Source organism: Mytilus trossulus, unplaced genomic scaffold, assembly GCF_036588685.1.
Source record: "Mytilus trossulus isolate FHL-02 unplaced genomic scaffold, PNRI_Mtr1.1.1.hap1 h1tg000247l__unscaffolded, whole genome shotgun sequence".
NCBI lineage: Eukaryota > Metazoa > Mollusca > Bivalvia > Mytilida > Mytilidae > Mytilus > Mytilus trossulus.
The window spans coordinates 2065093-2137181 of record NW_026963318.1 but is presented as its reverse complement, the minus strand read 5'-3'; the positions used below and the strand labels follow the sequence as shown (position 1 = coordinate 2137181).

Here is a 72089-nt window from a genome sequence, read left to right as displayed (position 1 = left end):
TTCAGCAAATTTCGTGTACTTTATAACATAAATAAACAATCAAATCTATGTTTCCTGTCAACCTGAAAAGGATCAAAGAACACCAATGATTACGAATATAACATGGGTTTTATTTCAGGAAGAACACTATTTTAAAAGTTTTAAATTTTATGTTTTGTAAGTAGAACAACGCTTAAAGAAAAGTCCAATATTAAAATTTATGTATGTATGTTTCAACTAAAATCGGTTGATGCAAAGAAAAATTTAATAGACAGAAAATTATAATTCTAATACAAAATTACCTAAATGCACAACGATAAAAAAAAGAGAGAAACATAAATTGAAAGGATAAGAAATAGAAAGATTAAAATGATGAACAAATGACGGGTCGACACGAAGTAAAAGCAACAGAAAAGGGGACATTTAAGGTTGTACCTAACACTACAGGGAGATAACTCTGTAAAGTCAGTTTAACGTTTTAATTACGTTGTGTGGTAAAGGAAATATTAAGCTTCTCAATGATCAAAATTGATGTTTGTTAAACTGTTAGAATCATATTCCAAACAGTGTGGTCCTGGCCATTGATTGACGACCTTAATTATCCCATTGACTGGGACAGATTAGGTGAACGTTTGTCGGTAACAATCACTGCTCACTATGTACTTTTTAAAAACACTGAATCTGTGGGGTCACCAAAGGTTCTCAACACCTAAATAAAGCAATTCGAAAAACGAATCCGGAATAATACGATGTGTTGATTTATATCTATAATATAAATCAAAACATAAAGGTTATTCCTGAATAATTTTTCGAATTATTTTATTATTAAAGGCGTTAAGAACCTTTGGTGACCCCACAGTTTAAATTCTATAATAAGTAAGAAGTGAGCAATGGTCGTTACAGACAAACGTTCACCTAATCTGTCACAGTCAATGGGATAATTTAGGTCGTCAAGCAATGGCCAGAACCACACTGTTTTGAATATGATTCTATATAGCCAGTGTAATTTTTCTGACAAAACGGTTTGTTCAAAATTTTCAAAATTTTTATACTCTTGTTACAGGGTCAAAGTAAATACATGGTCAAAATTTTATGAAAATTAAACGAGCCAAATTAATTTTATTGAAAGTGTTGGGTACCACCTTAAATCCAGAGGAACAGAAGAAAAAGAAGAAAGTCTTTGTTTTATATCTGTATAATTGTTTCAATTAACATTTATTTGTACTATATTCATGTAGTCATATCAACAGTATATTTAACATTGCCATAAAGCGCGAGGTTTGGCTAACCACAAAACAATGTCGTCTGTATTTTGTTGCACTTCAGTGTTATTGTTGTTTCGTTGTTCTCCTCTTACAGTTGATGTTTTCCCCTAAGTTTTAGTTTGTAACCGGATTTGTTTTCTCTCAATCGACTTTTTATTTTTGAACAGCGGTATAATACTGTTGCCTTTATGAAACATATTTGTCTCGCTTACATTAACATCACCTATCTTAATTATAAGTCCATATTGAAATTTCTTGAAGTTCTTTGTCACCATCAAGTAAATCATATGACTCGTGTAAACCAGTGACATGATATGTACAACGATTGAATGAAGAAACAAAACTTCTTCAAATTGATGGTTATTGTTTGGCAGACATTCCGGATCACGGAAATTTGACGGAACATAAACTCTGATCAAAACGGAAATTGCAATGGAATTTTATGCGTCCGAAGAGAATTAATAACTCTCAAAGTAAAAAACTTGAAAGTCAAGGACGTTCAAGTACCGAGACAAGTTAAGAACTATATTATCAAAAAGGGACATAGACTAATAGCTTTTTTTAAATTTTAAATGTGAACTCATTAAGACTGGTATTGGTTGCTTTTAAGATTAGCACGCAAAATGTACGAACACAAATATGTTCTGACTATTTTTTCTTTTGGTAATAAATTCCAATGAAATACTGGTATCTTTTATAGAAAAACTTAAACTATTTTGCCAGGTTAGGTGAAGATAAACTGTATTCACATTTTTCCATTAGCTCCAAATTTTCTTCAATACAGATAAATTTAATGTTTCTGTTTCTTATGCATATTACCGTTTCAGTTTACTCGTATGACATGTTGAAAATTGTGTCGCGTACAATCCTAAATGGTACTCACTCACGTCATAAATAACATTAGTCTGCACTAAAAACTTATAAAACAAAACAAAATATAAAACAGGAATTTCAGAGGATGATGAACTCAAAACCTGATGATAAAATATCAAATTCCTTGCTACCACCAAGTAGATTATAGTTTTGACATGTCATGTGTAACGACTGAATTAAGAAACATAGCTTCCACAAACACACCAGATTGATGGTCATTTGTCAGATAGACATTGCGGAACGGACAAATAGTTCCTGAAATAGACAATAACATAACTGATTTAAAAATGCAAATAGTTTTCTTAATTTTATTCATCCGATTTCTTTTGTTTAGATTTAGATTTACCTCAATCAGGAACGCTGAAAGCTAAATATTTGTTAATAATGAATTTGCACTAAAACAAGGGAAGAGCTGCATGACCAAGAGGGTTTTGAAGATAAGAGCCAAATAATTTCATTTTAGATTTGAAATACTTCGGTGGTCTCGTTGTTTAAGTTTGGTAGCCCCCTGGCGCCAAACCAAAGACGTTAAAACAGGTATTTGTGATTTATTTCCCTAATCACGCAATATGTAAAGGATACATGAAAAGACGAATCGACCCGGATTAAGAATACTCTACCCCGTCTGGCTGACCTGTTTTCAGTTTGCTTCTTATTATATAGTTTTGGAGAATACTGTTATGTCTGTTAGAAGTACTCCATTATTCAGGTTTATTATTTACAGTCATATGGCGACATGAGGAATTTTCATTGTTGTTTCCTTAAGCAATCATTTTACGTATAAACATTCAAAACCATTCTCTTAAAGTCTCAGAAATGATTATGTTGGCTTCATTTTTTTCTGCCATAGTAATAAACTGACTGAGTCATACACGTATGATTGTTTCAATTTACTCTAATTTATTGTTGAAAATGGTGTCCAGTAGTCGATTTCACAAAAAAAAATTACACTAAGATTGATCGTAAGTCATGTAAGTATACTGAATTGTTTATGACTTAAAATTAATCTTAGTCGTACATTTACTCCCGTACCTTTACGTCTTTTTAATTATACTAGTTGTTTGCACTGAAAACCAACATCAGGTTTCTAAGAGGACGATGAACTCAAAAGTCCAATATAATTAACGTTTTCGTAGCCACCATCAAGTACATCATGGTTGAGTTCTAGTGACATATCAAGTATAACGACTGACTGAAAAAAATAAACTTCCACAGGCACAGCAAAATTAATGGCCGTTTGTATAGTTGACATTCCGGAACGGATAAATAGTTCCAAAAATAAACAATAACATTAATAGAAGAAGAAATAGAAATAGTTTTGTAACTTTTATGCGTCTGATGTGCTTTTTATAGATTTACCTTCATTAAAACGACCAAAGCAATTGAATATATTTGAAAGTCAATAGTGTCTATGTACCAAAACAATTGAAGACCTATATGACCAAAAACGAGACATAAAGATAGAGGGCCAACTTTTTTGATTTTAAATATGAACTTCTAATGTGGTATCAATGTTGACACACCAAAACAAATACTTTTAGATAGGTATTTTTCTATTGTTCTACTAAACATGCAACAGTAAGGTTAAAAAAGACTAATTAACTCGGTTTAGAAATATTCTACTCAGTCTGGCTGACTTGTTTTATGGTTTTTTTTATGTTTGTTTTTTGCAGTTCTTATATATCTTCTAGAAGAACTTTCTTATGCAGTTTTAGCATTTCAGTCATATTACAACACGACATTGTTTTAATGTGCTTGTCTTTAGCAGTCATAACAACATTTTGTTTTCTATAAATATTCCAATCCATTATCTAAAATTAAATACATTTGATTATGTAGTCTTCATTTTTCTGCAATAGTAAAAACACTGAAAGGTTTCATACATGTATAACTGTTTCATTTTTCTTTTAAGAATTGCTGATAACAGTGTCGCGTAACTTTAAGTCTTTTTAAATATAAGTTGTGTTTCCTTAAAATTAACAGCCGGATTCTAAGACATGTAAATAAACTCAGCATAGGTACCAGGACTAAATTTTGTATATACGCCAGACGCGCGTTTCGTCTACAAAGACTCATCAGTGACGCTCGAATCCAAAAAAGTTAAAAAGACCAAATAAAGTACGAAGAGCTTTGAGGACCAAAATTCCTAAATGTTGCCAAATACAGCTATGGTAATCTATGTCTGAGGTAGAAAAGCCTTAGTATTTCAAAAAATTCAAAATTTGGTAAACAGTAAATATAAATATAACCATATCTGTAAGAGGACGATAAACTCAACAATTAAACAGAATTTACGAGCTATTTGCCACTATCAAGTACATCATGGTTGAATTCCAGTGACATGTCAAGTATAAAGTATAAATGAAGAAGAAAGCTTCCACAGACACAGCAGATTGATAGCCATTTGTATGGTTGACATTCTGGAACGGACAAATAGTTATAAAATAAATAATGACAGACATAGAATTAGAAATGCAAATAGCTTTGTAAACTTATGCGTCCGAATTGCTTGTTTAGATTTTGATCTTCCTTCATCAGGAAGGCTCAAAGCTAGATAGTTTTAAAATATTAAGGAGAATGTAAGTACAAAAACAATTGGATACCTATTGGTGGCCTCGTTGTTCGGGAATACTATTATCGGTCTAGCTGACCTGTTTACGGTGTGTTTCTTTTTTGAAAAGAACACATTTACATCTGATAGAAGAACTTTATCATTGTTTATAATGCAGTTTTAGTATTTAAAGTCAAATGACGACATAACCATTTTTCCATTGTGATTGCCGTTACCAGTCATACATGTAGCAACAGTCATTATTTCTACAAGCTTTCAATTTTTTTTTTAAAAGTCTCAAAAATAATTATACAGGCTCTGTATTTTCTGCAGTAGTAAAACATTGAACGTTTCTGTTTTAAAAATGAATGACAATTTCAATTAACTCTTATGAATTGTTGCAAATGGTATAGCGTGCCCCCACATCTGACATACTAAGTGTTTGCACCAAAAATACAGCAGGATTTAAAGAGGAAAGTGAACTCAACAATGTAAATGAATTTACGAGTTCCTAACCACTATCAAGTACATCATTGTTGGAATCCAGTGGAATGTTATGTATAACAACTCAATGAAGAAACACAACATCAACAGACACAACAGACTGATGGCCATTTGTATGGTTGCAGTCCGGAACGGACAAATAGTGCATAAAATAAACAATAACATAAAGAGATCTAGAAATGTGAAAAATGTGTAAATGTTATCCGTCAGAATTGCTTTTTTTAGATTTTGATTTACCTTCATTAGGAATGACAAAGGCTAGATATTTGAAAATAAAGAGTGAATTAGCTCCATAACAAGTGAAAAGTGTACGAGAAAAACTGACCTAGGGATGAGAGCCAAATAATTTAAATTGAACTACTTCGGTGGCCTCGTTGTTTTAGGTGAATTACCACCATTGATTTCCCCCTATTAGTCTTTGTTAAATTCGCACTTTTCAAGAAAATGTGCAGGATTCATCTTTGTTTTAAATAAAGATATACTGGGCATGAGTAAAGTTTTATCCTGTCCAGTACTATAGACAAAATTTCACAAAAGATTTCATTGGATATTAAAAAAAATAACCAAATATAATTTAACCAATCAAACTTCTTCCCTTATTTAATCTGTGTACAAGGTTTAGTAACCACGTAACCTCAAGTTTTCAAAATATTCTATTAACCTAAAATAAAAAAAAATTATGGTGCTTTGAAATATCAAAGACATATGTTTATGACACAGAAATATTTTACTGCAATAAAATATAGGATTAAATACCAACATCTGTCAAATTCAAGGGAATACTTTTTTTTACCTGTTTTAAATACAACCGGATGTGACGTACCATAATTTGGTGGTATTACACCTCAAATGTTGTCGCCTCGACGCTCTTAACCGAAGACTTTCTAACAAGTATGTGTTGATTGTTCTCTAAGCATGCAACAGTTAAGGATGAAAAAAGGACTGATTAAATCGGTTCAAAATACTCTGCTCACTCTGGCTGACTTGTTTTCATTCAAAAGAATGTAGTTACGTCTGCCAGAAGTTCTTTTTTATTTAGTTTGTAGTATTTCCAAACATATAACAAAATTAACATCATATCATTGTGCTTGTCTTCAACAGTCATAGCAACATTGTGTTTTCTATTAACCTTCTAAACTATTATCTAAAAGTATGTACATTCGATTCTGCAGGTTTTTTTTCTGCAATAGTAACAAACTGAACGGTTTCATACAGGTAAAACTATTTCAGTTCACTCTTAAGAATTGTTGATAACGGTGTTGCGTAACTTAGGATACAACAGATACAATTAAGTCGGCCTCATATCTTGACTTTCTTTTACAAATTGACAATGTGGGTCGGTTGAAAACAAAACTTTATGACAAAAGTCATGATTTTAGAATTTTAATTGAAAGCTTTCCATTTCTAATTAGCACCATTCCAGCATCACCTGCATACGGGGTATAAATCTCCCAATTGATACGATATTCCCGTGCTAGCATTTCCTATCAAGATTTTCTTGATAGAGGGTTGCTGCTCACAAGGAATCTATTAAACCCAGAGTTCCATCACGAGTTGGTTGGCCGTTATGGAATAACCGTTACACAAATGATATTGAATATGTTCCTTACGTCGTAACAACAATACCCTTCACTTTCATAAATGTGATCTACCGAATTAGACTATTCACCGGATTTGTTTAAACATGATCAACACGACGGGTGCCACATGTGGAGCAGGATCTGCTTACCTTTCCGGAGTACCTGCGATCACCCTTAGTATTTTTGTAGGGTTCGTGTTGTTTATGTTTTTCATGTTGTGTCATGTGTACTATTGTTTGTCTGTTTGTCTGTTTTTATTTTTAGCAATGGCGTTGTCAGTTTATTTTCGATGTATCTTTTTCCCACTTTTACGTCTATTAAAATACTAGTTGTGTTCCCTTAAAACTAACAGCCGGATTTTAAGAGGACGACAACTCAACAATTAAACATAATTTACCAGTGTCTTGCCACTATCTAGTACACCATGGTTGAGTTTCAGTGACATTTCCTGTACAACGACTGAATGAAGAAACGAAACTTCCACAGACATAGCAGATTGATGGCCATTTGTATGGTAGAAATTCTGGAACGGACAAATAGTTCCCAAGATAAACAATAACATAAATAAAATTAGAAATGCAAAAAGCATTGTAATTTTATCCGTCCGAATTGTGTTTTTTTTTATGACCATTTGTATGGTTGCAGTCCGGAACGGAAAAATAGTGCATAAAATAAACAATAACATAAAGAGATCTAGAAATGTGAAAAATGTGTAAATGTTATCCGTCCGAATTGCTTTTTTTTTTTTTAGATTTACCTTCATTAGGAATGACAAAGGCTAGATATTTGAAAATAAAGAGTGAATTAGCTCCATAACAAGTGAAAAGTGTACGAGAAAAACTGACCTAGAGATGAGAGCCAAATAATTTGATATAAGATTTGAACTACTTCGGTGGCCTCGTTGTTTAAGGTGAATTACCACCATTGATTTCCCCCTTTTAGTCTTTGTTAAATTCGCACTTTTCAAGAAAATGTGCAGGATTCATCTTTGTAATAAACAAAGGAATACTGGGCATGAGTAAAGTTTTATCCTGTCCAGTAGTATAGACAAAATTTTACAAAAGATTTCATTGCATATAAAAAAAAATTAACCAAATATAATTTAACCAATCAAACCTCTTCCCTTATTTAATATGTGTACAAGGTTTAGTAACCATGTAACCTCAAGTTTTCCAAATATTCTATAGAAACCCAAAATAAAAAAATCATGGTGCTTTGAAATACTCAAGCCATATGTTTATGACAGAAATGTTGTACTGCAATAAAATATAGGATTAAATACCAACATCTGTCAAATTCAAGGGAATTCTTTTTTTTTTTTACCTATTTCGTATACAACCGGATGTAACGTACCATAATTTGGTTGTATTATACCTTAAGTGTGGTCACCCCGACGCTCTTAACCGCAGACTTTCAACAAGTTTGTGTTTATTGTTCTATAAGCATGCAACAGTAAGGGATAAAAAAAAAGACTGATTAAATCGGTTTAAAAATACTCTGCTCAGTCTGGCTGACTTGTTTTCATGTTGTGGTTGCAGTTCAAAAGAATGCAGCTATGTCTGCCAGAAGTACTTTTTTATTCAGTTTTTAATATTTCAAGTCATATAACAACATTACCATCGTTTCATTCTTCTTGTCTTTACCAATCATAGCAACATTTGGTTTTCTATTAACCTTCTTAACTATTATCTAAAAGTATGTTCATTTGATTCTGTAGGCTTCTTTTCTGCAATAGTAGTAACAAACTGAAAGGTTCCATACAGGTTTAACTATTTCTGTTTACTCTTTAGAATTGCTGATAACAGTGTCGCGTAACTTAGGATACAACAGATACAATTGAGTCGGCCTCATATCTTGACTTACATTTAAAAATTGACAATGAGGATCGGTTGAAAACAAAACTTTACGACAAAAGACAATTTTGAGCTTTCCATTTCTAAGTCGCAACATTTCAGCATCACGTTCATACGGAGTTTATATCTCCAATTGATATGGTATTCCCCTGCTTTCAATTCCTATCATGATTTTCTTGATAGAGGGTTGCTGCTCACAAGGAAGCACTTAAACCAAGAGTTCCATCACGAGTTTGTTGACCGTTATGGAATAACCGTTTCACAAATGATATTGGATATATTCCTTACGTCGTAACACCAATACCCTTCCCTTTCATGAATGTGATCTACCGAATTAGACTATGCATAGGATTTGTTATAACATGAGCAACACGACGGGTGCCACATGTGCAGCAGGATCTGCTTACCCTTCCGGAGCACCTGAGATCACCCCTAGTTTTTGGTAGGGTTCGTGTTGCTTATGTTTTTTTATGTTCTATCATGTGTACTTTTGTTTGTCCTTTTGTCTGGTTCTATTTAGCCATGGCGTTGTCAGTTTATTTTCGATGAATGAGTTTTACTATCCCGCTGGTATCTTTCGTCCCTCTTTTACGTCTTTTAAAATACTAGTTGTGTTCCCTTAAAGCTAACAGTCGGATTTTAAGAGGACGATGAACTCAACAGTTAAACATAATTTACAAGTGTCTTGCCACTATCTTGTACACCATGGTTGAGTTTCAGTGACATTTCCTGTATAACGACTGAATGAAGAAACGAAACTTCCACAGACATAGCAGATTGTTGGCCATTTGTATGGTAGACATTCTGGAACGGACAAATAGTTCCCAAAATAAACAATAACATAAATAAAATTAGAAATGCAAATAGCCTTGTAAATTTAGGCGTCCGAATTGTGTTTTTTTTATATTTAGATTTACCTTCATTAGGAACGCCCAAGACTAGATATTTGAGAGTCAAGAATGCGTCATCCTTGTATCTATGATAAGTTTATTAAGTACCAAAACGAATGAAAAACTGTACGACTAAAAGTGTCCGAAAGATAAGAGCAACATTTTTTAATTTAGTACTTATTCAGTGGTCTCGTTTTTTGCAGTGTGGTCTCTTCGTCCTGCCTAAACAAAGACGTTATTATTGGCATTTGTTGATTTCTCTCTTACATGTTAAAGTTCGGATTACAATGTTACACTTCGGTGTTGACATGAATATCAATTATATGGTAATTTTTATCAATTTCCTGTTACAAAACTTTGAAATTTTCGAAAAACTCAGGATTTTCTTATATTATAAATAGATTACTTTAGCCGTATATAGTACAACGTTTATGAATTTTAAGTCATCAATGCTCTTCAATTTTTTACATGTTTGGCTTTACAACTATTTTTATCTAAGCATCACTGATGATTCTTATGTAGACGAAACGCGCGTCTGGCGTATTAAATTATAATCCTGGTACCTTTGATAACTATTGACACCACTGGGTTGATGTCACTTCTGGTGGACGTTTCGTCCCTGAGGGTATCTCCATCCCAGTAGTCAGCACTTTGGTGTTGACATGAATATCAATTATATGGTCATTTTTTTTAAATTTCATGTTACAAAACTTTGAATTTGTCGAAAAACTAAGGATTTTTTTTATCCCAGAAATAGATTACCTTAGCCGTATTTGGTACAACGTTTAGGAATTTTGGGTACTCAATGCTCTTCAACTTTTACTTGTTTGGCTTTACAACTATTTTGATCTGAGCGTCACTGATGCATCTTATGTAGACGAAAAGCGCGTCTGTCGTATGAAATTATAATCCTGGTACCTTTGAGAACTATTTACAGATAAATGAAAAGACAGATAGACTTGAAAAAAGAATACTCTACTCAGTTTGGCTGATCTGTTTTCGACTTGTTATTTTGTTATAATGTTCCTGAGAATATAGTTATGTCTGCTAAAAAAAGAAATTAATTTTGCAGTCTTAGTATTTCAAGTCATATAACAACATGGCCATCTCTTCATTGTGCTTGCCTTTACCAATCATTGCAACAGTATTTTTTTCTATAAATATTCCGAACCATTCTCTAAAAGTCTCAAAAATGATTATGATTATGAAGGCTTCATTTTCTTCTGCAATAGTAATACACGGAATGCTTTTGTTAATATACGTATGGCTGTTTTGATTTACAAATATTGTTGAAAAGGGTGTCGCGTAACTTTGTGTCTTTTAAATACTAGTTGTGATACTAGAAACTAACAGCAGGATTCTTAGAGGGTGATAAACTGACCAATAAACAGAATTTACGAGTTACTTGCGACTATCAAGCACGTCATGGTTGAAACTTAAACACTTTCTTTCATCCATGCTAAAATGTTTGTTTTTCAAATATTATATTGTTGAAGTCGTATGTTGACTTACACTACTGTGGATTCATTTGCATGGGTATTGATTTTCGCGGATTGCTGAAATCTTACATTTTCGTAGATATATGATGTCTTGGTTTTACCAATATCTGAATACAAATCGTATTGAAAATGTATTATTCATTAAACATAATAATTCGTTGATCACCTCTACCCACAAAACCCACGAAAATTGGTATCAAAAGTATAATAATGAATCCACAGTAGGCTTCTTTTAAGTCGTTGTGGAGAGAAACTGTTTTCTCCTTACTAATCACAACAGATCATTTTACTTTTACAAATGCTTATATGACTTTTACCTGTCTCTTTCTTATGCAAACATTTTTATAAGGCAAAAGGTAAATTGAGTATTTTCACTAAAAGGTCTATGTGCGATAGTTGTTTGAGATTTGGCAATGACCTACCACATATCATGTGATTAACATAACTAGTATGAATGTACTCAGTGCACTTTTAAGAGATGTTTGACTCCTATGGTCAAGTAAATCATATTTTACCCCAAAAAAGACGTTTACCACTGACCCTAATAAATAAATACAAAAAACTGACCACCAACATTTCCAATTAATAAAATAAGTAACAAAGCATATTTGTCAAAACGATTTATGTACAAAAAATAAAATATAATAAAAAATTCAGATAAATCTCCTCTAGCTTTTATAAATTGCTTTAACAAATTCATCTTATGTATGGATACAATGATTGAAAGTTCGTATTTGCATCAGACGCACGTTTCGTCTACAAAAGACCCGGTGACGCTCAAATAAAGTACGAATTTGAATAGCATAGAGGACCAAAAAAAATATTAGACTTTTGCTAAATACAGCTATATGGTAATCTATTTCTGAAGTAGCCTTAGTATTTCAAAAATTCAAAATTTTGTGTAAACAGTTTACTTATAATTATGACCATGGCCAAACTACAGTTAAGACAAAGATGGTCAATCTACAGTTAAGGATATACATTAAATTAAATGTGCTTCCCTTTAACCGCCCATATCACTTAGAAATCCTCATGTAGACCTTGACGTGTAAAAAAGAATAACAAAATAAAAATAAGATATAGGTCAATTACCCAATATAAATATAGCAAAAAATCGTTTTATTTCTCTTTTATTTGTTTTCCTGTATTTGTCTCTTTCTTGACCTCAGTGAATCCGTCAGTCATTGCTGTAAATGAAATCTTAATTTGTTTTCTTATGGTGTGTTGAAACACTATTGTATCAGGTTACACAAGGGTGTTTTACGCTCAAAAATGTTTTGAACACCGAAATACTCTGTATGTGTCTTTTTAAAGTAAGCCGTCTGTAAATTAAAGGTTTTCATTCGATGTTGTCTTAGATATTTGTTTTTATGTATTGTTTTGTAATAAACATAATAAATCAGACTATCGGTTTTTTTTTTCGTTAAAACTAGCTCATATTTTGTCATATCAGAAAATATGAAAGTTGACGATACGGTATTTGTTATGGAAATGATTGATATATAGCAGTTGACGTCCACTTTATTTAGACTTTGTAATAAAGTTGACTTATTGGTAACCATTCCACATCTCAAGATTCTATAAATAGCGTTGACTGGGGTTAGTATATAAATAGGGTGTTCAAGGTTTACGTAACTTTGATGTTTTCGAAATGTTTAAGACTTGTTTACCTAGGAATTTCTAAATGTTCAACGCATTGTCATTGACAAACAATGATTTTTCTACATCAGTAGAACAAGTCATAACGAAACAGAATAAATAACATGTGTCTCAATCTTCAGTTTTTAAATTGATTTTGAATTTGAAAATAAGACACTTACTATGAAACTAAAATCGTGCATAAGGTACAAGGTAAAAGGAAACTGAATCAATGTTATCACATCGCTAACAATGGGGTTCTGGTCTCGATTGCAAAATGAATCTTCAAAAATACATCTCAGTTAAGTATGTGGTATTAAGAAATAAGATCAGTGAAGTTTTTTTTAGAAAGGATCAGTTGGCATATACTGATTAATTGTCTGTTAGTTTGAAATCGCCACCTATGATCTATAATCCACAGAAACATCATATCTCAAATGTGATTGAAAACTTCACTAAAATACCCTTTAGAATTTATAAAAACCGTTCTCACAAATATATATAAAACAAAACAACATCAAAAAGATGAATGGCCTTGCGATGAACTATAGTTGCTTACTTGTACGACATATGGTCTCTGTTGGGTAGTTGCCTCATTGGCAATTATATCACATCTTCGGAAAAAGGGACAAAAGGTACCTAAGGGACAGTTTTACTAATAGATGAAAATAAACTGATCACGCCATGGCTAATTATAAAAAGACAAACAGACAAATAATAGTACAGCAAACACAACATAGAAAATTTAAGACTCTGCAACACGAACGCCACCAAAAACTGGGGTGATCTTAGGTACTCCAGAAGGGTAGGCAGATCCTGCTCCACATGAGGCTTACTGTTACGTGTCATTTTCTTACAAATAAAAAATTAGAAGGCCAGAGATGAATGGGATGTTTTGTTTTTCGGAAACAGTCTGTGTGCCATAGATTGGTATTGGGACAATTGACTCCCATATCATTTGATTAACGTAACGTATGTGAAAGTACACAGTGCACTCAGGCCAAGTAAATCATAGTTAACCTAAAAAAAGAAAGCCTGTCAAAACGTTTACCACTGATCCAGATATGTATAAAGACTGACCACCAACATTTGTAAATAGTTAACATAGGAACAAGCTTACAAGTCAAAAAGATTAATGTACAAATAAATAACAATTTTAGAAACTCTGCCTCAGATTGGCTGAAATGTGGTAATAACATGAATAAGTTAACATTATCTACAATGGTCAAAATAGAGTCAAGGATATACATGTGTACATCAATTTGTTTCTAATTGGCTATCCATATTCCTTAAAAATATAATATGAAGACCTGGCGTATAAAATTGGAACAACAAAATGGAAATGAGATATAGGCCAATGTACCAACATGATAAAATATACCAAAAAATCCTTTTTATATCGCTTTTATTTGTTTAGTTGTATTCGTCTCTTTCTTGACATCACTGAATGTAATAGGCATTACTGTAAATGAAATGTCTTATTGTTTACTGCATATAATTAACTAATATTTACAGTATTTCTTATGTTGTGCTGTTACACTATTATTTCAGGATAGAGCAGGGTTGAACACTTAGAAAATTGAACAACGCAACATTTTATTTATACCTGACTGTCTAAAGTCAACAGATTGTAAATTAGTGGTTTTCGCTGAATGCTGTCTGTTCGTCATACGGTGATCTACAGCTGTTAACACCTCCTTAATTTGGACTATGTTACATGTAGGTAGTTGAATCATTGACAACCATGCCGCATCTCAAGATTTTATATCAATCGTTGACTGCGGGTATAAAAATAGGTTTTAACTGTTTACAAAACTTTGATTGATTTCGAAATATTTAAGAATTTTATTTCCGGAATGCCAAAATGTTGGTGCCAAATATGGTTCTAATATGACGTGTTTCTTTCGCTTTATGAAAAAAAAACCATGCTTTAAATCCAATAATTTATTTTTGCACATGCGTATATTGACTGCTGCAGAATACTGAATTTTATCAAATTGGCATGTATTTAATATATCTCATTAATTTAAAACATTTTCAAACTCTTAAATGATGCATATGTTGTTACTTATTCATTTATTATGACAATGTTATAATGTTATAATAAAATTAACGGTACCAATTTTCTTGCACCAGATGCGCATTTCGACAATACATGTCTCTTCAGTGATGCTCGTGGCCAAAATATTTGAAATCCAAAGCTTATATAAAAGATGAAGAGCTATAATCCAAAAGGTCCAAAAAGTATAGCCAAATTAGTGAAAGAAATCAGAGCTTTGCATGAGGGAGATACATTCCTTAATTTAAAATAATTTCTAATATTTTGTAACAGCAAATTTTAACACAAACAATCCGTATTTTCATGCCAGTACCGAAGTACTGGTTACTGGGCTGGTGATACTCTCGGGGACTAATAGTCCACCAGCAGAGGCATCGACCCAGTGGTAGTAATAAAATTAACGGTACCAATTTTCTTGCAATTTTCTTATAATGTGTTGCATTCCAAAATTGGCATAGTTGACCTAGATACGACAACCATTTATGCTGGCTGTACAAAAACTCCTCCCTCTGAACAATCACAGTCCAGCCGTTTGTTTCTTTACAAACTAAAAATGCAGGTTCATGGAAGAGCCTACGCAATCGCTTTACCCTTATACACATCGGACATAGAAATTACCTTAATCATCCTAATCAGAATCGAAATAATTGATGCAATCGATACTTTATTGTAGTTTTACCTTGGGTAGGTATTATATTCGTGTTATTTTAGCCCCTACTATCGCTCGGGCAAAACTGATCACGAATATAATGCATACTCATGTTAAAACTACAATATATTATAGCTTGCATAAGTTATTTCTTAATTCTCCCAACTCAGTTACCCCGTTCTTACTAAAACAAATAGTCTATGAGTATCGCATGGTAATAGAAAGTCCCCCTTCCGGTTAAAAATAAATTGTATTGGAAAAAATTCTAACTTGAAAACTGATCATTCTAAGTGAATGTTCTAAGTCCAATGAACAGTAAGTTCTCTACATAAAATCATCAGACCAGAACAAAATACGATATTGATCTGTTTTTGTCATAATAAAACTATTTATCCTGATCTAGAGTAATTTCTTGCAATTTGATTGGCTGATATTGTCCTAATAAATTTCAGTACAATTTTTTATCACGTCAATTGGAATTATCTCCCTTATTTATTACGTCAATTAGATTTATCTCCCTTATACCATTGACCTTATAAAAAAAAAAAATCAACTGAGTTGCTTTGTAGTCCAAATATTTTTTTTATTTTTCACAGTTTTAGATTTTATATCTAAAATATATTTGTTGATATTGTCCTAAAATTGAATTTGAATATAATGATATGTAATATAACAAAATCAGGATAAATTCGTTACACAGTGTTCAATTGTCCTAATACGGAATTTATCGGGTCATTAAAAATCATATCGGGTTTGGCTTCGCCTCACCCGATATGAAATTTTATTGACCAGATAAATTCTCGTACTAGGACAATTGCACACTGTGTAACTAATAATATCTATTTTCAAATCAAAATCTTCTAGCATGACGAAAAAAGTGCGGAAACTGGTTATTTCAGTACATATTTTCTCAGTTCAAGGACTATAACACTGCACAACATCATCAGGCCAGAACAAATATATAACTTGAAGTGAAACTTGTCATGATAAAACTATATACCTATTATCAAATCAATATCTTCAAGAATGACAAAAAAATGTGGAAACTGATTATTTTAGTAACTTCTCTAAGCCAAGGAGCATAACTCTGCAAAAATCATTAGACAGAACAAAATTCCAAAAAGCGATCTTTAACTTGTCATGAAAAATCAATATATCAAATATCTTCAAGCATGAAGAAAAAGGTGTTGAAAACTGATTAGCATGTCTGACGGATGGACAGACAGACAGACGGATGGAGTACACACCTAAAGTCCCCTTCGTCTTCGTCGATAAGGGATTAATAAACATGAAACAATATGTCTAGTTTATTCTTAGTTTATGCTGTTATCCGACTGCCACAAGCAAGTGGAGAGATCAGCACTAATTATAACAAACTTGTTTAATCCTATCACATCTGTCATTTACATGCCAACAGCTGGCATCTGTAATTCAGTAGAAGAGGTTGTGGCTGTAATATATTTTCTATTCTCTGAATCGATTCACATTTTTGCCAAGTCGGGGTTATCATTCATAGCTGACTTTATGCTATGGATAGTTCTCATTGTTGAAGGCCGTACACTATATAACAGTTGTATATACCTGCGTCGTTTGGGATCTAGTGGATTGTTGTTTCATTTGCAACCAAACTGTCCGGAGCCTCTGGCTTTTGTTAGTCTTGTGTGTGTTTTTTTTTAATTTAAGTTTATTTATATATTTTATAGTTTAGTATGCCATCCATTTTCACTAAACAAGAACATGTTTTTGTTTAGGCGTCAACTAAGACCGATCTCCGGTTGCGGATTTGTTCTCGCTGCGTTTAAGTTCCGTTCGGTTGTTATCTGCTCCTCGGTCAGGGAGTTGTCTCTTTGACATATTCCCCTTTTTCCGTTTACAATTTTACAACTCTTAGTATATCAATTAATGAGTCACAGTTACATGTACTCATAGTTGCTAAATTCTACGTCATTTAGTTCTGATTCTGGGCTGTTGTCAAACATACCAAATATGTTTACTTTTATATTTTCGATGATACATTTATACTACTTCTCGATGATAATGATGAGGTCAAAAATGGTAACGTTATGAGCGAGGGCGTATTTTTATTTATATCAGGGTATTTAAATAAACAAAAACACTTTTAATTATTTTCACACCATCAGTTTGTAATTAGACAAGTTGTATGTCTACTCCCTGTCTACGTACATATTTTCTTAACGATAAATTAGATGTCATTTTAAGTTTATTGTTTTGAAATATATACTCAACATCTAAAGATGTTCACCAATTTATATTTGAATATCGTTTTACTCTGCAACAAGTGTTTTTGAATAGAAAAATAACAACACCCCGACCATATAGCAGACAACAGCCGAAGGCTACCTGTGGGTCTTCAATGCAACGGGAAACTCCCGCACCCGGAGGCGTCCTTCAGCTGGTATATTTTGTTATCTGAAGATGATCTTGAGCATCTTAGGTTTTATTTTTCCATGAACTATATTTTGTGGTAGATTTACTCAGTTTTAGCAATCATGGTCATTTAATCAGTTTTTCTGCAGATTAGTTGTCAGCATGTCTGTGTAACATGCATTTCAATTAATAAAGTCATAATTGTATATTACCTGTTTATAAAACTTAGAATGTGTTGAAATACTTAGGATTGTTTACCCCAGTAATAGATCGCTTTACATGTATCTGAATTTGTCCAATCCTTCCGGAATGGTAAGTCTTCAATGCTCTTCAACTCTTGCTATATTATAAAAACCTTTTAAACTTTTTTTATTTGAGCGTTTTCTGTTTACAGAAACATGTACAAAATTATGATCGTTACTACATGTATCCATAATAATAATAATAATCAAAATTATAATGCAACAACGTTTGTAACGTTAACTTTGATTGGTTAACGTCACTTTTTTACATGGCATCAATTGACAATTGATGCTTTGGGACGTACGCGCAAGCGCAGACGGCATATGACAGATTTTAAATACATGTTTTAACGTTGTTTTCTCTCAGTTTCATTAGAATGGAGATAACAATATTGTATTTTAAGCTCCGACGGCATCAATTTGGGATTTGATGGTCGCAAATACCCGTTTACTGTCTCCGCTAACGCGTCGCCAGTAAACTTTATTTGCGACCATCAAATCCCCAATTGATGCCGTGGGAGCTTAAAATACAATACAGTTATCTCCTAAGTATCAGTGGGAGCTTTCAAGTTGTTTACTCAGCACATGTCCATATATAGAACTCATACTGACTAGATGATGTTTAGTATTGCCATTGCCGTTTATATCTATGTCATCTCTGGTACATATTGTTGACAATTATGTCACCTTTGGTCACAAACCTTGAAGTCTTCATCATTATTACGAACTACAAAATAATGTCTCATATAAAGTTGTTGATACAATAATGGGGGTATACGCGGGAGCCATCCGTTATTGCTAACAATAACAAACCTAGTTAATATAATTGTCATTGTTATTTTGCTTTATAAATGTCCTGTACAAAGTCAGGAAAATGGCCATTGTTATAGCATAGTTCGTTTCTGTGTTAATATTTTAACGTTGTGTTTCTGTTGTGTCGTTTGTTTTCTCTTATATTTGAGTGTAAATTCACATTACTATAAGACGTGTCACGGTACTTTTCTATCCCAAATCCATGTATTTGGTTTTGATGTTATATTTGTTATTCTCGTCGGATTTTGTCTAATGCTTATTCCGTTTAAGTGTGTGTTACATTTTAATGTTGTGTCGTTGTTCTCCTTTTATATTTAATGCGTTTCCCTCAGTTTTAGTTTGTTACCCCAATTTTGTTTTTTGGCCATAGATTTACGAGTTTTGAACAGCGGTATACTACTGTTGCCTTTATTTAGTTTCTTTTGTTACATTTGCAACGATCAGACTCGGACGTATTTTGAATTGATTTTTACTGTACGCATCGCCTTGTGTTCGTTTATTCTACATTGGCTAGAGATATAGGGAGAGATTTGAGATCTCACAAAGTATGTTTAACCAAGCTTCATTCAACGTCTGTCCAAAGTCAAGAGCCTCTAGGAAGTTCTGTATGGTTTTCTTAATTTTATTTCATTTAAATGTTTTTGGAGTTTAGTATGACGTCCATTTTCACTGAAATAGTGCACATTGTTATTAAGGTGCGAGCTGACTCAGAGGCTCGCCTCCAATTGTTGATTTTTTTCTCTCTCGCTGTGTTGAAGACCTTTGATCATCTTTGACTGTTTGACAGAGGCAACCGCTCTTTTGTCTGATTGTTGCCTCTTTGACATATTTATCGCTTAAATTCAAAATCTAATTTTTATATATTGCACCTTTTGTGAGGGTGCTTTAGTAAGATGAATTTTCTAAAAGATAAATAGTTATTTTACCCCCACCATCCGTAAACAGGAGGTAAAAACCAATGGAGATTTAAAACCGAGTGTGTTTTTCCAAATGATGAGTAGAAAAACCAAGAAAAAATATTACGCAACGTTACTTTTATCGTAATTTATCCTGAATCACCGACAGCAATTTTTAATGAAACATGGCTGCAACAGCCAATAAAAACGCTGTTAGCTTACGGAAATAGAACAAACAATTTTGACATATGTCTAAAGCAATGAGTTATATGTCTTTCAACCGTATGAATACTTCAAATTTATATTACTTCTATAAATAGACACCATATTACATTCTAAGTGATAGATTTACTTTCATTTTATGTTAAACATGTCTATTGAAGCTGAATAAACATATTTATGGTCCCATAATTTTATGCATATGATATGTATAGCTCAAATAATAATTTTAATGGGGTTAAGTAATTATAGTGTGGTTTATAATCTAGTTAGGTTATTTTGTATAAAAGTTGTTTTTGTTTTGCATAAAAGTTGTATATGTTCCGGACCATATGAGTATTTGGACCATACGCGTATGGTCATGACCATATTCGTATACTCATATGGTCCGACCATATAAGTATATTACTCGTTTGGTTATCAACGGGCCGGACCATATGATTATTTGGACCATATAAGTATATTTTTATTAAAATTACATTATAAAAGTTTCAGTAATACAAAACAACGTAATCTAAAAAAAAAACGATGATGGTTACATGACCATGTATTATTTTTATAATTCAAATACTACGTAAAAATTAAATATTGATGCCATGGTTAGTTTTCATCGCGAATTACATTCTTGCATGTAGGCTTAGGTGACATTTACTTCCACATGGTTTCATATATCTTTTGCATTTGCAAGTCTTGGTTGTGCACGATCCTTTTCATTTACACCTTATGTAACGTTTGCGAGTGAAAAGCTAGCCTTTTTGTAGCTGCTTACAGTGACTACGATATTTTAAGAAGCTCTAGATCTCAACAATAGTAACATGATTGCAATACACATTATTCATTAGACACCTTAAATAAACTATATCTTAAATAAAAATCTCCATAACGAAATTTTGGGAATTTATCTTTTTAATTCGAAATATTGCCATACACTCGTTATAACAAATTGGCAATGACCATCGGTAATTACCATCGGTATAAATGTGTTTATTATAGTTTTGACAAGTAATTGTTTAGTTAAATTAACTATGTGAACCTTCTTATTTTTATTTAGCTAATCTTTTTATTAAAATATAATAATAAAATTACCTGTATGATAGCGTCTTTTAAATGAACGGTCACATCCTATGAAGAGTCTAGAAGTATTAAAAGTATACTCTAACAGATTATTAATTACCCCGACCATATGAGTATATACCCATATGGTCATGACCATACGCGTATGGTCCAAATACTCATATGGTCCGGAACATATACATTGTATGAAGGCTAATTGATTTGCACGAATAGAAATCTATACTCCATGTACAAAATGTATGTTGGGTATTTTCCTGAAATTAACCTACCTTAAAGATTGTCCTTAGAGAGTAATGAATGGCAATTTACACCAACAAATGCAAGATTTAAAGTGTAATAATGAAAGTTAAGATTAAAACAAAAATTGCGAGATTCGCAAAAGATGAAAATGAATATCCCGTAAGAAAAAAGTCCTCCTGCATTATCCTCCGCTACACCCATTGTTAATCAATGAAAACGTGATACATTGTAACTGAAACTTTTAATTCTCTATGTTTTATTCCTTATCAACTAAAGGTTTGTCTATCGACATGATAAAATCTGACTGGATATAAAGTAGCCTGTTATCCCGGCCCGATATCTAGCTGCGCGTCGTATGGACAAGATTAGCCAGGACCCCAGGATAGATATAAAGTGGTTCGTACCGATCTTGAACACATATTCACATTCCAATTCCAACATATATGCTTCACTATCGGTGCATGTTCCTGCAATATTATATGTTACTGTACGGTACAAGTGCAAATATTCAAATTTTGGTATTAGATGTACTGAGCTGTTAATTAAAAAGTATTATAACCCTTCATCTGCGACAAAACTTGACCACAATTAACATAAACAGGAAGGCGCAACACCTTGTGGTTTGAACAAACACCATAAAACTACCAAAAATAACTTGGCCTTCAAATAGTTTCAAGATAATATAAACAGTTTCTAAAGGTAAATACGTTCATAAAAGAAGTAAATAACACAACAACTTATAATGATCGCTCCATATTATACTGAAGTAAACCGTAAAATAAATAAGGTAATACAAAGTAGCAGCCTAAGCGTTCAATTGGTTGTTATTTCAAATAATAGTTCAAACCAAGAGGGACACTACTTTAATCTAAACTCCGGAGGATACTATTATTTTTCTAATTGCCAATAAGTTATAGTTATTGACCAAGCAAGTCAGTAAATAGAATTTAATCTGCACAGCTCAGGTGACCCTTATTAATCCGAACGACGTAGGAGTTCGAGTTAAAGGGTCATCCTGAGCGCGTGCAGATTAAATTCTATATACCGATTTGATTGGCCAATAACTGTTTCAACACATGACGTCATTAATTTACGTGAACGTTAAGATGTGGACAGTTTCCACAATCCACGGATCCTAAGAAAGAGGGAAATACTACTTTCGTTGGTAAGATTTAAATTGACAACTTTTTGGGGGTTTATAGATATAGGAAGATGTGGTGTGAGTGCCAATGCAATGAGACAACTCTCCATCCAAATATTACTTTTTGTAAAATTGCGATTTAATGATAGATTTTTTTCTGAATGTTTCTGTTTAATCTATTCCCATTTTTTTATTTAATAAGTGACGATTAAGACTGACAAATTGAGTACTTTCAAATCGTTGTATGAAAAAAAACCTGAAAGGGTTATTGAGTTTAGATTACTAGTAATTGCTTTTGAATTTCTTTCCATTAATGATATGCTTTAATAATAATATAATAATAATAATAATAATAAATTTGTTATTTAAAGAGGGTAAACTCAGTAAGTTACAATAAACTAATCTTACCTGACTGAGGCCCTCAATAGGCCCTAATAGAGAACGATAAACCGAGGAAGATGTTATTTTACCTAAATTTTAAATTTTGGATAAACAGAAAATACGTCCTTCCAATCTCCCCCCCCCCTCTCCCAAATTGCTTTGTATCTTCTGTATTAATTTTAAAGACACGTCCATCTAAATGGAGTCTGATTGATCTCCAGCTAATCTCCTTGTTTCAAATCAAACTTAAATATGAACCCTTTAAATTCGATCCAAAAATATGGGGAATAGATATTGAAAAAGTCGTTATAAATTCCATTGAGTCTAAAACTAATCCAAAACAGATTTCTTTTATTCGGATATTCTTTTTTGGCGGAAATGACTACAAGTTATTTTAACTATCTTTCTGACTTTTCTGACACTGATTTAAGATTCATGTTGTACGCAAAATATAATAAAAAATTATGTTCAAGCTATGATGAAAAAAAGGAATTAGAACCCTTTCTGTTTCCTATTTTGAAACTACGATGTTTGTACAAAGTTCCATTTGGTCGTAGTTTCAAGACAGATGTCGGATTCGGGGGTGGGGACGAACATGTCTCACTCTACGATTGGATAAAGTATCGTGTTTTGCCTTAAAATCGTCAATATTGTAGTTTAGTCTCGCTATACACTCGGTGATTTTTTTTTTGATTTGATAGAATAACGTCCCTTTCAAATCTAGGAACCGCCCCTAAAGGTAAAAATAGATTTGAACTGTGCAGTATATCTGAGGTAGTTAATGCACACCTTTGCTGTGCGTTATCCAGATTATAGTACAGTAAAAACAAAGAGATTTTGCCCATGTCATGTGTTAATATAATATCTTTCTATATTTTTATATAGAAATATAGCTATACAGACTTCTCCCGCCAAATACTAGTAGTAAGACCCATCCCTACGAGATGTCAACTTGAGTGAGTAGGATGTATAAATACACAGCCACATTCCCGCAGAATAAAAATGCAGTATGAAAGACACGCCTCATGTTAGGATAGCTACACGGAAATAGTTTAACCTCCTATATTATGTGGTGTAAACGGCACCTATTGAAGTCAAGAGTTGAGTCCTATCCCGATCTAAAAGCACGTCTTTCCATTGCCAGTCAAAAAAAGTTTCGGCATTCTTCCCGTTCGACCTACAGTGCCGGAGATACCAGTTATATGTATTTGAAGATGGTAATCGTCTTAATAAGCGAGGACTATTTTAAACTGTACGTTTAATGAACAACCAATCATTCAGTGTACAGCGTTGTAGAAAACAAGGCTTCCTTTCCGAGAAACGAAAATCGTTAAAAAATATCGCATCAAAAGAGGAGAGTTGTTGAAAATAATGAAATATTTGCCATTGGACGTTAAGCAAACAACATCAAATCTCTTAGTAATACTGCAGACCAAGCAATAATAAAAGTAATGCTTCTAAATCAGGTTAAAAATTTTAAATACCTAATATTTTTAAAAGGAAACAATTGTTTTCAACATGTTCTACTGAATTTGCATCTGTTTGTTGTTAATGTATAATTATTATAAATTTGTTGATTTTATTAAGCTATATTTGGTCGTTCGATCATTAAATCTGTCTGAATAAAATGATCTTTTGTTTTATTATTTATGTAATTATGGCCAAGCCAATGTGCATCCCTGTTTTAAACACTTAGTAGTTTGGTAGGACAAAATTAGATAGCAAGAAATGCCAAAGCTGATTGTTGATGAATTTATGACTCTTAATGAACTTCTCCGAAAATTGAATGATATATATAAGTAAGTTGACCTGAATATAGTGTGTCCTTGGAAATTTCTATCACGGTAAACTACCTATTGCGTATATTAGAGCAATCGTGCAATCGTATGCTTGTACATTTCTTTGGCCGTTTGAATAACATTTAGTGGCGAGACAAAATTGCTGATGTCTCTGTCAAATTTAATTTTTTAATATTTTTAAATTAAATCTATAATTAACTTTAATTATACCTTCATTGAACTAAAACAGAAGGTTTCTACACCATACATAAATAATTCTACCTCATAAGAAAGTAATAGAACCAGATAAGACAATTTAAGATGACTTTTATAGTTTTCCAATGGTAAAATGATGAAGATAATAAGGAACAATTTAACTCAGTCGAAAAAGGCTTGTTGTTCGGTGTGAACCAAGGCTACCTGCTGAAGGCCGTACCTTGAACTATAATGAAATTGAGAATGGAAATGGGGAATGTGTCAAAGAGACAACAACCCGACTATAGAAAAAAAAACAGCAGAAGGTCACCGACAGGTCTTCAATGTAGCGAGAAATTCCTACACCCGGAGGCGTCCTTCAGCTGGCCCCTAAACAAATATACTGATTCAATGATAATGAACGCCAAACTTATTTCCAAATTGTACACAAGAAACTCAAATTAAAATAATACAAGATAAACAAAGCCAGAGGCTAAGGGCTTGGGGACAGGCGCAAAAATGCGGCGGGGTTCAACATGTTTGTGAGATCTCAACCCTTCCCCTATACCTCTAACCAATGTAGAAAAGTAAATGGTTTACTTTTATAAATTGTTATTTTGATGAAGAGTTGTCTCATTGGCACTCCTACCACATCTTCCTATACCTACTAACTCACCAGATGGATAAAATAGAAATACATCTAACAAACACAGAGTGGACGTGGTTTTTCATGCATCAAATCGTGATATAAAAATGTTATAGTAAGTTTAAATAATCAATGTACTGAATATTCATAATTATTTCGTTTGAAGTTTAACAACATTAATGATCGTGTAATTTATTCTTACCATATTAGTACATGGCATTTAATTCACATTTTAAAAATATTCTAATCAATTTTTATCACGAATATTGGCCAGTAGTATAAGAAACTTTTATTATTAACACCGATATTCTTTTGTTGGTAACCATATTAACAGCAACAAATTGCAGACTTTGTATCTTCAAATGAAGCACATCATTTGTTCAAATTTGGTCGCTGGTGGCTTTCGTATAGATACAACATCTGATTTAAAACACGCTCGAGAACTGAGAAATAATGCCGTATCAATAGTTAATACAACTATAAGGAGATGAGGTACAAAATTTACGAATGCCAATAAGACTACTATTCTCCAAAGGTTAAATGGAGTATATTTCAGCAATTAAAGGCAACCGTATAACCGTCAACAATGAGAATAACCTATACCTTGTAGGCGGCTATAAAAGGGGTCGATATGAAAAATATGCCCTTTCTTGAGTCCTGGAATAGTGATGAAACTGTACAACATAAGAGCATACTGTAAAAATCAAGTGAAAAAGGCTCAACTTAAGAGATCGACACATGTGTCGATCTCTTAAGTTGAGCCTTTTTCACTTGATTTTAAATAGAAAAACACAAAAAAAACACACTGGAAGTGGCAGGGTATTTATCCACCCCTCATTCTTACCACAAACAAGACAATACGTACATATACGAGGCTATTTCTGAAATTGTTTTTATGATACTGTACGTTCCTTCGTAAACGTTTTATTACTTTATAGATAGATACATGTACATGTATAACAAACATTCAAGATAATTACATTTAAGCACTGAAAACTGTGTTTACTATTGAACATATCAAACAAAATAAGATATGAGTTATACATTGTACGTCATTGAGACAGCAATCCAACCACGTGATTAACCAAAAGACATCTAGAGGTTAAAGACCTCATTGGCCGAATGGTCTTAGCTTGTCAGCATTTATTTAGTCGATCTTTATACGTGACCGTTTGACTCCAATCTCAATTGACTAGGGTGTTCCTGGGGGAGGTCGGTGGTTCTCTCTGGATTCATTTACCAACAAAAACAGAACACTATAATATTATTAAAAGTGCTTAAAGTGGCGTTATATATTAAGATCAATTTATATCTAGAGGACAGAATACAGTTATCAGTAACAGACACGCGACTTTATGATAGTCAAGCTTTTAAGCGTCCTTAGTCCATAAAAGTTCACAGAAACAGTCAAAGATCTCGTCATTAATATCAAATTCTCTATTAGAAAATAACATGCCTATGATGCAACTACTTACGAGCTTAGGGTTCAAAACTCGGGTCAGGCATGTAGGTTTTTATAAGTTTTATAGATCACAGCTCTCTCCTGTTTGATCCTATTGTAAGTTTGTTAAATGACATTTTCACTATTATGTATATTTGTTCACACATTGTTAGCAATACAATGGAATTTTATGGGACTGAGAGGTTTACATAGCTATAACACCAGATTTAATCCACCATGATCTTCATAAGGAAATAAAATTAAGAATGGAAAAGGGGAACGTGACAAAGAGACAACCCGACCAAAGGGCAGGCAATTTAGTTTAAAGTAAGTAGATATGGTATGATCGACAGTGATACTTCTAACGGAGCGCAAACAACGTAGATTAACACAACTTATTTGCACCGCAAGGCTATCAGCACTGAGCCGAACCGATAACGTATAATCAGTCATAAAAGACAAGTTAAAAAAATTTATTAGCGACCTGATTTATAACTGAACAATAAAGGGAAAACAAATATAACAATAAACAACAACCACTGCAACACCAGGCTCTTGGTTCGACAGGCACATGTAGAATGTGGTAAAGTTGAACATCTTTTGACAGCTTAATCCTCCTTTATTCCGGAACACTGCTGTTATCGAAAAACACAAGAACAAACAAATCAACTTAAAATGTTAAGACTCACCAGGTTGGCATGAAGCTACCAAAAAAAAACTTGCATCAACAAAAAAAGTCACAAAATGGAAATCTACGAATATTCGCATTTTCAAATGTGATAACGAATGAACAAACTTATATAGATATAGGAAGATGTGGTGTGAGTGCCAATGAGACAACTCTCCATTCAAATAACAATTTAAAAAGTAAACCATTATAGGTTAAAGTACGGCCTTCAACACGGAGCCTTGGCTCACACCGAACAACAAGCTACAGTGGTATAAAGGGCCCCAAAATTACAAGTGTAAAACCATTCAAACGGGAAAACCAACGGTCTTATCTAAATAACAAAACGAGAAACGAGAAACACGTATATATTACATAAACAAACGACAACTACTGTACATCAGATTCCTGACTTAGGACAGGTGCAAACATTTGCAAATAGGTTTTGATAAAACAAAACTTCAAATTTATGGCTAAACACGAAAGAAAAATGTCACAATATTCGCCCTGTACCGAAACATTGAACATCGACAAATATATTACTATTTTTCGGATTGAAGATAATTTTCATAATGCTACAAGAAGTAAAGGGAGCTTAGTCTTAAGAATGTTTGCTTGTCATCTTTTGGAGTTTTTGTCAGATTTTCGGAATCCTGTGGTTTTATCCATTTGATAGCCTTAGAAAAAATTGCCCATAAACCCCCATTTTTCTTTTAATAAATCTTTTACATGTATAATTACAAGGCATTTGTACAACACTTATAAAATCTTATTCATTTCTAAAAGATTTTGATAACTTTAACTGGTCATTAATAAAGCTATGAAAAACCAAGAGAGAACATTTTCCCGCCAAAATTCCAATGGCTAATATCTCGAAAATAAACACATTGACCCCTATTTTTTTTTTGCTTTCTAGGATCCTCAAGTAATCCCCTATCAATATATACTAGTGCTACGGAATGCTATTTATTTTCAAACTGAGCAGCAAACTTCCCTAACAACGGTAAATTAATACATTTAAAAAAGTTTTTTTTAACAAGTTACTCGTGTGAAAGAGATTGAAATAAACAATAATGTGTCCAGAAAGCTTAACATTTATAAAGATTTTTTGACATAATCGGGAATCTTTGCGAATCCATCATTTGATATAATTTCAATGGTATTTCTATACTGCTTTTAATGGCTACTAATATTACATTACAAAACATTGGTTAACATTGGTTAACCAGCAGCAAAGCCACAGAACATTTTACAATTTCTTTTGTTATCTTCAGATAACATGACATGGATAGTAAGTGTCCTGTCTATTACATTATATAAGCATGTATTATATATACAATTAAAGCTGGTACCACTAGAGTAGACGACATACAACGGTTACAACTTTTTGTTTCACATTTAAAAAGTGTTAACCACTGATTCACATTCACATTTTTTTCGTTTGTTTTTGTGTTTTGTGAAATGCCTGTACCAAGTCAAAAATATGACAGTTGTTTTCCATTCGTTTGGAGTGTTTGAGTTTGGTATTATGGGATTTTTTAATGTTTCCGGTTTGAATTTCCAAGTTCGATATTTTGTTATTTTCTGTTATTTTCCTTTTCCGAGTGCAAGCTGTGTAGTTGAAGTTTACTTTAATGAAAGAGAATATATAAAACATCACAAGCAGACCTCTGGCCTTTATTAGTCTTGTATTATTTTTAATTGTAATTTCTTGTGTACAATTTGGAGTTTAGGGCGTTCATTATCACTGAACTTGTATATTTATTTGTTCAGGGACCAGCTGAAGGACGCCTCCGGGTGTGGGAATTTCTCGCTGCAATGGAGACCTGTTGGTGACCTTCTGCTGTTGTCTGTTCAATTGTCGGCTTGTTGTCTCTTTGACACATTCCGCATTTCCATTCTCAATTTTATTCACCTTGAGTTCGTGTTAGTCAATACAATGTACATGTATTTTTTTATCATTTTTATTGCAAACAAAAAAAAAATTCCGCCAATGAGACAACTATTCCAATGAAAACCATGCGACCGACCGACGAAAAATAAAATCATTGAATCAATGAAAAAAAAAGATAAATTACTGTTTTGAATTCCTTGATTTTATACGTAAAGTTTAGCTGTTAGAGTTTGCTTTACGAAAACATACCACTTACACTCATGCATAGATGCTGATTTTCAATGAACAACAGGGCGATTTTTGCAAAACATTTTACTAAGCATTATCGTCGCAGAAAAAAATGAATCCTATGTATCTAATGTTTTAACTTAGGCAGCAACCATTTGATTGTCTGGGGTGGGAGAGGGGGGCTGGTTTTTTTTTTCTGGACAAACTTTTTTTTCAATTTTAGCATTACATATTGTAGCAGCTGAGGTGAAACAAACAATTTTTTTTTCTCAGAATCAAAAACAAATTATTTTTTTCTCCAAAAAACTGGAAACAAACTTCAAAAAAAAAACATAGCCGCCCCTCCCCCCACAGAAAATCAAATGGTTGCTGCCTTAGCATTCCATTTTTATCTTACTAATAACTTTGTCTGAAGACAAGATAACAGCAATACAAGATTGTTTCATATAATTAATTCATCAAGCGCTTAAATATAATTTCATTTTCCTAATACATGTAAAAGTCAAACCTTAATTAAAATTTATTGCTTTAATTTGTATTCTAATGAAGAAAACTCAAGTTACACCTACGAGAAAAGCGTTCCTTATTTTATTAAAACCGGATGCGTCTTGTAGTTTAAATAAAAATATAATCAATCTTGCTACTTTATACATTAGGTTTCTATATTCTCAACATGTGAGATCATTAAGATTCCTAATAACTTGAAATACATCAAAGTGTAGAAGCACTGACTACCTTTATCACGGGACTTTAACCTTTCTGTCTAAAAATTGTGCTACTAATCTGGTACTAAGAGGCATTATACATATTAGAAGATATGGTATGAATGCTTTAGAGAGTCAACTATCAATTATAAGGACCAAATATATGAACAATTTCAGGTAACTATTTTGCCTTAAGGAGGTAGACCTTGGTTCAGGGAGACAACTCTTTAAGTCAGTTATACGTTTGTAAAAGTCAAGTTTCATCAATGTATTTTAAGCATTTACCTGAAACAGATTGAAAATTATCTATGTAACATAGAAGCTTAGAATAATTTTTTGAAAATAGATGACACAAACGTACTGATGATTTTAAGAGTTATCTCCCTGTAGTGTTAGGTACCACCTTAAGCAGTAAGCAAAACTCAAAATTTCAGAACTATGAAAGCTTTTTCACTAATTTTCGGTGGTCGTTAACGTTTGAACTTATCAGATTTCATGGACCTCCTCCTTTTTGAATTTTCACTGAAGTGCGGTATATTTGTTATACTTTTTTCTCATACCGAATAGTTTAAGAGGTGACAGAGTAAGACACAGTTCAAAAAAGAAACACTGATTTATACTAGTTTAACAATAAACAGATTCCAATCATATCTAGCAGATAGCAACCAATGATAAAATATGCATGCCAGGCTCCTAAATTATGACAGACATAACAAAGGAAAAGACAAATAGTACTGACCAAGAGTGTATTTACTGAGTGGTGTACGTAGTCGAACTATTGTATTACCGAGGTGGTAAGTTATTTGCATTGGAATCCCGGGCCAATCTTTATCCAGGTGTCAGTTTTAGGGGTTCTCTCAAGGCACTTCAGCTTCCTCCACCAATCATTAAATAGAAATATATTGCAACAAGCCAGTGTTTGCTTAACTTAAATTCATCTTTTCCAAAATGCATAAAAAAATTACATATTTCCCATTGCAGTCTACTTGTCTTTGTTTATATGCGTTACCGAAAACGAATAATATTTTCCCAAAGAATATAAGGAACATTTTTCGATTACAAGATCTTTAGTTTTGGTTTTCATTTTTCTGCAACAGATGCACATTTTAGCAATGAATCTCCCTTCAGTAATTCTCGAGGTCAATATGTTTGAACATCAGAAACCTATCATAAGATAAAGAGCTTGTACATCAAAATAAAAGAAAAATATAGCTTAAGGTGGTACCTAACACTACATTTCGTTTTTGAATGCTTGTGTCGAAGTACTGGCTATTTTGCATGTACAACCCTAGTGGTCTAACAGTCCACCAGTAGGGGTATCGGTATGGGCTTTGACTCATTTTTTATGCAGTACAGTGACGTATATTAGCCAACATCAATTTCTTTTGGACCTTAGTCGATAATTGTCTCATAAGCAACCATATTAAAGTTTATATCCTTGTTTCTATACTGGAGAATCCTGTTTTGAACAATATTTTTTGCTTCATCAGCAAATATAGAAATCATATAAAGCAAAAATAAATAAACGAAACATATATAATTACTTTTGTATTTTTATTCAAAACGGCATTAATATCTGGTTTAATGATTACCATGAGGAGTAAAACAAAAACAGAAATCAAATATCATTAGTAACAAATTAGATATCACAGTCATAATATGAATTTTTTCGCCCCTTTTTCCTGACTTTGAGACTGTCCCAAAATATGTTTTTGAACTGTTAAGGACGTTTGAAATATAACGTTGAAATTTAATTTATCTTCTTCAACATATATATATAAAAGAAGATTGTTGTTCGTTTTTTGTATACGTTGATACTCGAACTGAATAGTAAGAGTAATAACGAATGTTTTACTTGAAATTGTACTCGAGGGTAAAAGAGTACGGGATAAACGCTTTCGCGCTAATTGAGGCAAAAAACGGCTCAGGGATGTAACGGGAGTCACAATTCTCAATGGTTATTTTTGTGCGCAATTTCAAGATTTTTTTAAAGATTTTTCAAGGAATATCACATAATCAAAGAATCAAAAAAGTAAATTGTGTTTATATATTTCGAAACAGTCTCTAAAAAGAATTAATTGAAATCAGCAAAGTCAGCAAAGTTCCTTTTACTACAAAGCGAGTGAAATTCTAAACATTAAAGTAGAAAAATAAAAAAGATATTGTTTATCATGTTACTGCTTTGAACATACAATGCATGTACACTAAATTCAGATGATAAATAGCATAACAGTTTTCATAATAATTTGCATGTAACCTAACACACACATAAAACTTGAAGAAATTGATTTATATATGAGGGTAGGGATAGGGGAGAGGGTCTTTATTCCTTGCTCATTGTGTTTTGTCAATTATTTTATAATCTAGAACCGCGTTACAACCTATTCTGATTTTATTTCATCTCTCTTAAACTTATAACCTTATTTTATGAAAGTATTCTTTGTTTCTAATCTTTAAACTTTACATTATTTTGTATTCATAGTGTCGTTTATTCTCTGATATGTATACCCCATCCGGACCCTCCTATATATGACCTTAATAACTAATACATAAAATTACTAATTGTCTTAGTACAATTGAGAGACAATTAAAGTTTTTAATGGGACAAATATAGATATTATTTTGGAATAATAAATGTCATCCAACACTGTTCTTTGTTCAAGCTAACATAGAGGTATTTTATAATTGCTTGCATTTATTTCCCCCTCCCCCTTGAAAGAAATAAGATCAAACGAAAACAAGAAAATTTAAGATTGCTCTATAGTTGTATTCGGACCTGACAAGTTAGGAACAAGCAAGTATTCCTGTGAAAACAAAGCAGAAGGTTTTCGAAATGTCAATTTTTAATGTATATCATATTAAAACTAAAATATGTTTTGAAAAATTTGATAATTTTAGTACTTTTTGATACACTACGCGATGAGAAAAACTATTTTGACAAAGCTCGTGTTGTTGATCAAATAAGTCAAAATACTGCGGATTTAGCCTATTTTGAATAAACCTGACAAATCTTATAAAGTACGCCAAAGTCAAAATAGTCATCCAGCTACCATTTTTAAAAGCCGTGTTGGCGCAGGGCCAATATTTATCCCAAATTATACTTTCTTTATTAAGATAGTTTAAAAATTCATGACCATTTAAAAAAACCCCAGTATTTAGAAATCATTTATGTTTAAACAGCAATTATCCTAGTAAAATAAGAGAAAATATGCTTGGTCGATTAAAAACAGGTAGAAAAACTATCGAAATTATATTTTGTTTTATACAATAAAATATGGTCCTGCACTGTTGAGGTCCGTTTTACCAAATCATCTGCAAGAGAAACACTTTTTAAATTTTTTATTCAGAATAGGTACCAGTTAATAAAAATTTAACATGGGTTAAGTATTAAAAAACACTACAAAAAGGGGAAACAGTTACATACACATGTCCTCTACTGGTATACCCAAAGACAAATTAATTTTTGTGATGATGAATTTGACTATTATATATATAATAACGCTATCGTGGTGAGGTGAAGTGGCAGATATTAATGTAGTTTAAGGGATGAAAACTATGCATACATTCCGTAACAAAAAAATGGATGGAAAATGAAAACAAACAATATAAATATCTTACATTAACATACACACGCGCTACACATATACACATGAGTAAACACACATATTTGTAAATCAATTGTTATCAAATGATACACAATAATACTGATAATTGATCAAATTAATTTTATTTAGACCAAATAGGTCAGATACACATTTCATTTGAAAAATGAGCGGGAAATTATCGCCCCTTGTCTCAACAAAAAACTTGAAAGTAAACCATTAAAACTAAAAATTTCTTTTGTGTACTCTGGCGACTTTCAGCCAAGATTGATGTAATCAAATATTTTTACAAAATTTTGCTAGTTTCTACCTTGAAAATCAAGAAAGGCATTGTACTTTCAACCAAACTAATTCCATGTTCAAATATACACCTTCTTTCGATAATAGTACTAAATTAATCTATATAAATTACTGAGATAAAAAATTCTTATTACAAAAAAGGAATAACATTTGAAAAATCCTCCAAGTAGCAACAATAAGCGCAAATGCTTTGAAAACATTGTTTTAGCAAGCATTGCATATATTTTGGAATATAGATCGTTGAGACATGCATTCCTTTTGCAAAATAACAAACAAAACGCTATCTAATAGTGATAGTTTTACCGGTATATTAAACTTTCATCGAATGTAAAATGAAACGGGTAGTCGTGCGTGAATGAACGTTATCCGAGCAGAAACTTTCGTACTTATGTTAATTCTTTTTTTTTTTTATCTTTTTGAAAAAAAAACACAAAAAAAACGTGCTTATTTTAATCAAAATTAGAACGACCTTTCAATTTATCACATTATAAAATGAATATTCAAAATATATTTTTCTTATTTACCTTGAATGAAATCTATGATCAATATTTATCAATGCCTTTTTAATATAATGAAATATCAAATGGAATGCATATATAAACGAAAAAAGAATGTGCATTATAATGATATTTGGATGGAAAAAAACTAAGAAGCAAAGATGAATACAAAGAGAATATCATAATATAAGTTAAGATGATTGTCTTTTTACTTTTCACGTTGACAAAAGCTCAGAAGAGTACTCGATGTCTCTCTCAGTTAACTTTTCATCCTAAAGTTAATACCACTCGTGTCTTCATTATGCTGTTCCTTATTCATATCTACGAGTCGAGCGGTTGCTGTCTCATGCCAAGTTTCGGGTAGAACAACACAATCTGATCATTCAAAGATACAAATACAATCTACCGACAGACAATAAGGGACTAAGGATCTAAGCGTTCAAACACTTTCATTCCATTCTAATACCGTATCCAAATTAGTAAAGTGCAACAATGACTTCCGGTTTGAGTCTACAGTCGAGTGTTTTCCTACAATGCAAAAAAATGTGTTCGGTTAGTAAAGCAGTTATAAAGCGTCCAGTACTGTATAATTTTTTTGATAGAACCAAATTTAAATTTGAAAGATCAAAATTAATTTCAATGTCAAAAATTTACATTGTAAAATTGGCTCACTATAATATTGCACGATTTTTAATTTGACAATTGCCCAAAGCACAGCTAGTTAAATTCACATCACGAGCAAAAAAGGCGTTAAATATCACATAAAATATTACATGCACATGTAAGCTTGACCTGTCATAAAATATTAAAGCAAAATGAATAGCATGCAGACATATGTGTTAAAAATTAATCTTTTGTGAATGGGGATAATTAAATTTATAAGTTCATAACTTTGAACCCACCTCTTCATTCATTTCCCGCTCAATTTCACTATAATTAGGAGGTACGTCTTCTGCATCTTCTGTAAATGCTGGGTTATCTTTCACTAAATTTTCAACACTTCCTCTACACGGGAAAGCTATAGCAGAAACACTGCTACCGGTTGATATAGTCCGTGCTAAACTGTAGCAATCACTACTAAAATTACTAAAATTACTATTTGGACGGCTGTTCATATCTAATGCAGAATCTTCTTCATCAGACGTATCATTTGATGCTGCCTCCTTGGTTAAATCATTTGAACTTGTCATTGAGCCAAGGAGACCCACTGACGCAAGTCTTGTTAAAACAGGAAGTAAGCTGCTGCGTCTTCGCTTACCTAAAAATAGATTACATATAAATTGAGTCATGTTTGTTTTTAATTACCAGTGCTTGATGTTATCTGCTTTTGGTTTATTCAATTTCTACAATGAATTTTCTCGTTTTGTCTAGTAATTCAAAGCCTTTTGAAAAATCTATTAAAATGACAGGTAGAAAATGTACTTAAGCCAACTTAATGCAAACGGATAAAACATCATTATTTATGGAAGTTTAAAAACATACCTTCAGGAGCGCATGTCTGAATTTCTTTTTCGGAAGCACCTCTACGTCTACATAAACTCTGTAGCTGACGCATTTCCATCTGAAAAAGAGAATTAAAAAATCATAATTTCAGAAAACTTGAAAATCAATTAAAAACAATCGGAACATTAATACTTAAATATTACATCGTACCTACATGTTATCATTTAAAATAGTTGTTTTCAGATTGTCTAATGCAACATTTTTATATTTAGGAATGGACTCTTATATTTTTATTTGGAACAAGAGGTCACGTAAGCTCTAATTCTACTAGTTCCAATAAATTCACATGTTTAAATGATAGATATTAATAAAAACGTTTTATATCTATAAAAACATGAAAAATTCGGTTACTTATATATGGATGTACATTTACGACAAACGTCTACTTTAATGTTATACTGGTATATTCAACACCAGAGAAATTAATTACTTTTTTATTGCTTTAGCCTTTGGCAAACATAACACATATTAATAAGACATAAAATAATAAGTAAATGCCTTAGATATATCATGTTAAACATTGTAATATATATTAGATATTGTCAAGTTATTTTTGTATGAATTATACAAACATTGTCATACCAAATACACTAATTATCGGCTGACCTTGTAATCACCATAGAGGAATAAATACTCGATTTACATAATTGTTCATTTCAGCTGTTTATGTATTTGTTTCGAGCAATGCGATCATTATAGTTTTGCTAGATACACAAAAGTTTTAACGCAATGAGACTCAGATAGCAATACAACTTTAAACACGGATTTGGAAATGATATTGCATGATTAATTAAAAGTAAATGAAGAGAAAATACATACAAATTATTACTTTTTTTATTTCATTTTTTGTCCTAATTATGTCACATGAAATATTTGCCACTGGACGATAATCAATCATCAATTCAACGAAAACGTTACTTTACTTTTGAGGATTTGTTTTTTTAATGACTCGTACATTTTTCAAATATGAAAACAACACGATTTTTGTAATAAGTGAAAAGTTTTCCTAATAAATTGCATACATTGTGAAATCCGAAAAAGTTAAGTTTTAGATAAATAAACAGGTAAATTGTGGTTTATTAATACTTTAAAGGGTACAAATCTTGTATTACTTTATTCACACCGTATGCAATCATGCAATTTGTGAGTCTTGATAATTTAAAACATTTTTTGAAAAAAAATCTTGAGACTCCATTGATCAGCAAGATAGGACGGCAGGTGGATGCAACATTTTATCTAATTAACTAAACCTAATTAGGCACACATGCGCAGTAGCCTTTGGGCATGACATATATTTACAAATATGGACACCATATAGGTCAGATCAATTTGCACAAGGTATTCGTCAAAGCAATACAAGCGATATTAACCTAAATGTCAAAGCTATTTAATTAAAACTTTTTATCTACATGACTCACCATGTCAAATTCTTTTCATTTGTGTTTTTAATTAATTATGGTCTAGTCAAGAAATAGATATGATTACGTTGACAAATGCATGGAAGAAATTAATAACTTTATTTTGACCTTAAATACCGATTTTGTAACTAGTAATATAAAATGATTGATGTATATGACTTAATTAATGTCCAGTTGCAAATATTTCTTACATAAGTAGGACAATCCTACCTTATTGAAATGTTTGCACTATGGACTAAAAAATGATTGATGTATACGACTTCGTGTATTAAGATAATGTCCAGTTGCAAATATTTCATGCATAAGTAGGACAATCCGACCATATCAAAATTTATACACCTTGGACAACAACAAAAATGAAAGCGAAAGCTTACTCTTTGTAATTTCTACATTCATTCTAAAAAAAAACCTATATATAATTCTACTTTCATTCTTATAATACTTACTCTTAATAATTCTACTTTCATTCTAATAATACTTACTCTATATAATTCTACTTTCATTTTCATATCACTCGCTCTTTTGACTGAACCTCTATATTGTTGTTTTATGATTTTAAGCTGTACTTGATCTTTTTCTTGTATCACCATTACAAAACCTGAAATAAATCAATAAAAAATACAATATTTCATCACCAAGTAACCTATGAGCATTACTTATGGAAGAAAGTCCGGATAAGGGTCTCCCATTACTTTATTCTTAAATGTTTTAAGTAGATATAGGAAGATGAGGTATGAGTGCCAATGAGACAACTCTCCATCAGAAATAACAATTTATAAAAGTAAACCATTATAGGTCAATGTATAAGTATCTGAGTCAACCCCTGCTTGTCTTGTAAGTCTTGTACAAAGAATTGGATTCAAGTTCTTTCAAAATGAAAAAAGCAAAAAAATCATCATACAAAAAGCGACATCATTTATTCATTTAATTGATTTAAGCAACTTACATCTACATTTTTTTTGTATAAATATATAAAAAGTCAAAATAAGTTAATTGATAAAAAAGGATTACGTTATTTCAAATTCAATTTGTATATGACAATTGAATAAATTATTAACTGTAAGAATATTTGGCGTCGTATTTCTACACAGGTGAAAGAAAGTCATTACTGTCAAACAGGAGTTAAAGTATAAAGACTGTTGGATGATTTCCAGAAGAGTGATTCATTTAAAAAGTAAAGCAGACACGTTCAAACTAAAAGGACAGTAACACCCATCAATGTACTATTAATAAAAATGATACATTTTATTTGAGAGGTTTTATCGGGATACTCATTTCCCCAAATACAGCTTTTTTGTAGTGTTTTCCCACTTCCCACTTTTTTCCGTCTTTATTGCCAGATGCTACTTTTCACCACCTTTTCTTTAATATAGAGGTATTTAGAATTACTGACGCAATTTTCTAGCAAAAGATGTAAGCTAATACAGGTTCACGGAAGGCTTCAACAATGATAAAATAACACACTATGCAGATAGTAAGCTATAACAGGCTATAGGTTTGCTAAATTTTATAAATTTCCATTTTGATGAATTTTTAATATTATAAGGTCTGTTTGAAGTATTTCATATTTTCATAGAAAAAAAATCGCCAGCTTTGGTACTGGTGGAAAAAGTAAAGAGTGGTTTTTCAAACCTTACATCTTTTAACTTTCAAATTGGGGAAATCGGGTTAAAAATTAATTAAAAATCTAGCATAGACAGACAAAATATGTGCATGTTGCTTACGGTCCCAATTAATGGTGAATGACCCATCTAAATGCAAACAGCATGTAAAAAATGTTAACATGACAAGTGTCGCAAATGTCACCTTTAGAGTATTCTATAAGAAAAGTGTATTTAAGGAATTAGTTTCGTACACGAGCTGATTAATGCACGTATTTGATAAAACTATCGGATGACATGTAGCCACTGGCCATTGGATAAAATGTACAAAAAAATCAAATGTACTTGTTGACTAAGGTCATTAACATCATTTTAAAATAATACTGTTTCTCTTTTATCTAATGAAATGTCTATCAAAAACATTGAAATGTATGGTATTTTTCAATTAAGATCTTCTAAGATGTGGTTTCGTTATAGGTTAGTGTGTAAAAGTGGAAATAATATTAAGTGCAAATAGGCATAAAATGCATTCTTCCTTTGTTTTAGAATTAAAAATTTACTCTTAGATTAAAACCCTTCATAATTTAAAACTGAACGGAAAATGGAATTTAAAATTGAAGTGATTAAGTGATTCGTGAAATGTACGGAGATAAAACAGTAACATAATTATTTTCAACTAATGCAATGTTGCAAGTATATGAGTCATGTAATTGCAATCTGTTTATTTACATGCAATCACCATGGACGTGTACAAATTCTAGAGATTATTTGTTTGATACTTACTGTTAACAATCCTGACCAGTCTCCATGGAAGAATGATTGTCATTATTCGGGCTGCTTCCGTTTCAGGATGCGCCCATAATCCTTCCCAGAATGCAACATCAAGAATCCAAGAAACTAAAACAACAAACGCATCGAAAACCTGAAATGGAAAAGTGACGAACAGTTATGATACTTTCTACATTTGATTTAAAATACTTAAATTTTTACAAATTGGGTTAAATACGACACTAGCTGAATTCATGAACAATTAAATATTAACATGAAATATTAAAAATATATCGAATTTCGAAGTTTAAACTGAAAATGGGATAGTTCTAAAAAACCAGGCACAACAACAAGTTAGTCTAAAAAAACCAATGAAACAAATAGAAAACAACTGTCATATTCCTTAGCTTCTATACGCAATTTTCGAAGGAATAGAGGATTAAAACTGGTTATATGGCTAGCTAAACCTCTAACTTGTCTGACAGTTGTTCGTAGTTCCATGCTAGTTATAGCAAGCGTGTCATTGATATCTAATAACATTTCAAATAAAACTATGTAATAGTTACCTCTATTTTATGGTTCAAGAACTTCTTTCCCATTGCTAAAACCTTTAGAAATGTCTGCAAATAATCAAGATAGAAATTATGTTAAGTGTTGGCAATTTGTTACGAAACGTCCCTACATCAAACCATTTAAATTTTTTCATATTACATTAAGCAATGCAATCCGGTGATGTCATAGAAAGCCAAATGAATAAAAAAAGGAATATTAGCAATTAAATATATTGGAAGCAGTCAATTTTAAATTAAATTTGTTTTTTGTAATTGTAAAAGTAAACGCTTTTATCGTACTTTGTTCTAGATATCAGTACCTCTTCTTCTGAAATAATTTATTGGAGACACAAAAAGATGACCGAAGAGTTACTTGTGCAATGTTACTTTAAACTTAATAGAAATAAAATATGAAATATAATTACCTCTAATAAAAGTATGGTTAAAATAACAAAACTTCCTAAATGAAAGGCATGTGTCAGTTCGTGCAGAATGTGATGAGTATAAATTTTATGTGAGTCTTTAAAAGTATGTTTATGATTTCCAGCAGAGCCTCGTTTGTGTAGATGGTGATGGTGGTTGGCATGGTTATGACCTTTATGAAGCTGTTTTTCAACTGCAGCGGCAAATTTATTTTGAATACGGGTAATTTCAGGTCCATTCACTTCCTGAAAACAGTCTCTTAAAATGAGAAGTATCGACTCAAACTCCGCCTCATCGTATCCAGATCTATTAAATCTACCCGGAAATAAATCGAATATAATTTTCTTTGCTTCACTCTCCATTAATTGCTTTTCATGAAGTTCATCTGTAAATTAACAATAACAGATATGAAAAATACATCGAGAATATTAGGTATAAATCAAATCAGCTGAAATTTGCGAAATGTTACCTTGAAGTAATGTATGTTTGTGTAAAAATTGCATAGAAGAAGCTTTTGATCTATTATATCTAAAGATAAATGCACACAGAATGTATTCTATGTAGGTTTTAAGTATTTTTCTTTACATCTTAGAAAGCAATGTTTATATTGATGATAATTTTATAGTCGCCCGGTCTAGTTTTATAGTTATTTTATTTGATCAACGTTACAAATAAGATCAGACATAAGTTTGACCAATTATGGAAGTTTTCTATTATATACACAATGATAACAAAAAATGTATTGAACAGACGCATAAAAATACTTAATTCTTAATAATCACTCGCCTTCAAAATTTTGGGTCGAGCGTTCGAGATGGAGGTAAATTAAGAATAACATTTCGAATGTACGAAATTATTTAAATTTCATATTCTTCAATTTTAGCAAACGTAAACACTTGACTGATTTTAAGAATAACTGCAGTTATTTAAAGACAGGGAAAGTATTAGACTAGGACGCTTGGATGCAGGTAGTACTTCGCTCAAAAGATTTATGAAATTAGAAATCGGAGACCCTTCGACATGCAAGTACCTAAACCAGGTTTACAAACGAAACCGTCATGAAGTCTTTGTGTCGTTTGATTGCATCCTAATGGTGGATTCGCAATGGCGTATGCGCGGATCTGCATTTATTCATATAACATACTTTTGGTTTACTTGCAACATAAAAAATCAAATAACAATCAAAACACATTACGAAAAAAGTCTGATTATAATAGTGTTACGTCAAACATTGTAATATGTCTCGCTTCAATACACATATACATGTTCTTATTAATGTTTATCAGATCATGGGTATGACTTTTTCGCCTTTATTGTTATAAAAACAACATAATTTGATCGATCAGGATATCAGCTGTCAAACAGAAAATAAGTCATTCATGTAAAGCAGAAGAAAAACAATGGTCGATGATTGACAGATTAATTGTGATGTATTTCACTTGTAATTTAACAGACATTACCTTTCATTATCAGAATATCCGATATGATCTGACCAATTACACATCCTGCGTCAAGAACAGCTAATGTACTCAGTAAAATCAATGCTACATGTGTGTGGAGTAACGTTGATAGTCTCTTTTTTAACCTTAAATAAAATGAAAAATTTAAACAACTATAAAATAATAACATTCTATATTTAACCAATATAATAACAATGTTATGGAAGTAAGGTAAAAATAGATACAATGATACAGATATAGATCTAACAAGAGAATAATAGGGCTCAAATATGACAACCCTGAAGAATCTATTTGTAACTTGATTAAAATAACTAAGTAGGGAATAACAGGGTTCAAATATGACAACCCTGAATTATCTATTTGTAACTTAATTGAAACTACCAAATTGGGAATAGCAGACCTCAAATATGACGACTGAATAATCTACTTAAAAAATTGTGGAAAAATGACAGCGGTTTAATTTGGATTTGACTGGGATTTTGTTTTAAAACCTAGTGTATGTATATATATTTTATTTCGTTTGAAATTGGTGTTTTCCCGTTTGCTATTAGTGGTAATTATTTATAGATGGGAACTAGTTCTGCAACAGTATGTACTATTTATAGAATTTGATGTCGGGTGTATAATGCACGAGGAAAGTTTTGGCGGTTTCTACTGGTGGGATTTAATGGTACTATATAAAGTTTGGCATTTAAATGTAATATTATCGAAGGTGCTCGCAGTTGCGTTAAATTTAAGTTGGTCACATTGGTAAATTGACAGTTGCTGCTATGTTTATTACATACGTACAGGCGTTGAAGGTATTAACCGAGGGAAAAGAAAAGATGCGAATGAGAAACAATGTCATATGTCATGGATTTATATGTCAGTGGTTTGAATCGAAGAAATATGTAGTAGAAAGTAAAATAAAATATTTTATCGCAAGAGAAAATGATATGTTACTGCGAGCAACTAATCCTATATCTGTGTTTGTTTTGCTTATAGCCTATTGAATTTAGAGATTAAATACTTTAAATTCGGACGAGCAGGGCGAGGGAGAATTTAAAGTGCTTTATTTACATTGTTTGAAAGTACTTTTTCATTACTCTTAGTCAATCAAGACCTGTAATGTTGTCTTTATGTGTATGTATTGATTTACAGAAAATTATTCAATCGGATGATTGACATTTTCTACCGTTAACTCAAAACAGTCATGTATTTGTTGAAACAATCATGTCGTTTCGATATGAGAATTAAACACTATGTCTTTGTTTTATTATTTAAATGATATAAATGTTTGTAACTTGGTAAATTATACCATTTGGAAGCGTTTGTGTTTACTTAATCTTTAGGTTTCTGTGTTTTTAGGGGGTTTGTTTTCTTCTTTTTTTTTGGCCTGGTGTTGTCAGGTTTTTTTTACCCTTTCGTTATATACTCTGTCCTTTAACACGAATCACAAAGCGAGGCCTACTAGAAAGACGCTACTGCGAAACTTATTTTGTGATATTTCTAGAAAATTAAACTAGTATAAAATATTTTCAGACGAAACACGATTTGGTATTAAACTTATCCATTTCAAATGTAGACTAATTAAATTTAAGGAAAAGTTTTAAAATTGTGTATGTACAAATCCTACGCTATAATGTAGAATTTAGGATTCTATGCATACTTATTGTCATCTGAAACGTTTATCATGTGCATTGTATTGTCTTTATTTGAATAATGAGTAATGACCATCTCATTTACAGATAGGTATGTTTATATGTCACAAGCTAAATCCAATAAAATGCCCAGCTGTATGACATGACTTGTCTCGTGAGGTATTTAATAGGACATAGGACCGTATTTGTAAAAAGTAACATATCCAGATGACTGCATGGATCTTCCGGCAGGACAATGATATATGTTGCCTTACGATAACTGCTAGCCGCCTTAAAATGTATGTTACTAGGAGATCATTACCCACCTGCAGCTTAAAAGTTTACAATCGCAATCACGTAGACACAAAAAAGACTCGCGTATATCAATTTTATATTGTTTTAAATCATACAAGGAAAAACACCCACCAGTATTTTGATAAGGATGTAATGGCAATAAAACACGTGTACTTTAACCTTTGGTGTAATTTGCAGTCACAATGTATTCAGTATCAACTAGATGTTACTTTATTTAATTAGTTGAATTCTCATCATAGAACAGACACAAATTTGTACTTCCGTGTGGATAAGCATGATAACATATTAAGAATGTCAAAAACATATTGCATTTCAATTTCGATTTTAGTACAAACTGTCTTTTTTTTTAAACAGTAGACATTGTGAGCTACACTTTCTTTAAAGACTCATATCGTGATTATATTACTGATACCAGGTCTTATTTAGTAACTTGTTCAATTCAATTATATTCATATTGTTAGATCAAAAATTATGTTCGGTTATTCACATCTTGATTATGTTATTGCGGACAAGTATATTTTAAATACATGTACTTGTAAGATTCAATTATATTCATATCGTTAGATAAAATACATGTTCGGTTAAGTAAAAGCTTTTGGAAAAGAAAGCATACGTGTTGGAAGAACACGAACAATGAAATTTACTAAAATAGCCAATATACCAATTACGTAACATTTTTATTGCTGATGTTCATTTTGTAACTTTCTGGAATGTCTTCTATAAAGGTAAACGTAGCTGATATCGCATAACAAGACCATGTTATCATCTTTAAATGACAGATTTGAATTCAAACCAAACCTTTGTGTAAAAAATTGTGTTCTGCTCTAAATTTATGCTAGGTTGTTTACTGCACAGCAATCAACTTTGTTACCAAGAAAAGTCAACTTGTTTTGTTACGTTTGTTAATAGGTAGTTTTCGAAATAAGACTTTTATCTTAACTAACGTTATTCAGTTTTAGAAGTAATAGGTTTTCCTTTGTATGACATTTGCTATCAATATGCATACAGGGACATATTCAATTAACTTCTCAACTTTTTATAATGACTCATACATGAATACAAAAATAACTTTATGTGGTTTGATAGCCAATAACACAATCATTTACGAGAATAATTATGAAGATTTCGTCAGCTTAAAAAAAGCATCATGGCAAGGTTTTTGACATGTGAATTTGATAAAGAAAAATAGTCTTGTCTTCGGTATTGTTAGGTAGTTCTGTAAATTATTCCCTCATTTCATATTTTCTTCATCTTTTTACAGAAACATTATATATGTCCAAATATTTACATAAGTGCTAGCCTAGAATTCTGTCTTAATATAGATTAATATATACTTAGTGATACCAGTATAGCGAAGGAAGGTTGACGTTGATTTATGTATTAGTTTCATCGCGCTACAAGGTCTGTTTATTAATGCCTCTCTATGTCTAAAACTGACGGCTGCATTAATATAACTATATATTAAGAAAATAAGTCGTCCATCTTATATAATACAGGAATACACAACTTATTAAAATTCTTATCATGTCAAGGACCGCATACATGGTAATTTTTCATTCATATTATATGAATTATGATAGCAAAAAGTCATTGATAATATTTCCTGGTGGTATTTTAGGAACAGTTTTGCCAAAATAACGTTGATCAGCTGATTCAGTTAAAACGATTAGTTTGTCGTTGGCATGGCTCGAAACTTAAAACTGTAGAAAATTCTTCAGTTTTCCATATTATTCGTAAATGTGTTTTTTAGCCAATATGTGTTTATAATTTAAAATTCAAGAAAATTCATTCGTTTGAAATATTTTCGTGTTTTTACTTTTTTTTGTCAGATGCACATTGTTGAGAAATTAACATTTGTTAATATCAGATGAAAAAGTGCAACAGGCAGATACTATCATTATCATTATTTTATTATTTGATTTATTTAACGTCCATTTGTTTTATGTTGATAAGTAAAGTGAATCAAGTTATCACATTAAACCTATATATATGTGTAATAATTATCAACATATAAGTTCAGCAAGGATGTCATATCTGCCCTTTTATATTTTAAATTTGCAAGCGGAATATTATTTGATAAATGGAATTTAAAACTTTCAAATATTTTTTCATGTATTCACGAGACATTCAATCTTAAAACAGAATAAAAGGTATACATTATGAGAGTTTAATATTATCCCCATAAGAAAATTAGAGAAGACAGACAAAAGAAAAAAGAAGAAAAGAACAACATACCTGTGACGATTGTTTGGTTTTCGTCTACCTGGTAAACAATTATTATTATTTTCCGTGCGTGGTATCATATTTCCAGAAATATTATTTTTTAATCAAGTAGCTACGATTGATAATATAATTTAATCCAATAGAAATTATCAAACTTTTTTAAATATTTAATCACTTATTAAGCAAAACTAGTTTTTGTATAGTCCACATCACATAAATGAAAAGATAAAGAGATGGTCAGAGAATCCACAGTCATCCACTTTAAGGAAACTCAGCAAATGTAATTTAACAAAGTAGCTCCGAACAGGTAAACACAGGTAGAAACATATAGGTGAGCTGTTGTTTCACCTGGATCACTTAATGAGACACACACACTGTAGACATTACCATATAAATGAACGAACCAAGCAATATATATACCCCCTGTTTTGTAGGTTGTCATCTATGCCGCTCTTGACGAATAAAAAATCTGACATGTCATTATTTAGACAAGTTGTCATATTTTATTGCAATGGGGCTCGATATTTGTTAGTTCTCGCAATAATGATTCTCAATGATTGTTATTACAATACGTTATTGTATTGGCATATGTCGATTTTGCCAATTTTATTGCTTAGTTCATGTTTCTGACGTAACATATGCAATACCGTAATTACAAGGAAATAGATTGCTCTACTTGTCTAGATGAACGCTTGCATATTTAAACCGAACCGACACTTAAGACAAAAAGAATCATGTTTTCATACATGACTTCAACTGTGAAGAAATTATACTTTAATTTTAAGGCTAGACATTTATATAACTACAAAGAAAAAGGTGTTTGAGTTAAGGAAAGAAGAAGCTGATTCATCATGTTCAAGTTGTAATATATTAATTATTTCAGTATTTTATTTTATTTTGTTTTCATAACATCAGATTGCATTTAAGAAGTTTAATAATAAACAAGTATACAAACATACCAAGAGGGAAGTCCATAAAACCTTACTTAAATACGTAAGACTTTATCAACCAACAAATGAAAAACAAATGACATATTCCTGACTCTGTATAGACATTTTCAGAAGAGGGTGCGTTGAAATGACCATGCCTTTGCAGGAAATAGTTATATTATAGCTGACAGATGCACGGCGATTGTATAGCTAATTTCACATATAAAAAAACACTTTTATCTAGAAACAAAGCTAACAACCATTTGAAGCTCTCTTAAAAATATGCAGCTTCAGTTATTCATGAAATACATTTTTTTTAATGTAATTTTGCAAAGAAAATATTTATATAATGACGTTGATACTTCTTTAGCAACCATGAATTAATAGAAAAACAACTGCAATTGAGATTGAGAAAATATTTGATTTGTATAAGTATTGACTTGCTGAACTTTCTTCGCATTTTCGTCAAATTGCACGCCAAGTGCAAATACTAACATATGTCATTTGAATGATATTGTTTTTCCTAAAAATGTAAAACTTTTGTTCATGACTTGCATTCCTGAAAAAAGCATTGATTCGACTTAATATTATTTCATCTTTTAATTGATTTAAAGATTAGCCCACATTTAAATGCTTAGTTTTATTTGTATATTTAAAGGTATGCGTAACGCCATATCGTAATTATGACCAGATTGCTAGTAGACGTCACATCGTATTTCTAAAGAGGCATTTGGATTTTTGAAGCAACTTACTTTATAAGAAAGAAAAGCTTATTATATTTTTGTATCAATTATATTTGAGATAACGTGATAACGTGAAGAATATGTATACGATAAAAGATTGCGATCAATGTTATAAAAGAGAGGCGAAATATAAGAGGAGCGAAAGATACTAGAGTGACAGTCAAACTCATAATTCGAAAATAAACTGTCAACGCCATGGTTAAAATAAAAGACAAACATACAAATAATAGTACAACAGGCACAACATAGAAAACGAAAGACTAAGCAACACAAAAGAAACTTCAGATTTAAAAAAAGATTAGCACTTTAGCTAGACCTTAAATGTATTATCATCGTATACTATCACTGTTACAACCTGTGTTCATGCAAAATGATAAGGCATTTGAAAAAGGGAGCTCCTTAACCAAGGTTTATCTCCTTTATTGAAAGACGTTTTTGTTTATTTTTAAGGCAAACAAGTAAAAATAAATACTCAATAAAGTAATATGATTAAATTTAAAACTATGAAATATAAAAATATAAATTCAACGAATTAATAATAAATGAAAAAAATAAATTAGATTTATAGGTTATAAGCCCTTAGAGATACATAGTTATCTATATATATTTTTGGTTCAAGTCAACATCTATACAGACAGGTACGTCAATTTTTGTTTCTATAAATAAAAAAATATTCTATTTATAAAGAGTAATAAATTATAAGTATACTACGTTTTAATTTGACAATGTGTCAATAGGTCAGAGACATGCTTATACTTTTACATTAATTGTCCTTTACAGAGGTCGAGAAGAATACTTTATCGATGAAACATACACTATTCAGAATTTGGAAATTTTGTTTATGATTGTAAAAATATGATATTGATTTCTTTCGCAATGCAAAACTCATCATTAAGGTTTCGTAGGCCTGACTTTGAATAAGACATAAACCATGAGCCAGGGTAATCTTTTATTTTCATAGCACTAAAAAGCACTTCCATTTCCATCATGGTCGTAACTCAACCTGACCGTCTTATTTGCAATTCACGAACTTATCAATTAAAAGTTTTGAAAATTTTATTCAATTAAACTTTAAAACTATATATTGATTTGGATTCATTCATAATTATAACTACCAATAACTATATATAGCATAAAATCAAATATTATGAAAGTTTTGCTTGTTTGCAGTGTTTGTATGAAATACAGAAGGTTTTAAGGGGTTTCATAGTGGTGGTCCTAGGAAAAGAAACTTATGCAAAGCAAGCATACAATCATTAATCATAAAAACATTGGATATTCACGAATCAATAAAAATAAATTGGCTAGCTTCATACAATATTTTGAAATAAAAGACATTACATACTGAAGGGATAGGAAAACTGATCAGTAGATGAGCATGAACAGTTTATGACCTACATGTTTGCAATTCAATAATTCTACAAACACATTCATTAATATATAACTGACAAAAATACAAACAAATATTGTTGGTTTCTCTAATACATCTCTGATAGTTTAGCTCTTAAATTATAATGTAAAAGTAAACATAATTCGGAACATTTTGATGTAACGGTTAAGTCAAAGTGTACGCTGTCAATTGCTTCCATCAATTATTTTGATTTAATAACTGTCAAATAATATACCAAGTACATGAAATTAAATTGTTTAAATTTAATCTTCTTTTTACATTCTATGATTGATTAACAAATAAAGTTGTTACAGTTCATAAAACTTTGTTAAAAAAAGAGAAACATCGGTGTCAAAGAACATTTTTTTGTATGTTTTGATAGATGATGACACATGTTACCGTATTTTAAAATTATTAAATTGCAATAAATTTTAATTTGCATTTCTTTGATAAAAAAACTGACGATTTAGTCATCAAATTGAATTTTACAACCATATTTGTCAGAGTAACGTCTCGTGTACGTTCGTTCGTAAGGCAAAGGTATGCTTCATAGTTTCGTATATAAATAGATTGATATAATATTTATAAAAATGTCTCAAGCATGAGAAAAGGGAATGCACAAATTTCATTTGTGTTTTTTACAAGCAATTTAAATATGATACTGTACAATCATGAAGATTGCATCCCTCTCTGACAAATTTAAAGTGGAATGCAGACGATTGTGTCTGTTCTGGCATCTTTTCTGTCCAAATTAACGTTTTTTATGTTCTTCAATAACCAATGTTTCTGTAGTTCGGTATATTGTTGTACAACAGATGTTTAAACCATTCCACAAAAGAAACTTAAATATAGAATCCAATATATTTTAAGCTTCAAACATGTTTTCCTTTAATCAAATATCTGTCCTTATATTAAATCTGTGTCCTTTAATCAAATCCATGTCCTAACATTTGTTGCATTGTAGACATTACAACATATGTTTGGAGCTTATTCTTTGGCATTGCACTATCTTTACCTTCGTTTGATATTTCACTTCTGTACGATAGTGTTTCATATTGGATATAAGAACGGTGTTAAAACAGAAGCGAACAAACTGTATTCTAAATTTAAACGTTATAAAATATAGGGTATAAAAAATTACTTTATATAAAGTTTTACTTAATGTTGATAAGAATTGAAGTGAAAACTGTATGAATAATAAAAAAACATGTTTTGTTTCTCAATATAGACAAACCATACAGCAAAAGAGGAGCAGCCCTTCTTTTAAATTCCATGGGTGGCAGATGTTACCTTTGATCTCAATAAACCTGTTTGTGTAAATTGTTACTACAATTTTCTTTATCTTTGTAAAATAGGTAACAAAGCCTTGATAGCATACGGTAAAATATATTTTGCGATGCAACCAAATGGCGAAGATTAAAGAAAAAGTACAGAACAGGAATAAACTACGCTTTAGGACAGTACAACCTACTATGTCAACCAATTATTTTCCTGTTGTAAATTGGTACAAAGAATATTCGCGTTTTGATAAACCATAAGACAGACCATAAAATCTTACATTGCATTATGAGTAACCTTTGATATGCTCAATACAATGTAGCAAAATCTCAGAAACATTAATGACGATTTTTTTTATATTTTTTTTACAAAACCTTGCACTTTACTTTTAAGGATTCCATACCCCTGGAAAGGATTATCTACGCTATATAATTGGCAAAACATTTCAGAATTTTTTGTCCTCGATGGTCATCAAGCTCTTTCTATGAACTTTTGATTTGATGTTTATTGAAGAAAATTGTAGGTGAAACGCTCATTTGACGTTCAAATTCTATGAAGAATTCCGTATAATGTCTAATTGAGTAAAAGCAAAACTAAATTATTTACAAGCCTAAAATTAAACATACAAATAAAACTTTTTTCAATTTGGGCAGAATAAAAACAAAATTCTCCCTTAATAACAATGTAAAAATAGAATAATAGAATGCAAACCAAACAGTATATCAAATTATCAACTATTGAATACCACACAGCTGTAATTTGTAAAGTGTGTCACCTGAGCAGAGTAAACAATCAATAAGTTGTTTAAGACGGTCATTTATTGTATAAAATCTCAAAATAATTAATTACATTTCATGTAATAACAATTTCGCATATTTTGTGGTAATGATATAGCGCATCTGAATTATATATACTAATATACCTGCGCATCATTAAAAAAAAGAAGGGAATTACCCAAATTATAATGACCTCTAATAAGGTCAAATAACACTTACATTAGTAGTGATTTTTTTTTATTGCTTTTGTATTTTATATGTCATTTTGATCAGTTGTCAGTTACCCAATATAAAACAATAGACTCAAATGATAAATCACACAATCATATTATAGGTATTGACATTTTTATTCTTTTACACTATAAAATAAATAAAGATATCGACTAAATATATTTATTAAAATTTCATAAAATTTATATCTCACTGTCTTGCATGAATTTGATTCGTGGATTGAAACATTATACTAGTTGTGATTTTCAGAAAAAAAGGTAATACGATAAATAGTACAGGATTTAATGTAATATGATTTACGATTGATGCATTATTGAAATTAAACTTCATTAGACTTATAAAAATAATATTTTACTCCTAATATGGTACACCAAATCTTTATACGTTTTTGTTGCTGTTTCCTGTCTTAAAGTCTCAATCAAGCCTTCACCAGCGTGCACAATATCCAGATATTTGCAAGTACGAAACGGTTTGTAAACAGTGAATTGGTTCAGGCATTTTCTTGTGTAGAAATTTGTTAATTTACCTGGTTTTATAGCTTGCTAAAATACAGACAGACCAGACACAGGGTAATATCAACGGATAACTGACTACAAACGAGTAAAAACTCTAGTTAATAATAATAATTTAAATGATAATTTAAGGATATCGTTAATACAGAAACAATGAAATAGACAAAAACGAGGACAATTACAATTATGCCTGTACCAAGTTAGGACTATGGCAGTTCTTATCAATTATTTATTCTGCCCTTTGATTTTCCTTTTTGAATTTTCCTCGGGGATTTGTATTTTTATTTTTTTTGGAAAATTGGGCAGGAAATATGATAATTTTTTTATGAATAATTTCTTTTCCAAATACATGTAATAATTATTGAATTTAAGTGCAATCGAAACGTTTTGATTGTCTGGAACATATCAATGAGATGAAATAAAAAATAAGGTATGCACACTTAGTGTGTATCTACTGATACTGATACACGTATTTTGTATATTTCCCCCGAAACTGCAATTGTAAAAACAAAAATAATAAATTTTTTGGCATAACTGTGATATTTTGGCATGTTGAAATAAAATAAGGTTTGCATCAATCAAAGAGTTTAATATTCAAATTTAGAACTTAAAAGAATATTTTATCGGAAAATGCACGTACAAAGTCATGAATTTTACAGTTGTTTCTCAGTTGCGTTGATTCTGTCAGTTTTTAGGACTTTTAAAAATTACATACGAGTTCTGTTTTTTTTGTTTTACTTTATTTTTATTACACAGCCTTTAAAAAAAAAGGAAAATAATACTAACAATGTTAAAGGTTAATTGTACCTTCTGGGGCATATATAGTTCATTAACTGGGATCACTTCACTGTCAAAAAAGAAGTTGCGTATTATAACCCCGCTCGATCTTTGTTGATCCTAATATTTTCTTTCAATAGTCGGTGGTCCTCTCAGCGTGATTCGTCATCCTTTTCTAGTAGAAATGTAGTATTTTACATGTAAAGGAAGGTGTGGGGTATGATTAGTGTAATGCCTTTTTATACGACTTTTTATAAAACCATATCTGAAATACTTACAGAATGAAGAGAAAATATTTTAATGAGTAAAAAAGAAAACATTTTATCGGCTTGGTATACTGAAGTTGAACAAATATAAGAACAGGATAATGACCTCTTTTCTCGACTAAATTAAATAATTAAAATCAATGCGTTGACCCTGAAAAAAATAAAAACAAGACAGTTATTCATTTTTAGTTTTTCTACAAATTATTTTCTTTGTTAGGTGACATCATCAAAAAGACACAACCTATTTATATTCCGAAATAAAACATGTCATAAACTGGTATTGATTTTTTTTTTGCAATTTTTGCAATATTGCATCAAAAGTTCAATGACATACATGTACATGTATTAAGTGAATTCGACTAAGTTGCAATTGAAAACTTACATGTTTTGTTTAATTTACTTTGATTTATAATTTTGTTAGGTGTTCAAGGGTTTTGTAATATATGACATTTTATATCATGTAATCTTAATTATACATGTTCTGTTCAGGTATATCTGCATTGTGTTTTTTTTTTATCTTTGTAATGGACCAATATTATACCTTATTCCAACAAAAATATCTAGTATATGCAAATTAACGGTCAATTGAACACCACTTATTATATTGACATTACTGATTTGTATGATCTACTATATTAGAGAGGCATCATGTTTTCTAGTATGTGCGTCCGTTCGTCTGTACCACGTCATGTATAAGTTTTTGGTCAAGGTAGTTATTGAAGTTGAAGTCTAATGAACTTGCAACTCAGTACACAAGTTCCCTATGATATGATTTTTTTTTATTTTAATGACTAATTAGAGTTTTTATCCCGATTTTAAGGTCCACTGAAAATAGAAAATGATAGTGCGAGTGGGGCACCCGTGTTCTATGGACACATTCTTGTTTTATATATATATAGTTATATCTTTCATCGTATAAAGTCAAATAACAGAGTAGTGAAAAGATAATAACTATTGAATAAAGGCAACAGTAGTATAACGCTGTTCAAAACCTGTAAATCTATGGACAAAAAACAAAATTGGGGTAACAAACTAAAACTGAGGAAAACGCATTAAATATAAGAGGAGAACAACGACACACCATTAAAATGTAACATACACAGAAACGGACTAAGCATTAGACAAAATCCGATGAGAATAACAAATATAACATCAAAACCAAATACATGAATTTCGGATAGAAAAGTACCTTGACACGTCTTATTGTAATGTGAATTCACACTCAAATATAAGAGAAGACAAACGACACAACGGAAACACAACGTTAAAATGTTACACACACAGAAACGAACTATAATATAACAATGGCCATTTTCCTGACTTGGTACAGGACATTTTTAAAGATAAAAATGGTGGGTTGAACCTGGTTTTGTGGCATGCCAAACCTCGCACTTTAATGGCAATGTTAAATATAACATTGAAAGGACAACATAATATTACAGGACTACAATACAAATAAATAGGAGAACGTATTAGACAAAGAAACACATGATTAATAGATAACAAAAGGCATCAGGTTTAAAATTCAATTCGCCAAAATCGCGCCTCGTCACCGATCACTACGGGAAATGCTCGATATACTCAGAACTCAGAAGTACAGTAAAAAAAAATATTGATCTGGAAAGAACTGGTGTAATTAAATAGATTTTTGCATCATATCTAAAGGATAATTCATTTTGATTTAAACTTAATGATTTTTTTAATGTAAAAACTGTAATCACATATTAAAGTTAGCATTATACACAAAATTGGAACATCCAACTACCTATACAAATTTTCAAGGAATTAATCACATATAGATATATTAAAGTACTACTCATACAATAGTAATATACATTTTGATATGCTACTTGGTATCTAACATATCCTTAATTTTATTTTTAGAAAGATTATTGATTCGTTTTTGAGGGCAGTTTAGACTCGTTCTGTTGCAATTTGCGTTCTCGAATTAAACTTGTAAGAAGTACACACATTGTAATGACGAATCTCTTTTTGTAATATTGTTTTACATATTAAAAAAATCAATCTAGTTGGTTTTTATTGTTATCGGAAATATACATCATTATTCTTATTTTGAAACAAACATAATTGCCAAATGTTGGACATCTTGTTTGAACATTTGACTAAGTCACTATATATTTTGTGCCAAAAACAAATTCTGCAAATAGGGTCATTGACTTCAGTCTAAGTCTTTTAAGTATGGTTAATAGTCGAGATTGGGTTTTGAACTATAATTAAGTATCAAGGAAATACTCACAAATCGTTATACTCTGTCCTTTTCCGTTTCGTATATTTTGCGCTGAGAACTGATCTAATTAGGTGAACTGTTTCCCCCAAAAATTACTGTTTGTTCTTATGTTTTGTTTTTAACCACTGTCCAAACATAAGAAAGGTTGAGTGCTTTGACATTGTTAAACCGTCATAGCCGGTCCCAAACCCTAAAAAAAAAACCTGAAACACATTGGTTTGATTTATGTATGCAATTATTTTTGTTTTCGTTTATAGTCGTAGTCTAAATTCAACCGTTTGTTTTCTCATTTGAGTTGCCTCAAGTAATTTCATACCATTCTCTTTATAACTGATTTTATACATGTAAATACAGTTCTAGCATATGGTTTGGTCACTTATGGAGGCTACTGTGGATTAATTTAATATCTGAGATATGGTGAAATATGTATTGCATGGTGTCCGACACATCACAGAAACACACACACACACTTACTAAGATATATGTTTAGGTCAATGAAGTCACCAGATATAATTTGTTTGTAACATAGACCTCTTTGCTTATGTACATATTTATATTTTGACTAGGGTGATACATGTATGAGGTTAACCATAGTATTTGTAAATACATTTCTGTTTTCAATTATTCTAAAATGATGTACTAAGTATTCTTGTTACCTTATTTACAAATTAAATGTTCCTTTAAGAATAAGGGGAAAAATCTTTTCCAAAATTAATAATTCAATGTTGTTTTGAGGATAAAGGTAGGTTGTTTCCTAGGTCAAAGATGACGGAAACAATACATAGTCAAATTACTTTTACAGCAAGACTTCATTTTTGCCAAACCACAATGTGTGTTCATTATTCATCAGTTTGTTTAATGTCTGAACTATGATTCAGTAAATTTTGTTAAAAGATGTATCAAAAAACCCCAAATAACTGGTCAAAAGCCAAATGAAGCTAATTAATTCTTATTATTAATACATTGTCGTTACTTTACAATGTATATTAAATAGATTAAACATTGTGCCTAACACGACAATAAACATTTTCAATAACTTGAAAAACATAGGAATCATTATTGTTATGATGTAAGTGTCAAACAAGAAATATTTGGCCTATATCAAGATGCCCTTAAAACAAAAGGCCGTATTATAACCAATAAACACAATATGTCCAGGAACACCAAAAACTAAAGGCATCTGAAGGTAAACATTAGGTCTTAACCAATATTTTCACTAAACTGCCTTTAATCTATGAAAAAATAACACAGCCAGCCGAAAATATGCTTCCTGTTTATATTCATATAAGGTGTATAGGAAAAAGAAGAAAGCACGAATAAAACCACGATTCGATATTTTTTACAGACACACCCCCGAAACAAATAGTGCCGTACGTTACAAAATGGACATTCGGACTTGTACGTCAAATATAACTGACAACGTTATGGCAAAAAAAGAAAAATATGACCAAAAACAAATAACAGTATACAAACACAACATAGAAAACTAAAGACTAAAGAAACACGAACCTAGTCAAATGGAAAAGGATTGGGAGCGATGATCTCAGGTACTCCGTAAGAGCAAACAAATCTTTCTCCTTTATAATGCTGTGGTAGATCCCATACCAGAAAATCCCGCAACCAGAGGCGGGCTCCATATCGTTCCTTATGTACCAGTTCAGTGAAAATGGACGTCGAAACTCCGAAAGATATGAATATACTAGTAAGAATAATATAAGAAAGTATACAATACTAACATAGGTCAGAGGTTCCATACTTGGGACAGACGCAAATATGCGGCGGGGTTCAAAATGTTTTGTGAGACCTTAAACATCTTTCTATATATCTAGCAAATGTTGACTAAACAAACACACAGCAATATGTACAGTAAAACTCAGTTAAATAGAAGTCCGAGTCCGACAGCAGTTAAATATCAAATTACGAAGAATTATTATGACGGACGGACAATATGAATGTAGTTTACTTTCAAAACAAGAAGATCTGTTATAACGAACGGTAAAAGGAATGAAGTTTACTTTCAAAACAAGAAGAATATATATACAGAACTGCAGCAACTAAAGGGAAGTAATTATTAAGGCACTTGTTTACCTATCGTAAAAGAAAGTAAAGAAACGCTAAGGTGAAATCGTATGTTATTATTTGGCATTACTTATTTACTATGATTTTATTTATTTTCATTGATACCAATTTTCATTGATTGAGGAAAACTTGCATATTCGTGGATATTTAAATTTGATTTTGGCAGAGTTTATATACTTGCCTTTAGATTATTTGTATTCGTGGTTTCCCTGTATCCACGAAATCCACGAAAATTAGTATCAAAGGAATATTAATGAATCCACAGTATTCAAATTTATAATACTGTGTAACACACATTTATGCTTTCGATTTTCAAATATTTGAGATTCTACCATACGTATATGTTAGCATGAAATGACAGTTTTAAGTTCTAAATGTCTAATTATTATAACTATGTTTTACATTCAGTATTATATCAAGACAGAGATTGCACTGAATGAGTCATATTTTATCAATTGAATAAAAATAACGCCTTATGAATTCGATGCTTAAAATTCCGAAGCGCTACTAAACGAATGTAAAAATGATTTTTGTTTATATGAACACTCAGATTTGATAAAATAGGAGCGATAGACATGTTGTTGATATAATTTGGAACAGAATAATATGCTATAATCAGATTTAAAGTAATTCTTATAACGTAAACAGAACCACTTTGTTCTATACCAGGTGCTCATTTCTATATAAAATGTAACTTTTGGTGACATACAATGTACATAATTTTACTAATTATCCAACAAGCCCTAGACAGGAAATAATAACAACACAAGCACGTCGAAAAAAAATGACAATTTTTTTTATTAAAAGTACTTATACCTCCATAGTAGAACATAATTAATGTAGAACAGAAAAAAAACCCCATTATTAATGTTAGTAGACGACCTTTGTGCATTAATTAATATAACAATAAACGCTGAAAACATTATCTATGACCATACAACTGTACTCGGTATGGTAAATTTATTGTTGTGTGTGCTTTTAAAAAGACATTTTCTATGTGAATTTAGTAAAACTTTGTGTTTGATATACATAAATTTCTTAAGAAAATATCCTGTTGAAGCCAGTTTGGTTTTAAGTCTAATTTTTTGTACATGTACATAGATTTGTACAACAAGCAAAATCTAACACATTTTATTTTGTTTTGTCTTGATGTGGTACAATTTGACACGGATAAGAAATTTCAATATGTCAGAATTATGAATGTGTGTACGAAAATAGCAAAGCTTGTCAAAATGAATGTTGTTTTAATGGAATAAAAAATGACGTCTCATTCGAATGAATACTATACCTTAACATATCTACTTTAATAACAAATTTCAGTTCAGAATTTACATCTTTTCCGCAATTATTGATAAATATGAAATTATACTAAAAGTATATGAACCGAAGCAAAGAATATGGTTTAATACATTTAAGACCTTTTTGAAGCATTTCGTTTCTGATAAACAGTAATATTTATCACTTTTTCTTCAATGACAATCTTTTTTGTGCTTTTTTTTTATAGATTTTTCCCTCTTAAATCGCGACTCAAAATGATTCGTGCAGGGAGATATGTAAAGGCAAATATAGGAGTAGAACTACGACACAACAGAAACACAACATTAAACTGTAACACACATGCTCAAAGACATGTATTTATACTCCTTAATAATTTGCTTATAAATGAAATACGTAGCTTTTTGCAACCGTAAGTAATATTGCTTCATGTGTGACCTTAGACCTTAAACCGTTCATGTTATACTCAGTCTTTAGTTTTTTTTAAGTTGTGTTTTGTAAACTGCTGTAGGTCTTTTAATCTGTTTTGTGTCATTGCGTTGTTATTATTTTTTTACTTTGATTTTGACTATTCCTTTGGTATCTTTTGTCTCTGTTTTCAATATATTAAAAAAAAGCAACACATGAACATAGTATTTTAGTATATGCATGGTTTATACTCTTTTACTTTTATAACAATGTATCTTGCTTCTTTGCGGCAAAATATATCCAACACGGACAATCAATATTTATTTGTCGAAGACAGTCCATGAAAAAGGGGAAAAGTACGAAACGACAATTAAGTCTACAAAACGACCACAGTACACATAAAACGAGACTGAGCAAGTCGAACCTTACTTAAAATATAAGTAATCTCAATACTTTTATGTTGAGACATACAAACGCATCTATATTAACCAAAAAAAACATCCGTTTAAAAAATCTAGAAATTGTTTACAGCTTAAAAAAGGGTGTTTGTTAATGTTTACATCGTACAATAACCTTTGTCATATGTTGTGACCATTTGAATTATGTAAAATAGTCTTTAACAACTTGAATGATACATTGGACGAACTTACAATTGTTTACAGTTTACCATAAATATGTTGGTATACATAGATACTTTACAAATTTGAAAAAGATTTCAACAAGTTTACTAACATATGTAAATTTTGTAAGATCTCTTACATCTTTAATGTGTTGGAAAAACTTAAAATTGATTTCCGTGAATTCAGAAATATCTTATTTCAATGTAAATGATACTTTTGACAAACTGGACAATTTAAACAGTATGTACTACACAATATCAAGGAGCAACATTTAAACTACAACTAGCATTGGGGATGTTAATGCCTTTTTGTCAGAGTCAGAAATGGTTTCAATATTTTTGTCCATCAAATTGAGGATCATAATATTTTTAAGGAAAAAACTATAATCCCTCATCCCTTTTGAATTTAAATGGTCGTTTGCTTAATACAAAATAAAATAAACAATTGGTCAACAGCTTCGTATTTTGACAGGTGCTTCCCCCCTAATACTAATACGCAAATGTGGTGTGAATTATCCACTAGAGATCAAAGGAGGAAGATGTAAACAACACTATAGGGCACTGTACGGCCTTCAACAATATACATCATGTGAATATTCGGACAATGCTTATTATACACATGATACATTGACTGAGTTACATAGCAAATTTTCACATTACACACCACGTCTATTACAACCATAAAATTTCCCCTTTGATTTATAATTCTATAAATCAAACTATACAGTGTGGTCATTTCAGATGACGACATTGTCTCGATGTTAACAAAAATAAACACAGGCTATATACCAATTATATATTCAGTCCATAAAACATATACGTTTATTATCAATATGAACTTTTATGTTGGGTTGTTAAATTGGCATCGGCTAAGCCTTGTGCGGAATATATTTAAAGCAAGCATTCCTTAGATATAAGAAAATCTGACATGAGTGCCAATGAGGCAACTCTCCATGAAAGTCACAATTTAAAAAAATGAACCATTATAGGTCAAAGTACCGTCTTCAACACGGAGCCGAACAGCAAGCTATAAAGGGCCCCAAAAATTGCTGGTGTAAAACCATTCAGACAGGAAAACCAACGCTCTAATATATATTAAAAAAAACCACCAGATTGGTATTTACTAATCTCAACTGAAATAGTGACAGCGCGAGTTTTTCTAGTGCAATATTTTTCCTTTTTGTGATATTTCACACGTTTTAATTGAGTGTTGATTCGCATGGCAGGTAACGCATGCATATCAGTAGACCCTATCAGCAAATTACAGTTGTCTCTAATTTTCATATGTTTACTGACTAAGATTGCTTTGTCTCCTGTTCTCCTATTTTCACAATGTAAACCTGATTCCAATTCAAGTCAGATATTTGAGCAGGAACTGTGAGTGTATTCAAGTATTATCTTATAATTAATTGTCTTCAGAAAACTCCAGAATGTTTAATACTCCAAAATATTTATTTTCTTAATATGTGTATGTCATTTCATTTAAATAAACGCGTTTGAACGGACAAAGAGACGGAGTACTTCTCATACATACTTTTTTTTTCTGTGAAAATTAAGGCAAAATATCTAAGAATATTTTGATGTTATACTACTTACCCCGTGGAATTAACTTAAGCAACGATGCATATAATTCAAGTTATTTAACACCATGCTTTATTTATATACTAGTAAATCGAAAACCTTTATATTGCAGTTGTTTTCAAATATTTAGTTGCTATGTTTGTTGGCGTTTGGTTTTGTGGCACTTCAGTGTTTAGGTTGTTCCGTTTTTTTCCTCTTATAGTTTATGTGTCCTCTCGGTTTTCGTTTGTAACCCGAAATTGGTTTCTCTCGACCGATTTATGACTTTTGAACAGCGGTAAACTACTGTTGTCCTTATTTACCTACACAAGCTGTATCTTTCAGATTGTGCAATTTGTATTTATCTATTCAAGGACGACAGATTAATCATCTGTATCATACTCGTTCTATTTAACCTAGACATTTGAATCATACAAGGAAATCCGTTATAATTCTACATCTATAAATTAATATATGATTAAATGAAAACTAACACATTTAACTGCTTCAAAGGATTGATGATGGGTGCACAATGTCAAGTGGAAATCTTACATGTATATTTACTTACTATTTTTGATTCGTCATTTGTTTATATCATTCGCCACTTTTAAAAAGAAGTACAATTCATGTTAAATTGATATGATTTTCCCCCTTTTAGCACTTTGCTGAAACGCTGACACTGCTCACACATTCACAATTACCGAACACAATTAATTGACTTAAAATCAACTAGTTTGATGATTTACCGATCGATATCGTATCCGTGGTAGCAAATGGTTATTTGGTTTTACCCGTTCGGGATTTGATCCCATCTAATCGAAACAAGAATGTCATCACCAAACCGACAAAGCCGCCACGAAGTTGAGCAAAAAATGGGTCGTTAACAATCGTGATAAATCAAGCTACCAATTTTCAAGAAGTGTCCTACAAAATTGTATACGCTGTACACGATAGTCTTTAGAAAATAAGTTTATGTTAAAATCTGCGTTTTAATTTCTGTGAATTACTTACAATTTGTAATAACATAAGCAACACGACAGGTGCCACATGTTGAGCAGGATATGCTTACCCTTCCGAAGCACCTGAGATCACCCCCAGTTTTGGTGAGGTTCGTGTTGCTTAGTCTTTTCTTTTCTATGTTGTGTCTTCTGTACTATTGTTTATCTGTTTGTCTTTTTTATTTTTGACCATTGCGTTGTCAGTTTGTTTTCAATCTATGAGTTTTACTGTCCCTCTTGTGTCTTTCGTCCCTCTTTTTCAACTAGAAAATCTTATTATAAGATGCAATGATACTATCCATCGAGAATATGCACAACTTTTGACGATTTTATAAATCTAATTTCTATATATTTTTTAACAGGAAAAATAAACTATATATACGTGTAAAAAAAATTCAATACAAATAATGGACAACGCACATGTTTTCTAAAATGCATTACAAGTTGTAAGCCTTTAAAGGTCAACGGTATTGAAAAAAAAATACCCTCCATTGGCACCATGACCTGGACTGGACACATTAATTACAGATTATTAGCCATGAGGGGATAATGTATTGTCTATCACATTAGTTGTACGACACAATTAGTAATAGTAGTAAATCAAATATAACACACAAAACTGTTATTACTTTTGGACAGATGACGCGAAAAATGCGACAAATGCAGCGCTACAAAATTGCGTAATTATACATTCCAGCCTATGGTCAATGATTAATCGAACAATGTGTTATATTTAATATGTATCCAGAGTAATTAAAATGGATCGTAATATATGAATATGTATGGAAGCAATACATTTTTTAAAAGATATGAAAAATCAAAAAGTACAATTGTGGATTTCTGCAATATTTGTCGCTCTTCTTATCCATTTTCGTGAGTCTTTAGTCGGATAGGACTCTTCTAATTGCGTTCAATCTTTAGCTGGACGTCACTCTTCTTATCCATTGTGCTGAATCTTAAACCGGATGTGACTCTTCTCATTGCGTTGAATCATTTGTATGACGTCACTCTACTTATTCATTTGCTTAGTTAGTTATTTGTCATGATAAATGTTTTGTTATTTTGATTACGAAACATGTAGGTTTAAACATTTCTGATAAAAGAGTTTGATTAGAAATGTGTCTCTTGTTTATCAAAAAAGGTGCCGTGTAGTGTTGATATTCCAAACAATCTGCATACCTTTAACATCACCTTTTAGTATACTGAAAAGGAAACTAATACATTTAGCATCATGTCTGTGCGACCTTGGTAAACATGTATATATTTATTCTACCTATTTATAATTTAACACATATTTGCTTCAACTTCTTTCAATTGTTATCATATTATGTTACTAATGCATGTAAATACATTTTGGAGCTTGCAGTGACATTTATTAATTTCTTATCAATTAATAGTATATACCATGTTTACTTATAATCTTAATGCATTCAAAAGTGGGCGAATAAAAAAAAATATGTGCATGCAGTGAGCCAAAGGTTCAATTTTATTAGGTTACAGAAACGAAAGATCCAAATGTTATCATATTAATTATATGTTCCTAATACATTGATTGCAGTGATATTTATTTCTTATTAATTAATATTATATAATAGATAATGTTAACTTTATTGATATTTTGTATGCATTAAAAAATATGTGCATGCAGTGCGCCACTGGTTCAATCTTATTAGGTTACCCAAATAAAAGATCCAATTGTTATCACATCATTTTCCAAAAACACAACTTGCAGTGACATGAACTGCGTATTGATTAATAAAATGTTGACTTTTAAATTCTAAGTATAGAAAATTGGTTGAGTAAAAAAAAAACTGTCCATGAAGTTAGCCAAAGGTTAAAATTTATTAGGTTACTCAAAATGATATATCTATAATTAAACAGTCAGGATCTTTGTTGTACATGTATATTTGTTTGTTGCAAAAAGTTATGTTACATTTAATCCTGCAATTGACCCATTAACTAATCTAATACATGTGAACGGAAAACCCGACGCGTTTGTACATTATACATATATACTATTATAGCCAAATATTTTCCGCGAGCGATTTATTTTCGAAACCTTCGCGAGTTAAAATAGCATAATATGTTAAACTTTGATCATTCCTTATTGAACGATATCAAGTTAAGTAAAATATTTAGATAACCACGAAATCGACTTAAAAGGAGAAAACGCGAAGTAAAGTATATTCGAAAACAAGGTGGTTTACAGTTATCTCCTGTTATAGATGACATAGAACTTACGAAAGCATAGTTTAAACATATTTATTTATAGTGGATTGGGAAACAAGTTTTGCAACTTAATATTAATCCCTTTCAACTTTGCGGGTTCGAGTGCTGCCTTGTTGCGGCATTAACCTACTCTTTTTCGAAATCTACAAGGGTGTCTTTAACGTGCAAGAGATATGGCACTCTCTTAACTCGGGTCAGCCATTTATCGTCCCCTTCCAACGGACTGTCATCGTTTTCTCAAGACCATACTTTCAAATGGTGTCAAAGGAGAGCCGAAAATTGAGTTCCTGAAATTTTCATCCCAAACGGGAATCCAAACAGCAACCTTTGTATTAGTAGTCCGATGCACTAACCACTACACCACGGCTCTCATACGAAAGCATAGCTTTACGAATCTTACAAAACATGTATCTTACTGTTCACATTAATAATTCTTTTAACAACTCGGAATAATCTGGAGCTGATGTACTGTTTTACACCTGTCTATGGTTGAACCCTTTTTTTCTCTCTAACTGTATTTTGCTTATTTTTGTCTTCCAGTTGTTGTCGTATTGACCTTCATTAAGCATCGTCTTTCGTTCATGGATTTTCTCCGTTTGTTTCAATGGGTACGGGTTTTTTCCTTTGATATCTTCTGGCTTTCGTTTAAAACAAATTTATTTAGGTAAGTTTTCAAAATATACACTGTTGCAATTTTTTTTTTTTTTTTTTTTTAGATCAATTGCTTTCAGGTTAAGGTTTTTTTTGTTTGTTTTTTTAAGTTGAGCTTTCATCATGTGCATGGATATAACGAACGTAGTATTGTCTTAAGGATAAAAAGAACGTGTTGACAAGGTTAGAGATTAAAGTAAAATAAATAGTTAAATAAATTTTTAAATGCATAAAAATGTCACTCATTTTTCAAAACCACAATTTTGAACTAATTATGTATATGTATCTTATGAACGGTGATTCAGTCTTTTTTGTTCATCTGAAAACCACAAATTACTGGTCAGACAATGAATAGGCATGTACACATGAAGCGTGGTGAAAGTAATTTGGGTTATTCAAAATCCAAATATCGTATGTTAACGTGAGTAACACTGGCTATAACATCGGCTGTAGGGATGTACACTGTTGAGTTGAATAGAGTTTGATTGTGAGCGCATATCCAGATATACACCTGAAGATTGTTGATAGATTGTTTATTATAGTTTGAAATCCCTGGCAGCTTTATATGCTTAATCATGGCGGTCAGTTTTTATAGATGGAGTAAATGAGACAATGTAAAACAATGTAAAACAATTCAGACGAGAAAAGTAACGGCCTTGAGCATGTACAAAAATGAACGAAAAACAAATATGTAACACATGAAAACAAACGACAGCAACTGAATAACAGGCTCCTGACTTGGTACAGGCACATACATACATAATGTGGCGGGGTTAAACATGTTATCAGGAGCCCCCCTCACCCCTGTCCCCTAACCTGGAACATTGGTATAACAGTCCAAAATAAGAAAGAACTATAAAAATCAGTTGAAAAAAGCTTAACTCGCCAGATGGGCAAATACACTAAATTTGTGGTTAAAGTAATAATGTCTATTTAAGAAACCATGTTGACTAAATGATTTTTGGAGTTTGATCGAAACTTTCAGCTCTGTTGACTTTTTGTGGCGGTAAGTTTTGTTGGTGGGGGCAACCGGAGTACTGAGAGAGAATAGCTTTTCTTTTGACAGTAAAAGTAACACGCCTAGTCTATTGGGAGTCTGACGTACGTGTAGGGTTCGAACTCACAACCTTAGTTTTGACAAGCAAGTGATCATGCAAAAGATAAGATATCTTAAGGATAAACAAAACGTGTTGCTAAGGTTAAAGATGACAGTAAAATAAATAGTTAAAGCAATAAAAAATAATCAGACAATCAATTTTCCTAACAATAATTTTATACTGAAATTGATGCAACTTCTAAACGATGACATAATCTAACTATTTAGACAGCTTGGTCACAGAGCCCCCAACCCCACCCCACCCTCACCAGAAGAGCTGCAGACGACTGGTGAAGGACGTTTGTCTTAGCCAATTACGACGAAACAGTCACCAAAAGACCAAAATAAAAAAATAAAACCCCATCTCAATTCATGTTTGCAAATAATGCCGTTAACTTCAAATTAAAACTTCCGATTGAGTTAAGGTTTTTGTTCTTTGTCACATGCAGATGTTTCGTAACAGACAAACTTCGCACCATCTTATGGAAGTTCATTATTTTAAATTGACACACTTTTGATTTTTATTATCGTCTTTTAATTAGCAAATGCATGATTTTGACAGAGTAAGGATGTCAAAATAAGTTGTTTATTACACGCGTACATTTGAACGTATAAGAAGTTAAAAGTGCGTAGATCTGTCGAACTTCCTCTGTTACAAGGCCTCACTGACTAGAAATATGGGTTCGTTTTTTTCCACACATTTTCACAGATGGTTCGTAACAGACATTTTTCGCACTATCGTATAAAGGTTTTTCATTTTAATTTGACGCACCTTTGATTTTTATTATCGCTTTTCAATAACAATTGCATGATTTTGACATAGTATATCAAAATAAGGTATTTATAACAAATGTACTATAAGTAAAGTGCGTACATCTGTACTTCTTCTGTCAAAACCATCCAGTAAAAATAAGGCATAACGGGTTCCATTTTTCATATACATTTTCTTTGAACATAAAAAAAAAAAACAATGCAAAAGAAAATATGAACTTGAAAAGACTTCATTCGAAAGTGACCTTTCAGTGTACCCTAAAATGCATAGTGAGAAGTTTTGATCTTTGGTTGTACATGTATGAAATAAACTCTTTATCATCCAGTTATCCGAAACTTTTTTCATTTACCTTCATAAGAACGCACAATTAAACATAACAATTTGGAAGCCATAGATGCGGAAATACTCTCAAACGTTAGAAGTTTTATGACAAAAATGAAACAAATAGAAATGTGAACTGAGAGTCTCTCGTCAATGCTCAGTGGAAGGCATGTTCCATTGTATTGATAGTACATGGAATAAAGAATTATTTTTCGCGTATTTGTGTTCTGCCGGTTGAAATTTAATATATGGGTACATGGTTCGAAACTTCTGTGCAAATAAATCAGTCTGCAGTGGGCAATTTAAAGTGCTATTGTATATATGGGGGTCATATGTATGAATATGAACGGATCTTTATTCCGGCCGATTCACAGAACATTACATTTACAATTCTATGGTTTAAATCAAACATTTAGTAATTTGAAAAAGCTTAAAAGGCCCAAACTTAGAGTTTGATTGTGCCTTGAGACCTATTAATACAACGGAGATGTATGAACATACTGATATGCCTCGACTGGGAATAAGAAACCTGGGTTGGGGTACCCCCTTTTCCTGTTGTATCTAAAACACATTTTTTCCTAAAACAATCTTATCGAAAACACAATCCTACTTTTGGGGACAGGTTACACGTGTTTGCCTTTTTCTCTAATTTCCTATGAATTTAAAATCGCCGAACAATTTAAAGAAGAATCGTCCATAATCATATGGGGACCTTACTTTAACCAAACTTCACAGAACAATAATTTCAGGATCTTTTGGAATCATAGATAAAGCAAATAATGATTTGCCCGACTATTTACCTTACATGAAATTCATAGACAGAACTACAAAAGATAGAATAATTCCCCCCTTCCTACCCAAATTCCTTTAGAATATTAGAATTAAAAGAATCTGAATCAAATGTAAAGTTTTTTAGTTTTTTTTTTTATTAGAATGAGTTATTTTTCATAAAACAATGATAGACAACATAATTATTTAAAAGCAACTCGTGCTTAATTTAAAACCTTCAAAACACGATGCTATATCTTCATCATTATATTTTTTGCCGGACAAATAGAGAAAAACCGTAAAAATGCTATTTGTCCGGATTGCCGGATGAATAGACATTTTTGACTATTTGTCCGGCTAGCCTGACGAATAGCCGCGGCCTAATTTGTAGAAAGTCAGTATTATCTGTGTACTATGAAAACATGTTAGATTTAATTTTAAACTTAAAGTCACTGAGCATTCCCGAACGACTCTGTAGAGTCGGTCAAAACAGTTGTCTCATCCTACATAATTTGTATATGGTCAGTAACTGTATTATCTGTGTAGTGTACTATGTTAAAATTTAAGAATTTTATTTCAAATTAACTTTACTGTTTATACGATTCCACTCAGTCATGCGTAGTTCAAGGGACATTTACACTTACTATGGGCGTTTTATGGTAAATACAAAATAGAAACAGAAATATTCGTTCCTCCGATAGTATAATTTTTTTTTCTTTTTTTTTCTTCAAATCAACATGTTCCGATAATCATTACAGTTCAGTTTTGTTTGCACCATAACCCGGAAAGACCAGTTCCGAATAGTAAGGTAAAACTCAGTGGTGTGGACACCGTCTGTAACATTTAATTACTTATCTGTTTTTCAAAATTAGTTTAAAAAATATTTTAATTGTATTGCTGTTAAACTAATATTTAGGAGTTATAAGAATTTCATTGAGATATTTTAAACTGGGAGATCAGTGTGACAACATTCTCTAACATACATTTAACAAGGCAAAAGATAAATTATGCACATTTCATGTACATTTATTCTTATAAAGTAAATGTCATGTTAAAAAAACTAAACACACATACACCACGTACCCCCTCGCCCAAACCCCCAGGAGCCCAACTTCCAACCGCATTACCTTTCTCCAAGACAATTTTCAAATTATCGACTTTTGACGTCGGTATTTTTATGTTTTCAACATATTACCTTCTCTATGGTAGGGTAGTTTGGTACTTCGTCAAACAAAGGCAAAGCAGATTGGCGTGGATTCATTTATTTTCGTGGCTATCAATTTTTGGTGGATTGTTGAAAACTTGCATATTCGTCGATATCTAATTTCGTGGTTTTGACCTTCTCTGTATACAAAGCATATTAGAAATATGCATTTCGTTGAACATTTGATTTCATGGATCACCTGTACCCACGAAACCTACGAAAATTGGTATCCAACGAATAAGTAATGAATCCACAGTATACAAAATTTAGTCCTGATATCTATGATGAGTTTGTTTACAATACAACCACTGGGTCGATGCCACTGCTGGTGGAGATTTATTTCCCCGAGATTATCACCAGCCAAGTAGTCAGCACTTTTTTGGCTAACATAAATTATCATTGATATGGTTATATTTATAAATTAACTGTTTACAAATGTTTGAAATACTAAAGGGTTTTCTACCTCAGACATATATTGTCTTAGCTGTATTTGACAAAACTTTTAGGAATTTTGGTCCTCAATGCTCTTCAACTTCGTAGTTTATTTGGCCTTTTTAACCTTTTGGATTTGAGCGTCATTGATGAGTCTTTTGTAGACGAAACGCGAGTCTGGCGTATATACAAAATTTAGTCCAGGTATCTATGATGAGTTTATTATTAAGAAAATTACACATTTTAATCGGTACAAATTAATTGCTTATTGTTTGATTCTTTTTATACATAAATAAATCATCAGAAAGCAAATTTTAACGTTAACATGTATGATTTTATAGTTCTTTTGTGTTGCTCGTAATTGACCGAGTACCAGGATGTCTTTTACCGAAGAGAAGGTAACCTGTTGAAAAAATATAGAACACGGAGTCAAAGGTCGGTGTATTCAAAGTTCCGGAACGGAATAGTTCAAGTAAGCCCACATCGTCATGAACCTAGTCTTTGGTTGTCAGGTGCACGTCAGGTGTCGTAGTTGTTTGTTGTTTTGTTATTTAATGACGCCAGATAATTGGTAGTATCTGTTTAGTTTATTCAGAAAGAATCGGTACGATTATTTAAGACATTGTCAATTTTTGAATAACCTGCCTATTGTTGGATACCGCATGTTTTCCTGTCAATGATTGTTACGGTTATTTATGTAATTTAGTTTCAATGACGTATATGTATACCCTATATACACTCTTATTAATATAAGGGAATTAATTTGCGATTGCTTCCTGGTAAAAAAAATGTATATATATTTAGCAAGTTCAACAAAGTATACAGTCATTTCTTAGATGATAACATTGGCATACATTTTATGACGTATAATGACAAACTTAAGTTGGCACACTTTGTGCAACCCCAGTCTCACTACTTGTATTAGATTTAGACTTCTCAAATCTTAAGGGCATCAAACTGAGTGCCGAAGATAAGCGACGACTTCCATGTTTATCTGATGTACATAGAAGTAATCAGTAAATATTTGATCTTTGAATTTCTCTGTTTTATAAAGTGCAGCAGGGGCGGATGCAGGAATTTTCGAAAGGGGGGTGCTAACCCAGGGCAAGGGGGGGGGGGGGGGGGGGGTGCAAAACATATGTCCCGATACAAATGCATTGATCGGCAAAAATAAAGGGGGGGTGCGCACCCCCGGAACCCCCCTCTGGATCCGCCACTGTGCAGTAAATTTTGATAAAACAGTAAAAGTGTCGTTATCTCAAATTTTCCAAATGCAGAAATACTTTCATACTTTTTATGATGTTTTTGTAATTATGGATTTGGAATTAAATCTTAATTGCGTCTCTTTTTCTGAGGTCAAGTTGATCCTTTCTCACTGCTTTTGTTTGGCAATATGCATCTCTGTATTTTCTCCTAATTTCTGTTTTTTTTCTCCCCGAAACATATTTTGTGGATAATAAATGATAACATTTGAATGTATGGAAATACCAATTTGTCATTATCACTCTGATTTGCTCTCTAAAAGTAGACTGTGTCTGGCTATGTCATTTTTTTTTATCTGTAAGTTCTTTAAAATGTGCCACGTTTGTACATATATATATTTTAATTTTAGAATTTAAAAAATGGACAAAGATTAAAAAAGTAGGATCCTTCAAGAAATGTCATTCTTGTTATACGATTGAAAATAATCATTAATTTGGTAAATTACAGAATAAAAAGACAAAACAAAATTAAGGAAATATAAAGAAAGAGAATAATGGGAACACAAAAAGAATAACAAGAAATACGATCTTAGACCTAAGAAATTAAAGAACACAGAAATAAAAACTGCCAATGCAGACTGTCGTGTACTATTGATTCATTATTTATTTTCACGGGTCATCGATGATTCATTTAGTTTTACGGGTCATCGTTGATACTATGTGTTAAGGTGGATCGGGACTATTCGACTGCGCATAAA

General features: G+C 31.5%; 1 protein-coding gene across 1 annotated transcript; it reads right to left on the bottom strand.

Moving 5' to 3' along the window:
- Positions 1–31822: 31822 nt before the first annotated feature.
- On the bottom strand, positions 31823–46972 carry LOC134701583 (uncharacterized). The gene is made up of 9 exons (XM_063562716.1): positions 46580–46972; positions 42411–42535; positions 40953–41335; positions 40543–40596; positions 39992–40130; positions 38090–38205; positions 36169–36247; positions 35589–35944; positions 31823–35214 (listed from the first exon to the last, which is right to left on the bottom strand). Exons 1-9 carry the CDS (start codon positions 46645–46647, stop codon positions 35197–35199), a joined length of 1338 nt encoding a protein of 445 aa, XP_063418786.1. The 5' UTR covers positions 46648–46972; the 3' UTR covers positions 31823–35196.
- Between the last annotated feature and the right edge of the window lie 25117 nt (positions 46973–72089).

Bases quoted from the DNA above. Each gene is read 5' to 3' on its own strand.
- LOC134701583 (XM_063562716.1), bottom strand. From the start codon at position 46,647: ATGATACCACGCACGGAAAATAATAATAATTGTTTACCAGGTAGACGA. The intron at 41,336-42,410 runs GTAATGTCTGTT...GTTAATTTACAG, and splicing joins GGATATTCTGATAATGAAAG to ATGAACTTCATGAAAAGCAA. The intron at 35,945-36,168 runs GTATGTTTTTAA...ATCTATTTTTAG, and splicing joins TCAGACATGCGCTCCTGAAG to GTAAGCGAAGACGCAGCAGC.